Source organism: Pleurodeles waltl, chromosome 2_1 (assembly GCF_031143425.1).
Source record: "Pleurodeles waltl isolate 20211129_DDA chromosome 2_1, aPleWal1.hap1.20221129, whole genome shotgun sequence".
NCBI classification, from domain to species: Eukaryota; Metazoa; Chordata; class Amphibia; order Caudata; family Salamandridae; genus Pleurodeles; species Pleurodeles waltl.
The window spans coordinates 126,799,418-126,871,506 of NC_090438.1; positions in this window are offsets into that span (position 1 = coordinate 126,799,418).

The following is a 72,089-nucleotide window of genomic DNA, read 5'->3' on the forward strand; positions in this document are numbered from 1 at the left end:
AGGTGCCCTTTGTTCTGGCTGTTCTTCTCTTTTTGACACTGCCAGATACCTTGACCAACAGATAAATGCAGCTGAGTAACCGCAGAATGCACTATAATTGGAGAGCCCACACAGTGGTGGGCAGTGCTTAATTTGTAAAAGAAAGAGTGCCGGTGCTCGAAGCTCTGCTCAGAAACCCGCAGCCAGTGCAATTAAACGGTGGTGTGCTGAATAGCAAGTCTGCATAGTCTAGAATATGCCTTGTGCCTCTTTAATCCACTACCTGCCCTTTTAGCTCACTCTTGCAGGTTCCTGTTGTCTCCTTTTGTGGCAGGTTTTTCCATCTTTCTCTTCCTCCATATTTCCCATTTGTGTATTGGACCTTTCTTGCTCTCGATAAATAGCTGATGCGGAAACAAATAAGTACAATCCGCCAAACATAAGCGAGTCCCACTGTCAAACCCCATCCTAAAATTAAGCCATGGTGGTGGGGGAGCCACGATCCAGCTGAAGTGCAAGAGGCGATTTGCACAACTGGTGAGGAATAATGGTCTTGAAGCTTTACCGTGCAATAGAGTTCTGGTTGTACAACTGTGTGGCTACATCTACATCTTGGAAATTAACTATCGGTGATGGTGGGTTTCTACAAGTACTTATTGTTATGTTGGCTCATGTTATGGCTTCTGTTGTGGTGAACTTCTTAGGCTTTCAATTTATTTCAGCGTACTTTGATGAAGTTTGAGGTTTTCGTGTTGTTGCCTGAGCTTGCAGTTGTAATAGTTAATGCTACCTTTGTTAAGCAAATAAAACACACTTAAAAACAATATTCTAAGGTGTCCTACGGTAGAAGTTATGAACGACTGCTGCAAGGTGGCAGAACATTTAAAAATGCTTGTATTTTCTAGTGATGAACCCAATGGAGGAGGAAGATGAAGAGGAAGTGGAGGAAGCATTGACTTGAAGCCATTATACTTTGTTCAGAAGTTTGGCAGTTCTGGAGCAACGTCAGCCATTCAATATGTAGAATGTAGTCTCGATTTAGGCTAGGCAGCTCCTGCCTAGAAGTTATCTCTGACTCGTTGCTATCAACTTCCATAATGCCCTACATCTCAGAATAGTACGCTATAGGTGGCGGTGTAGTGTGTAATATGCAGTTAAAGAGACAGAGCACTTTTTCATAGTGAGACCTCTACCTTTAACCAAGTAAGATGGCGTGGGCTCTGTGGAATCATGGCATTGCTCCCAGGATCGCTGAGGATTTAACCTTGATGATGCGACTGATGCTTTCAGGTTAACTATATAGTTCTCTTGACTGGTAGGGTCGGCTGAGTTTGCTCACCAGAACATTATTTCCTGAAAAAAGAAATTTGTACCAAAAATCTGACAGAACAGATTAAGAGCACTTCTATCATAACATCTAGACCCACGTTACAAGTTGACTGGATTTAGATGCTGAGAACCAGCACACAAATCTGTTTCGTTCACATATTGTATGATCTGATGGGGATAATAGGGAAATAATTCAGAGACATCAAACACTTTGAAGAACTGTCTCTGGTTTACAACATAATCCTGGGCTTTGTTGTCAGATATTATGACCAACAATGGCAAAGAGTGCACTGGTGTAGAGTGCAGTTATGTAGAACAGAGTGGCATAGAATCAAGTGGTATAGAGTAGACTGGTGCAGTGTGGAGTGGAGTTGCACATGGTAGATTGCAGTGACGTAGAGTGGAATGGCACAGAGTGGAATAGCACAGAGTGGAGAAGAGTGTCATAGAGTGCAGTGGTCTAGAGTGTTATAGAGTGCAGTGAAGCGTGCAGTAATGCGGAGTACATTAGAGTGGATTGGCATAGAGTGGATTGACGTAAAGTGCAGTGGCATAGAGTGGAGCAATGCAGAGTACAGTGGCATAGAGTTTAGCGGCGCACAGTGCAGTAGAGTGGTGTGAAGTAGAGCATTGCAGAACAGAGAGCAGTGGCATAGAGGGCAACGGTGCAAAGTAGAGGGGCATAGAGTTCAGTGGTGCAGAGTGTAGTGGCGCAGAGTAGAGTGGAATAGAGTGAAGTGGCATAGAGTGGAGTGGTGCAGTGTAAAGTGAAGTGGTGAAGGGTAGCATGTAGTGGTGTACAGTGAAGTAATGCAGAGCGGAGTGGCATTCAGTGTAGTGTCATAGAATGCTTTGGCATATAGTGGCATACAGTAGAGTGGTGCAGAGTAGAGTGCAGTGGAGTTCAATACAGTGGTGTAGAGTAGAGTGGCACAGAATTCAGTGGCAGATAGTGCAGTGTTGCATAGTAGACTGTTATATAGTGCAGTGGTGTATAGTAGAGTGGCATAAAGTGCATTGGCAAAGATTGCAGTGGCATGGAATAGAGTGGTGCAGAGTACAGTGGCATAAAGAGCAGTGGTGTGGAGTACAGTGGTACAAAGAGACTAGAGTGGTGTAGAGTCCAGTGATGAAGAGTACAATGGTGTAGCATGCAGTGGCATAGAATGCAGTGGGGTAGAGTGTTATAGAATAGAGCATGGTATAGAGTGCAGCAGTGCAGAGTAGACAGGTGAAGAGTGCATTGTTTTTGAGTAAAGTGGTGTGGAGTGCAGTGGAGTAGAGTACAGTGGTGAAGAGTAGAGTAGAGTGGCACAGAGAGGAGTAATGCAGCATGGGTTGCAGTGGTGTAGAGTGCACTGGTGTAGACTAAAGTGGAGTGATGCAGGGTGGGAGTGGCGCAGAGTGGAGTGGCGCTGAGTGTAGTGCCATTGAGAAGATTGTTTCAGAGTATAGTGAAGTGGTGTAGAGTGGAGTAGTGCACAGTAGAGTGGGGTGGTGCTGTAGTGTGGTTAGTTTTACGTATCCTTTGCACATTAGCTTCAGGCTTTAGGCCTTTGTGCACTTTGCCCTGAATGTATTTTATTCATTTGCTGACAGCTTAGAGCCTCTGTGCACTTTGCTCTAAATGCTTTTTATTAGGCTTCGTACTGTTATTTTTCAAATAGCCAGTTCTACGGTGTTGTTTTTTATTCATATAACACTGTTTTGCCTACTTCAGCACTGGAGTTCTCCATAACATATTCACTCTGTGCTTCAGTCAAGGATACAGTCTGGTACATTGAGAATAGACGTGGTGGGAGTTTAGATTTGGCATTCCTGCGTAGGGACATTTTGTGATCACGATGACATGTTAGTTATAAAATCACTTCCTTGTCCCAATACACGCAAGAGGGAGATTCCGACCAGAGACCCACAACTAGACGCTGACTGCCTCGTTGCAGATGCTGAACCAGATCACAGGCCTTTGCTCAGGTATGAGGGCTTATGTCTCCCCAGTGATTCAGAAAGGCAAGCTAGAAGCTTAACATGCTGTGCTCTAAATAGAACAAGCAGAGGTAGAGTAGAAACTGTTAGGCAATATGATAGCTTTGTTCTTATGTTTTACTCTCCTGGTGACTATTTCAATCCTACTATGTTGTATTGTTCTGGTTATTGCGGCTCACGCCTTATTATCTAAAATACAGTCGTTTTATTAAAACATTATATAAAACTTATACTGTCTTTGTCATTTGTATATGAGACCATATTGTAAATAAGAGAGTTGGTTTGGATCTGAGTGACTACGACTTCCCTGAGAAGTTCCAAAGATGTCATGCGCTCGGCTGCCTAATCATTTCTTCCCCATGGGAGAAATGAGGCACTGCTAGTTAGCTGGAGCAGAAGCCGGATTTAGGGTGACAGAGTTCTTTACAAGTGGGTCAGACTCAGTCCCCCACACCGTTATCGATCCTGCTGCCTAGAAATCCAGTAGTCTCATTTAGGATAATGAGAGCCCACGCGACAGTGCATAGTAGAGTGCAATGGCATAGAGTGCATGCCATAGAGTAGAGTAGTGTAGATTGCAGTGGTGCAGAGTAGATTATACTGGGTAGAGTGGATTGGCATTGAATGCACTGGCGTAGAGTGGAATGGTACAGAGTAGAGTGCAGTGTTGCAGAGTAGAGTGGCATAGTGTGGATTGGTGTAGAGTGGATTGGTGTAGAGTGGAGTGGTGCATAGTAGGGTGGAGGAGCCAAGACTAGTGTGGGGTGGAGTGGAGTGGAGTGGAGTGCAGTGGTAAAGAGCGCAGTGGTGCATAGTAGAGATGGGTAGAGTGCATTGGCATAAATTAGAGCTGTGCAGACTAAAGGAGACAGGCGTAGAGTGATGTGGCATAGAGTGGAGTGGTGCAGAGTAGAGTGCAGTGACCCATGTGGAGTGGCGTAGTGTGAAGTGGTGCAGAGTGGAATGCAAAGGCGTTGAGTGGTGCAGAGTAGAGTGGAGAGGGGTAAAGTGGAGTATGCATGGTGTAGTAGCACACTGCTATTACAGACAACATATCTTCAGTTGAAATGACCATTACATTCACACTGGCATACAGTTTTACTGAGAAACCTATACAGCACACAAATGATAATGTGTGGAAATGTCATCACCTAGTGTATTGATTTGTTCTGATTGTATTAAAATATTTGTTTCCACTAAAATTCAGAATTACCAAAAATGTGCTTCATTTGTGTTTCCTAATTCTGATATATTCTGAAATATCTGCACAGTTCATTTACAGACATTTTATGTTTTTGTGTGCTAGAAAAAAATAATATTGTGCAGCCTTCCTCCAGAACACCCCCATTGGCCAGAATTATTGTCAGCTAAATCCTCTCACTTTGAAGTCAGAGAAAGAAAAGTAAACAGCAAGCTCCCTAATAAGACAGAGCCTGACATTTGACCTCTGTCTTTGAATGCACAGCAAATGTGACAAGATACAAACAAGATGTAGTAGCCTGTTTACAGAATGCAAGTAATAGTGGAAGAATATAGTAAATACTTTATGGGCTACGGAAGGTCCTAAGTCAAGCTGGACAGCCTAAAATGAATAAAACCAGCAAATAGAAAGCAAGCAAATGTGAGTTACAAACCACAATGCCAGTGGCCTGCAATGGGGGCCGGGGTGGGGGAGGTGCATTACCAGGGAAGCATTTAGGAATGTCCCCAATATGTTGCTAGCAAAACCAGACAGCTACACTGTCTGATCGGCTTTGACCTGAAAAGTTTCTATGGAAGAAGGTGATTTCATACACTACTGGATTTTTCACTTTTACTCTTCCGATTACCACTCACTTTAGGAAAATGTCATTTCCCGTGAGGGCCTGCTGTGCAAACCATTTAATAAATAAAAATCAACATCCATCAACCATTAGGCCACTTTAAAATTTAAAAACAGGAGCTGATGGTTCATTTGCAAAGTAAAGTGTGCTAATATCCTGCCTTCTAAAGTCACGTGTGTTGGTAGAAGTTAAAATTACTCCAAAATAAAGACACTGCCCAGCTGAATTATATGATTGGGAGCTGAATTACCCCACAAACAAACTTTTGATCAAGTAAAAATAAATAAAAATATAGTGACATTATACCACACAGTCCCACTAACAGTGAAACCACATATAATTTGTATGCCTTTTCAGAAGGTATGAGCACTTTTGCAAGTGACTCATCATATTTTGTCAGAACATGAACACAAGCGAGTTTATTTCATATGAGTAAGAAGATATGTTGTCAGCATGAAAGAAGAGACTTGCTGGGTGATCAAAGCGACAGTTTTGTAATGGCTTAGTGCACGTCTTCCTGCCACGCCTTCTCTAATTTAACTTCCTTAGCCATTCCTGTTGAAATCTGCACAGTCTCCATTGATCTCCCAAACATGCATTACTGTCACAGCACAATAAGGCAACTCCCTCATCTCGTTTAAGCCTGCTCAACTTCAGACAACTCAGGTTTTCCATCACACATCCCTTTAATTTAATTATTATTTTAATAAACGGGATTACTTTTATCAATATTACAAAATAAAACACCATCGCAACAATCAACATAAAGTGTGTCACGATGTGGAAAGGGTATACATCACAAAGAGTTTAAAGAGTAAACATAAAAGTACACAAGACTGGTGATACAATTTCTTGGCAATTGTATCTTATGAGCCAGGGGGATTGCTAGGTATTTTGACGCTCTCTGGCACATATTTAAACTTACCTTATGTGGTCCTTTCGCTCGTGCCGCAGGGATTATACTTGTCCTGGAGACACAGTAGGGTATTGTTGGACCTGACCCTTTTTACAGGGTTATCTCCAAACTTCTTGCCTTCCTCCTCCTGCTTTTCGGACCCTCTTTTTGTTGGCTGTAGGACGCTGGGCTCTTTATCACTGCTGATCAGTGTTAAAGTGCATGTGCACTCCCGTCTAAACTTGGTATGATTGGCTTACACCTGATTGGCACATTTAATTTACCTGCAAGCCCATGTACAGTGGTATCCCCTATACCCAGGGCCTGTAAACTCATTGCTACTTGTGGGTCTGCAGCGCAGCTTTTGCCACCCACAGAAGTAGCCTTTCAAACCTGTCTCAGGCCTGACACTGCAGGGCCTGCGTGCAGTTTACTGCCACTTTGACTTGGCATCTAAAGTTTCTTGCCAAGCCTGAAACTCCCCTTTTCCCACACATAGATAACCTTTAAGGTAGGCACTAGGTAGCCTTATGGGCAGGGTGCTGTGTAGGTAAAAGGTAGGACATGTGCCTTCTTTGGGTGGCATGTCCTAGTAGTGACAAACTGCCTATTTGGTTTCTCACTGCTGTTAGGCCAACTCCTCTCATAGGTTTGCATTGGGAATTCTCTTATATATGTCTAAGTGGTAATTTCTGATCTGTGAGGAGTAGCGTGGGCATGTTTGTTATGTTTGCGATGGTAGTGAGAAATCCTGCTTACAAGTGCAGGTGGATTTTTTATTACTATTGTGGAAATGCCACTTTTAGAAAGTGGGCATTTCACTGTGCTTATGACTCTTGTGATTTGCAGCCTGACGCCAATCGACGTGTAGGGTAGAGTGACAGCTAGGCTTCGTGCATACTTTCCAGACAGCCTTCACACAAGGAGGGTGGAGGCGTAACAGGATTACATCTGCATACTGAATGGTCTTCCTGGGCTGGGAGAGAGGGAGGCAGGGCACACATACATTTGTATAGGCTGCGTCCTGCCCTCACACAAGGGCTGAGTTTAAAATGGGGTGTAGTACACTTCTGATGCTCTTTTGAAGTTCCCCCAGATCAAAGGCATTTTGTGTATAAATAGAAGAGCGGTGACCCCATGTTTTTGGACAATGCATGGATTTGTAACCAGATGCTGCTGGCTCTACAGACTGCTCATTACCAGGAGGAACTGTTATGCTGCCAGGAGGACCCGCCATTGGATTGACTAACTTGTTGTGCTGATGTGTAGCCTGCTAGGCTACAAGGAAGACTGCCACTCAGCTTCAAGGACCCTGAAATGCTGGCCTGCTGCTTGTTCCCTGCTTATATGCCCCCAGTGTTCTCCCAGGGCCGGTGGGTTCCCCCCCTGGTTATTTGTGACCCCAGGGTCAACAAGAGTGGCACTAGTATACCTCTGCTGTAGGACACCCGTGGGTTGTAAAGTATGGTAACATCGTGAACTACCAGAGGAGCCGTGCTCCCAATCTTGCCACTTGCTTTCTATGAGCAGCAGATGGTGAGCACTATTGTTTTCAGACTTTGGTTCCTTCTACCACGACACAGGAGTGCCGTGTCGCTCCCTGCCACAAGGAGGGGCCGGGAAGAAGGAGGAATCCACGGCAGCTGCAGGAGGCATCCGTTTCCGGTAAGCACGGATGAAGCACGCACAAGCCGGCATCCCCTTTTGGCATTGGGATGCTCCGAAGTGACTGCCATGTGCTGACACCAGCGTCCAATTTGAATTTCTTGCAGAGCTGACAGGAAGCCTTGCACCTTCGCAGGATCGAGCAGAGGCGTAGAGGGTGCATGGTGAAAGGAAGATGGAAAGCGCCAAAGCTCACCTCGGACGGAGAGGTCTGTCTGAGGTGCTGTGGCTGAGTTCAGAGACCCACGGGTTCCCAGGGATCACTGGAGCCCATGTGGCGACCCCTGGCTGGTGTTTGCACCTTGCATGAAGAGGCGGGACTCGCTGGCACTTGGGGGCATTTCGCTAGTTTGCATTCCCTGCACAGCGGGGCTGAGCATTTGCGGCTGCACCGCAAGGACGTGGGCGGCTGTCTTCTGTTAGTCTACAAGCGGGGAACCTGATGAGGTCTCCCTGTGGATGTAGGAGGTGTGTGTGCCCCCCTCCATGTTTGGGCATACTTCGCAGGGACATTCACAAATTGGCTTGCAGGATGGGAAGAAATCCTCGACAAAGATCCCGTTCCTGTTCTACATTTCTGGACCTCAGTGTTTATGCTGCATTTCAGGACCTGATGATATACTATATGTCGTCTTTGCCATGTTAGGATAATGAGCACATTACAGGATCTGCATTGTACGCACAGGGAGGGTGCTTTGTCATAATATGTGCAATCTATATGTCTGTATCTTATTGCACTAACTATGATGGTTTGACAATTGCCTAGTTGGCAAAGTAATTATTGGTTTATGTCATTTTGGCCTGTATTATATGAAATACAGTTTAGTTTCATATAATAGGGTGTTAAGTCTCTCTTGTGGTGTATTTATTGTGTCACTGGAGTGTGTATGTTGTGCAAACACTTTACACATTGCCTCTGGGATAAGCCTGACTGCTCTGACCAAGTTACCAAGAGGGGGAGCAGGGGTTATCTTGGGTGTGTAGCTCCCTTACCCTAACTAGAGTGGTGAGTTCTGTCCGGCTTAGGTACCCCAGCCAACCAGAAACCCCATTTCTAACAGGTATGTAGGAATAACCTTGAACATGTAAGATATTCTACCTTTTCATCCCCATGGCTAGTTTAAGGAGCATCTTGTCTGTATTAGTCATTCCTAAACATCCCTCAACCGATCCTACTTCCCCGGGGCTTTTGGGTCTGGTCTATTTGATAGTAATGTGGAACTTTAATAAAAAGAGGAAGGTGCTGCTACCTTGTTTATTGTATTCTTTGTCGAGAAACTAGAGATACCCAGTTAGTGTATCTTCCATGTTTTCCACACCCAAAGCCCTCCTGTCCAAGACCTGCCCCCAGAAGGAAGAAAGTGGCCACTTATAACCTGCATAGCCACAATCCGTGTTCAGATCAATCCTGTGTAGGGTAACGATAATCAAGTATGTGCTACACAAAGCGTTGAATTGGGGTTTTTGGACTTTATGTTTCTGGACACTTTCACTACACGTCCTCAGACTGTGGATCATATCCCATTCATCCGCTGGTGAATGTTGTATGCATGTTGCATGATTACTGATGGTAGCAAGACTTTGTATTCGTTAGAAGTGCATGACTGCAGGATCTTGTGTGCTCCATTTTGGATATCTTTGGTAAAACATAGCGCAAGATAGAGGATGAGCGAGAGGATGTACCCTTAGACAATGCAATGTGGGAGGACGGAGACAGGACTGCTTAACTTATTCAGTTATGATCTCTTAGTAAGGGTCTTGTGATTATCTCTTCCTAAGCACTACCACTTGGTTTGATAATGAGGAAGTGGGGGTGAGGTAGCAGATTCTGTTGTTAAGGAGTCAAGGTTTGTCCCATTTGTATCCCCCGAGTGCTACTCCAGAATTATGATGACAGCAAGACACAAGCCATCACCTTTGACAACGAAAGTGTCTGCTCTGCAGAAGGAAAAATACAAAAAAATCATCATCAAGATTAAACCCTCAGAGATCCCAGGCACCAAGCCATGACTCCACAACCTCATTGGCCCACACCCACCTACTCCAATAAAGGCAGAGGTCTCACTGTGTACAAGTAGCCAGTGTCCTTAACTCCTCCACATTACACACCACGTTGCCACCTATGACATACTATTTTGTGATGAAACGCATTACAGAAGTTGATGGAACTGGGTCAAAGATAGCTTCTAGTTAGGAACAGGCTATCCTGAGCCTAGATTACATTTCACACACAAAATGGCTGACGTTGCTCCTGAAATGCCAAACTTCAGGCTGTGAAACAACAAAAGCAGTCAACATATCACAAGCAACAACCAAATTAAATTAAACCAGTACTTGCTATGGCCAGGTTACCCTCTTTCCTATGACGCTGTTTTTTACTTGTCATCTTTATAGTCAATATTTGTGTCCCCCTTGCTTCCTTGAACTCACAATGCTGTTGTCAACCACCAAAAATCGAAGGAAACCCAAAAATAAAAAACAATGTATAATGGCTTTAGTCTACTGCTTCCTCGTCTTCTTACATTTTCTTCACCATCAGATAATGGCAAACAATTCAAACTTTTCCACCATCCTGCAGCAGCCCTTCATAACTTCTTCTACAGTAGGTAACCTGGGAATATTATTTTAAGTGAGTTTAAATTGTGCTAACAAAGATAACGTTAACTATTATAACCTCAATCTCAGGCAGCAGCTTCAAAACCTTGAGTTTCATTAAAGTACAGTGAACAAATTTGAAAGTTTGTGAAGTTTACCACAACAGAAGCCACAAGGTAAGCCAACATAACAATAATTACTTTTTAAAACGAGTTCCCATTAGTTATTTTCCCATATATAGATCTAGCAACACAACTGTACAAGCAGTACTCCATTACAAGTTAAAGCCTCAAGAGCGTTGTTCCTGTCCAATTGTGGAGTCTCACGTCGTACACTACAGCCGGATCATAGCCACCCTGCCACTGTACTCATCTGTTTACCACACTTTAAATATGTGTTCTTCCTTCGATTTTGAGGATATCATTATGCATCATTTCACCAACAACAGTGCTTTGACTTTTTAGCTCTATCAGACAACATACCTGCTAGGCACTAAGGGGGTCATTCTGACCCTGGCGGCCGGTGTTCGCCAGGGTCACCGACCACGGGAGCACCGCCAACAGGCTGGCGGTGCTCCCGAGGGCATTCTGACCGCGGCGGTTCAGCCGCGGCCAGAAAGGGTAAACCGGCGGTCTCCCGCCGGTTTACCACTGCCCTTGTGAATCCTCCATGGCTGCGGAGCGTGCTCCGCAGCCATGGGGATTCTGACACCCCCTACTGCCATCCTGTTCCTGGCGGGTCTCCCGCCAGGAACAGGATGGCGGTAGGGGGTGCCGCGGGGCCCCTGGGGGGCCCTGCAGTGCCCATGCCCGTGGCACTGTAAGAGGGACCCGCAAAGTATTTCAGTGTCTGCTAAGCAGACACTGAAATACGCGACGGGTGCAACTGCACCCGTCGCACCCCTGCAACTACGCCGGCTCAATTCTGAGCCGGCGTCCTCGTTGCAGGGGCATTTCCTCTGGGCCGGCGGGCGCTCTTTTGGAGAGCGCTCGCCGGCCCAGAGGAAATGTCTGAATGCCCGCCGCGGTCTTTTGACCGCGGTGCGGTCATTCAGCGGCGGTACCTTGGCGGACGGCCTCCGCCGTCCGCCAAGGTCAAAATGACCCCCTAAGTCCCATTCACTTGTAGTTTCTGTTCAGTGAAATACTTTATTTCGGCGGTTTGCCCTAAAAGCATGCATAAAAAGATACGTTGTAAAAAACAATACATTAATAAATAAAGATTTATATATTATTAACATAAAAACAGTAAAAACAAAATTATCATAAAAGACAGCAAAGACTAATTGATCTCTAGTCTTCTAAGGTGCTCCATTTTTTATATACCCTATATTGCTTGTCACAACATATTACTACGGCCATCTCTGTGAGGGTTTAGTTAGCTCCACATGATCAGCTTTCAAATTCTTAAATCCTTTTCAGCAATTAAAAACAAAAGTTAAAACATTTATGCCCCACCTACACTACCACCAATGCACATTCAGAGCATGGCTTCTATGTCAACTATAGAACTAGCCCACTATCGATCCTGGTAAAGTGGCAGTGCAACAAAGAGCCTATCAAGGGCCTTATTTTACCAGAGTCCTTAAACTTCATGTGGAATAACTCCCCGAGCCCCCTCACATGCCCCCTTCTGAGCCAGAGCCCGATCTCTTCTGATCCACACACCCAGGAGAAAACAGCTCATAGGATAAAGGGCCTCATTCCGAGGCCGGCGGGCGGCGAAAGACCGCGGAGGCCATTCAGGCTTTCCCGCTGCGCTGGCGGGCGACCGCCAGAAGGCCGCCCGCCAGCCCAGCGGGAAACCCCTTCCCACGAGGAAGCCGGCTCCGAATGGAGCCGGCGGAGTGGGTAATGTGCGACGGGTGCATTTGCACCCGTTGCGAATTTCAGTGTCTGCTAAGCAGACACTGAAATTCTTTGTGGGGCCCTCTTACGGGGGCCCCACGACACCCCATACCGCCATCCTGTTCCTGGCGGGCGAACCGCCAGGAACAGGATGGCGGTATGGGGTGTCAGAATCCCCATGGCGGCGCAGCAAGCTGCGCCGCCATGGAGGATTCTGCAGGGCAGCGGAAAACCGGCGGGAGACTGCCGGTTTTCCTGTTCTGACCGCGGCCAAACCGCCGCGGTCAGAATGCCCTGCGGAGCACCGCCAGCCTGTTGGCGGTGCTCCCGCCGACCCTGGCCCCGGCGGTCCTTGACCGCCGGGGTCAGAATGACCCCCAAAGTCTTGCTGTACGTGTCTTAAACAGGTGCACCGCCGCTCGATAATCACCAATCCCCAGGGATAAGTAAATTGGTCTAAGCCACCGCCACCTTGAGGCTCGGTGCCCAGGGCAAACATTAACAACATGATTGACCGTTTCGGGCTTAGATTTACACAGGGGGCATAAGACAGATGGCCCATCTCCTAGCTACAAACTACAGAAAGTGTTTAAGGGCAAGCAGCCATATCTAAATCACAGATACAAACCTTTTTCCCTAGGTGGCGTAACATAGTCCAGGAAATCTTCAAATTTGGGCACAACTTTGAATTCCAGATATGTTTTGTAAGATGACCCAGATTAGCCCTATACTGTTGGCGCTCCCTAATATACTGCCAGTAAGCTACCTTAACTACCAGTTTCTCTTTACTGCGGATTTGGTCCGGCTGTTCCCAAAGTGCCTCAAGCTTCAACTTTTTAAACCATGCGAAGACAAAGCCCATCCAAGGGACTTTCTGAGCTAGGTCTAGCCTTACCAAGTGTCTTAGACATGCACTATAAGTGGCCAGCTCGGGGGCAGACCAAACCCATACCCAATAGAGTAGGGTTTTAGAGCAGTTTATCTCCATCCCCCTTTCTCTACAAAAGGAGCCAAATTTTAACACTAGATTTTGCAGTCCCATTGGAGACTTGGAAATTAGCAGTGAGTCATCTACAAACAGAAGGATGGGGATTTTCTCATCTCAAATGGTGGGAGAATCATTTATACACTGTCCAAGATATTCGGTGATGTCATTCATATATACAGAAAAAAGCATAGGGGCCAGCACACAACCTTGTCGAACCCACGGCCTATCGGAATTCTAGATGTCACTTCTCCTTGCCCATCCCAGCAGACCTGTGCGTAGTTTCCACATTGTAGTCTAATCAAGATGTCCACTAGACTACTAGGGACTCCCATCTTCCTTAGAACTTGCCACAGTTTATCACATGGGATTAAGTCAAAAGCAGCTCACAGATCAACAATGGCTACATATAACCTCTGACGTTGGAGGAGGGCCTGTTTCCAGTATAATATTGAAAACCTAAATACCTGATCGAAGGTGCTTGTCTTGGGCCAAAAACCTGCATGCAAGATTGAGAATATCTCTATGCTAGCCACTCAGCTCAAAAGTTTGTCAAGAATCTGCCTAGCAAATATTTTTGGGAGATTATCCAGCAGGCTAATAGGGCGATAGTTTGCAGGGCAGCTCGAGTTTCCTTTTTTAAACACAGGAATAATTTTGTCCCCTTTCCAGGTATTCAGCATTTTGCCCCCGCTTACTAGTGCATCAGAAAGAAGATTTATATACCCTGCCCACACTCATGGTTCAGACTTGTATAGGTCTCCGGGAATTCCATCCAAACCTGGAGCTTTAAGAGGTTTCAGACTATCAATACCTGCCAGCGTATCTTCCATTGAAAAACAATTAGAGGACTATCTGCCTCACCTGCCTCACCCAAAGCTATACAAGGGTTCTCCGCCCCTAATCCTATACTAAGGTCTACTAAGGGGCTCCCAGTGTATTGAAACCGTCCCCCTTATCATTTACACTTGCTGAATATGGAGCACCAAAGTGTTTCTCTCACTTATCTGGTGCAATGTTACAGTGCCTCAAAGTACCCAGATCACCAGTTCCATCTGACATTATGGCCCTGAAGGCATGATTAGCTCTTAGCTTCAATGCCTTAAGTAGCTTTTGCCAGCTTTCATCATCTCTTTCTATCCTTGCCACCCTTTGAGCCTTTTTATACATTGCTCGTGCGTACTTAATATCTGCTCGTATTACACTCCTTTATGGCAGTTACCAGCGCCCGCTTAGACATCCTACAATCCCGATTAAACCAATGTGGATGTTTTGCTCCCGACCTATGGCCGCCTCGGTATTCATTAGAGAAAATCTATTTAGGTTTATCAAACAGTAGACCATGAGTTTGTAAAAAAACATTGGGGTCTACATGCAGATCTTCAAATTCGTCTAAAAACTGTACGAACCACTGATAGATCTCAGCATGTGCTTCCCGATCAGCCAGAGAGTGGCCTAGAGAAGTTACTTGTTGCTGATTATTAGAGATACTGGGTTCCGGCAGGTCTGAAAGTCCCCAGTTGGGAGACCTAACAAATTTCCCTCCATTAAGCCATACTGCTAGCGGGCAATGGTCACTCTCAGTGGTGCTAAGTGCCTCCATATCTACCAGATCCAGCCATAATCTCACATCCAACAAGATATAATCAATCACACTCCTCTGGTGCCCCCTTCTAAAAGTGGGCGCTTGCGCTTGATCCAAGTTTCTTCTCCCATTACAGGCACGTAGCCCATGGACCGACACCATTGCCACTATCTGCAGGGCCATGTGGGAAAGATGGATTATTGGCCTACCTACCAGCTGTGGGACACCCCATTGCTCATCCTCTTCCCTGATTACCATGTTGAGGGCAAGACACGGTTCAAATAAGGTATTGAAGTCACTAGCCACTATTAGGCTACACTTACTTTTATAAGTTTCCACTAGCATTTCAAGCATGGCCAAAACCGAGGACTTTCTGTTTGCTGGCAAAGTACGTGCATACACATTTAATATAACGAAGGTTAATCCCTTTGGGAATCGTAAGCTAATGCCCATTAGGTCGGGGAGTCTATCCTTAGTAATTCATGCCTGCAGACTATGGGGGTCATTCTAACTCTGGCGGGCGGTGATTCTGTGTTTCCCGCTGGGCTGGCGGGCGACCGCCAGAAGGCCGCCCGCCAGCCCAGCGGGAAACCCTTTCCCACGAGGAAGCCGGCTCCGAATGGAGCCGGCGGAGTGGGAAGGTGCGCCAGGTGCAGTTGCACCCGTCGCGAATTTCAGTGTCTGCTAAGCAGACACTGAAATTCTTTGTGGGGCCCTCTTACGGGGGCATGGCATGGGCACTGCAGGGGCCACCAGGGGCCCCACGACACCCCATATCGCCATCCTGTTCCTGGCGGGCGAACCGCCAGGAACAGGATGGCGGTATGGGGTGTCGGAATCCCCACGGCGGCGCAGCTTGGAGGATTCCTGAGGGCATCCGAAAACCGGCGGGAGACCGCCGGTTTTCCTGTTCTGACCACGGCCAAACCGCCGCGGTCAGAATACCCTGCGGGGCACCGCCAGCCTGTTGGCGGTGCTCCCGCCGGCCGCCGGGGTCAGAATGACCCCCTATGTCATTTCTGACCAAGATCATAAGTCCCCCTATTGACCGGCCCATTTTCCTTGGTTGGCAGGGCCTCAACGCTATAAGCGGTAAATCCTCTAACAAAGACCTTGTTAACATCCCATATTTCTTGGAACACAAAGATATCATATTTCCCTATAAGGGAGTTCAACGCTTTGTCAGCTACCTTAGGGTTCACCCCTGCCACCTTCCAGGAGATTAGTGATAAGTTTGTCCTGTAACCAGATACCTTTTCGGGAGGATCACCCCTTTTTCCACCGCCCATAGATATACAAGATGCCCCCCCCCCAAGGGAGCCTCTAGGGTTGGTCCGGTGACAGCTGGTCCTTGGGGTGTAAGAGTTCCCCTGTCCTTCTGTAACCCCAAAGGACCTAGTCAGTCTAACTGGTCTAGTGTGGATAGTGGGTAATAACGGTTCCCCGATTTGCAGTAATCAATATTGGTCAGACAATATATTCCAAAACCTCTTGCTACTGGGGGAAAAAAAACTGGGGTAACACTCTAATACCCCATTCACTTGGTTTTTAGCACCAATCATATTTAACAGGAATTAGACACTGCTAGGTGGCTTGAAGTTCACAATTATACAGTCCCCATGTGAAGCTTTTGGCGTAGGACCCACCCACGCCACTCTTCTGGTAGTGAGAATTTCCTCACAGAGGACCTGTGGCCAGCCCAACTGTTTCTGTAACCAGTGTGCAACTTTATTTAGTAATAAGTTATTCAACTCACTTTGTCCTCTAGGTAACCAAGGAACATTCTCTAGAATGATAATGTAGGGGGTACACTCCGGAGGAATGCTAGGTCGTATATTAGAGGTGTCAGTATGCAAACACACAGACCCAGCTTCCTCAGATCCACTGCGACGGTCTCCTGCCCCTTCCTCATCACCCACATGGTGTCCACTACTTGGGTGTTCGAAAAGTCCCTTAGGGGGTTCATTAAATACAGGTGGACCTCTTCCTTTACTTGTTGTTTGGTGGATCAACGATTCCTCTCCGTTCCCTCTCGGGCATGCTCTCTGGGTGTCAGCGATTCCACCTGGCTCATGGGTCCTGCCACAACCGCCCTCCCTATGTGTGGTAAAGGGATCTCTGTTGTCGTGGCTAAACTCAAATCGTTTAATCATAGCCTCTATCGAGCTGAGTCGCTTGATTAGAGGCTGCAATTTTAGGTCAAGGATGCTACATAATTTTTCTTCCATCTGTACAAACATCTCCCCCTGAGCCTGCCCTCGTCCCTACCCCTTCCCACTACCTGCCCCCTCTTTTTTAGAATGGATTGAGCGTTGGGCTACCACCTCATTTTGGAAGGAATAAAGCGTTGGGCTACCAACAGGACACTACCACAACTTAAGCGATTATCATTCCTTTCAGGATCTGGTCGTGTCCTCTTCTCTCTTGTTACCTGCTCATCACCTGTATTATTTGTGGGCTCCAAACACAAGAGCAAAGCCTAATCTGGCTCCAAACACAAGAGCAGAGCCTGATCTGGCTCGTCCATGTCCCGCTGATCCCAACTACCAAAGGTTCATCACAGGGCATCACCTCACTACTACCTCCCCTCCCAACCAGCTCTTCATCATTATAAGCTCCTATTATTGAGGCCACCAGCACTCCCAGGGGCGGGGAACATAGGGAGGATACAGAAAGCTGATGCTCTGCCAGCTCAGTTTCCTTACGATTATCCCCACAGCCCTTACTATAAATGTGTCCATACTCGGCTCGCAGGGACCTACTTGGCCTATAGAATTCGTAGACCCAGGGGCAGCCTTGCTAGTTGTCTTACGACAAGATGTCTTAGCTCCAGGCATGCTGCGAGATTAAAGTAAGGGGCTCCAGCAAGCACCAACCAGAGGCTCAAGCACTTATCTCCTAGCAAACTTTCCACTGCTCATGAGATTGCAAATAAGGATCGAATAAGTGGGCCTAGCCCAGCCCCTTCTGTGGCCCCCAACAGCTGGAAAAAGAGATCATTCAGTGCACCTCCAGTGGCCGCAGGGGACGGTATTCAACTTCCGCCGCTGCCTGGACTGCTGTGGGATATAGTGCGGCCCCGTCTATTTGCCAAGTTCTTTAGGATGAATGTTAAAGTGGTGGCCTAACCCAGCCTCCTTCTGGCTCTGACGGGTATGGACGGGCCTGCCCTTGGCCCAGGCTTTGTTTGGGCGTGCCCCGCACGCGTCCCACGCTGTGTTGTCCCCCAGGGGCTTTATATCGCTGCTTGCGAGGTGATTAGGGGCAGTTGGTTTTTAGTGAAATGTCCGCCTCCTGGGGCCTAGATCAGTCTGGGACTCATAGTCCCCCTTCCAATGTTCAGCGTGTAGTTTCTGTTATAACACACTCAGCGCAGCATAAGGTATGGTGGAGGTCTGAATCTCCTGTTCTACATCCTGGACACCCTCCTAGGTGTGTCCTATGGATCTTACAAAGTTGAGTTGATGTCGAACAAGGAAGTTGAAGACAACTGACCTGTATTAGTTTGAATCTAGCTTTGCTTGAAACCCTGGGAGGAGAACACACAATCTTTTCCCACTTCTCATCACTAAAATCCTTTTCAACATCAGACTCCCAGTCTGTTCTGAATTTCAAAAGACAAAAGACAACAGTGACTTCATTTAGCTGCACATCCCCACAGTTCCTTTAAATCAAAGTGTACCTATTTGTTGTGCTCAAACGCTATAACACATCCGTTGCCACCATGTGTAAACTGGAATCAAAAGCAAAACCAGTTAATAGCAGAAAGAAAAGATAGTGGAGCACACAATAACTCCATTATTTTACAGAAAACTTAATAGTAGTTATAGCAACCTGGGTAGTTACATTGAGTAAGTATATTAGATAAGAGAATTGGTAAATGAGTCAAATGAAAAGACAAGTGGGTGTATAACATTTTTAGTTGTTGTCATCTTTGATAATATTTATTTTTTCCCCAAAATCTTTTTTAGAAATTTTCACATCCATAATTTATACAATTTCATACATGTTTTTTCAAAGTTTGGAAAGTAAATATCCTTTTGTATAGAATTCCATTCAACAGTAGATCGTAGATATTCAATCTTTATAGATTCTCAGCCAATGAATGTAAATTTCAACCGACACATGATTTTTTCCATATCAGGAATTTCTCAAGGCTGATGGGGTATCAACATGAGAAGAGCATAATATTACACAATCTGTTCCATGTACCTACTAACTCACAAATTGTTACTAAGACCTTTAATGTTTAGATTCCCGAATGTGACAATCACCTTGCAATCCATTATCCTACAATACCTTGTGTCCCAAGATCATAGTGCCAAACACATTTGAAAAAGACATATGCAGAGAAATTCTCCAACATCCATGAGACCATTTAAGAAAGATATAGATAAAGAATTAGAAGAGAAACCCTTAATGATCCCATATTCCATAAAACATGCTTTGTTAATGTTAATGTATATGAGTGAGACATAGAATTTGTGATACAACCATAGTATCCCATGCAGTAAGAATTCTAGATGTACCTTTTTTCTATTCATTACTATGTCTCAATTCTGTTAGAGCCCAACACTAAAGCAAAAGATGAAAATTCATCAAAATTCTGCATATTCCAAGCTATCTGTATCACAGAATAAGTGCCCACACATTGCACATGAACCAACCTTATAGTTTTCTCAAATGTGTTTTTCAAAATCCCAATTTGACACTGCGTTGAGTTCATATTTACACAAACAGGGGTTTTCAGACTCCAATAGTAATCTACATTATAAGTGCTTAGCTTGTGCACATCTAGACAAAGTAAACAACAAAGAACATCCAAATAAATATTATAGCAAAACACCAGAGGTTGTAAATGCTAAATTCTGAAAGATTAATAGATAATACCGTGTTTGCCTATAGTTTATCCAACCGAACTGTGTCCAAAACACATGCTTCGGTCCAATGTATTTTAGTATCCCAAAAAACAAGTTCAAAGCTGTGTCTGTGTGTCGATTTCATGTATGAGTCTCTGCTGCAAGCTACAATGCTATATCATTTTACCTTTACAACAAAGTTCATGTCCATAAAAGATATTGCTATGGGTATGTCTCTTCATAGCATACCCATAAAGGGCTGGCCATCCTAGATTGATTATATCATCTCGCAAAACGGAGAGTTTCAAGCATAAATAAAATACAATCTCACTTATATTCAGTTAAAGTTGGGAAATACTTAGTGTAGTCCTGTATCGATCACTTTAGTAAGCTTAGCCAAGCACTCTTTAATCCACAGGGGAGATAGAAAACTCTTTAAAATCTGTTTCACACTGTTATCACGATATTCTTACCTGTGTTTCCTCTGAAGCTCCACAAAGAGTACACAGTACATGCGAGCAAACCCAAATCAATTCCGACAGGCCCATTTAAAGGGCAAACTGACCAATACGAGCACGGTTCATTAACTTTCAAGTAGTCAAAGAACCCAAGCATTACTACTGTTAGAACAGTGGCCATCTTGCAAGAGGCATATCTCCTATAAAGATATTCTATCATATAAAGATAGATCCGAATTCTTTGTCTAATATGTTGCAAAAACACTTTCAAATCAAAGGAATATTACAATATTCCCACTTAGTAATTAGAAAGGTATGCAGCTCATAAAATGTAGACTCTGATTTTTCGGGGTAATCTCTCCAAATTATCTTACCCCTGCAAGTCCCTCATGTTACGCGAGACCCAAAACCAAACAAAAGAAAAAAATCCACAACAAGGCATAACTCACTAAATTTAGTTGCATGGCTAAGATATCAATTGTAACACGTACCATTAATCTTCGCAAGCTTCTCAATCAAAACGAGAACTCAAACAATTTCACCATGTAATCGATCTCCATATTGAAGGAGGCAATCATTTGATAATATTCGCAATTCAAATCTACATCCATAATATTATCCACCATACATTCTAATTATACAATAAGTGATCAATAGTTGTTCATAGAAACCGCTACGCGTGTTCATTTTAATATGTAAGCTGCATTTAATTTTTGTTATAATTATTACTTAAAAACGGAAAAGGTAAATGAAGAATGAAAATATGTCACCCAGTGCATATAGAAAGAAATGGAAAAAGTGAATTAAGGATATCATCCTATAAATAAATATCAAGGAAGATGCTGACATACGGAAGTTTATAATTTCTGGACATGAAGAATCAAAAAAATATTCTGAATTAATTTAACATATTTCATAATCTCCAATTTTAAATTAAAACCGTCTAAACATTCCAAATTACTACAGGCCATTGAGATGTAATCACTGATAACCATAATGTACATCCATTCACTGATCATAACAACTACATTTTTTTAACTCAAATTTATATCCCTATGGTACACCCATATCATATTTTTCATTATTTCATACACATTTATAAGAATGCATTTCATCATCTATATTCATGCCCAATTCTATAGTTTTAAGTCTGATTATCCATCTTGCCTCGTTTCTCCTCAATTCCATCGTTCTATCGCCACCTCTAGGGTGTACAGGAGTATGGCTAATGCCCACATATTTTATCACTGGGATCTCTGATGTGGCTTGTGTCTGACTAATGTGGCGTACTATGGGGGAAGAGAGGTCATTGTTCCGTAATGAGCACATGTGCTCCTGAATTCTCTCTTTGAGGGGCCTGATGGTACTACCCACATACATTTTACCACATTCACATAGCAGTATGTAGACAACATATTTAGTGTTGCAGTTTATGAAAGTCTCAACTTTATATCTATTGCTCCCATTAAAACTGAAATCAAGAGTTTTGTGTAGAGCTATGTTGCACATGTTACAGTGGCTGCATTTATAAAATCCACGAGTTTTGCTTGGGAGCCAAGTTTCTGTGCTCTCCTTAATCAGAGGTAAATAGCTGTTACAAACCAAATCTCTAATGGTTCTACCGCTCTTATGGATCATTTTAGGTTTAGAGGGTAATATGTGTGACGAGGTACAGTCTGTACGGAGGATGTTCCAATGTTTACATAGAAGTTTATAAATATCTTGAAAAATCATGTATGAAATTGTATAAATTATGGATGTGACAATTTATACAATGTTTTTTTGGGAAAAAAAATATTATCAAAGATGACAACAACTAAAAAAAGTTATGCACCCACTTGTCTTTGCATTTGACTCTTTTACCAATTCTCTTATCTGATATACTCACTCAATGTAAATACCCATGTGGCTATAACTACTATTATAGTTGGATGTAAAAGAATGGAGTTATTGTGTGCACCACTATCTTTTATTTCTGTCCTGAACTTCCCCATGGAACGGTCTGACATATCAACCAGTCTGATTTAAACTGATGTGACTGCCTTTATACCAACCTTGTGAGTAAACACTATGCACAGTACGGAATGTACATTGGTTAGCCTGTTTCACAACTACACGTCAAGCAGACAGAGTTAGTCAATAGCTCATACCAAAGAAACCGCATGCTGGGATTGTGTTTGTTTCCCTAACTTTATGAAACATCCTGAGTTTGACATGGCAGCCCTTTTTGCAACAAAAATCACTGGTCTACAAATGTAGTTGTCCTAGCAAACCTACCGTGAGGAGCGGGTGTTCACCACCATGGGGTACCATGGATGTACGTGTTCCCGCACCAGTCCCATACAAGGGAGCAGTGTTTTTGGTGAAATATTGGCCTATCTAGTAATGATAGATTGGATGTGGACATCCATCATGCACCTCTGCTCTTCTTTCATACTCACCGGAAGAATACAATGAAACATACACCATGCATCATTTGTGTTCCACACCCAGCTACATTTCCTGTATGCTTTTCATTTCCTGCCAAACTGTAGGCAGAAGACATCTGTTGGTGTCAAAAAAAGAACAGCCAGAACAAAGGATGCCTTCCTTCCCCTCAAGCGTGTATGTGGTCCAGCGCATAATTTTATATTACTTTTATGTGACACTGAATTCCACTTCATCCATTTTGAAGAGCTGTAAACACCATGTGTTTTCATTACCCAATTGACCAACTTCCAAAGGATGGAAGGGTGAGTCATTCTTGCTGAAATCTGAACCTGCACATCTCCACATGTGCCAACAATCCAACGTTTACCTTACTCAACCATCCTGCTGTCCTGTCAGGAGGCACAGCAGGAAGCTGAAGAAGTGCACTTCTGGGAAAGCAGTGCTTCCTTGTGATTATGATCTTCTTTCAATGAGCTCTGTTAATGATTTGTGGAAAACAAACTTTGCAATCAGTATTTTGCAACAAAGACTTTTCACAAAGTTCTTGCATGGAGAAAAACATTAGGAAAATAGTTGAGAGCAAAAACAAGGGAAATGCCAAAGATAAAGGAGCAACCAATAACTGGTTTTGAAATACATAGCTTCTGATGCACCTTTCATCTTGCTGAATATAACACAGATAAATCTTTAATGCTGACCACATGTTCCAATTTAATTTCCTGGGAATTTTTTAAGGTGGGCAAAACTCTTTGTCACAGACAACAGGTCTTGGCTTTGTCAATGTTTTTAACCATGTTCTACAACACTGTGGCTGCTGTGCAACATGGCTAAAAGTTAGAACAAAACACTATGACACAGGCACTTTTCTTTTATAAGTGGTGGGAGGCAACAATGAGGGAGGGTGTATGGGGGAAACATCAGTGACAACAAAGAGTGCACAATGAGAGGCTTTTTGTTATTGTGGGTGGGGGTAACACATACGATGGAGGGAGGACAGGTGCAAAATAAACAACAGAGGGAGGGCTGATGGCACAGGAAACACTGACAACAACTAGGGGTGGTGGAAGTGGCAAAGCAGGTGCAAGGGGCAAAATGAACCACAGAGGGAGGGCTGGTGCAAGGGACAGCATGGCAATAGTGGGAGGGCAGGTGGTGGGGGGCAGTATGACAGACAGCAGAGGATGTGGAGGCGGGAAGAACACAAAGGTAAGGGGGCAGTACATGAGGGAGATAGCTGAAAAAGACACACTCTGATAGAGTGGTTAAAGACAAAGAAAAAGTAGTTCCTAAAAGCATGAGCAGTGCGAGGACACAAACAACTCATCTATGCTCCAAGGGAGGGACACACACATGAAGAGAAAAGAAGCCTACAGCAGCTGGCCAATAAGAAGCAAGCAAATGAGTGTGACAACGAATCCAACCAATGGTCAGTAATGGGTGGCCACTAAGCCCACTGTTAAAAAACAATGCATCCTTTATGAGATAGCACATGTGCTCTCTTGGGTTAGACCTAATGATTTCCAGAGGCATGTAAAATATTTTATACTTCAAAGGCAGTCGTCAGCATTAGGGGCCTTAATTTCAGTTACAGAAGGGTGATGAAATTGGTGGATAGCCCGCTCTTGCTTCTCTTGGTTTCATTGCCTCAATTAGAGTAAATGGGAGGTTGAAGCCGCCGCTGACTCTTTTTTTGGGAAGGCCCTTCCGGTGGACCCAACACACATAGAAATGGTGTCTCAAGACTAGTGTACAGGATTGTGTCTAAAACATGGCAGCCTACCTGAATAATTCCAAAATAAATGTCTTCCAAGTGCTGGGAGAGAACCGCTAGAATTTGGGGTGAGTAAGGAATTGTACTCCTTATATTGACCTCTCCCCCACACACTTTGAGATGACATAAGTGACAACAAGCCAGCCAGGCTACTTTTCCTCTGAAGTGCTTCCCGCCATGTACCCTAGAGCAGTTTTGGTAGAAAAAAGCTTGCAGACACAGATAACAACATTAAATTAGACAAACTGTGAGGCTAATGTGGCAGCAGTGTCATCTCTGTCCACACCAGCTGCTCCTGGCCTGGCCCACCAACTTAAAATGAAGGTCTGTGTCAGTCAAACAACTTCAATACATGGTGTAAGAAACTAAACTGTAACACCAAATCACAACAAATCATTAGCAAAAATGTACTGTTCTAAAATTAATAATACTACAGTTCAAGAAGTGCTTAGTTTACTTGTGATTTGGGCATTCATCTTCCTAATATTTAATTTTGAGATCCAGTTTAAGACAAGTCACCAAAATACCCAAACAGAAGTTTTTGACTTGTAAGTGACATACATTTGATGTAGATATTTGTAATTCGACAATAATACCCCCGCAACAGTAACTAATAACGCAGGAATAGATTTAAATCAGGCAAAAAATGAGTATTCAACAGAGCAGTACATTAATTATGTGAATCTCACTTTAAAAGAATTGGTTCAAGTGAATGTGAATCTCACATCAAAAGAACTGGTTCAGGTTTCTACCCTTAGCTCAATTTCTAAATTGTATTAATTGTCAGTGTAGGTAACTTTGATGTTTACACACAGGCTATTTTCCACAAATCTTTCTAGTTACTATTTCAGCGTCTCTTTAAATCTCAGGTCTTTAATCCTTATTTGAGCCTCTTCTTACAGACCTTCCTTCCAATATGTCCAAGGCTAAGAAAAAATACCATCCAAGATGTTATTTTCCAAAATTCACCACGTATCTCTCACTTATCAACCTGGAACTTCTCAACCCTTAGCTATGCTTCCTCAATCTCTTTCTACATTATTGGGCTCTCTCTCCTTTATGGTATCAATATATTTCTCTTCAAAGGTACTCTGAGACCACCTCAGCTTGTCTTCCCATCACTGAGAACAAACTTATGCCTGTAAGATTATTCACAGATGACTTATGCGCTCAGCTTCTTCCAGCCCTCTCTAGCACACCCATCCATTACATAACAGTATTTGTACAATCTTCTATATACAGTATGCCCTTTCCATCTATAATGAGCTATGTGTTAGTATTGAATACTGTATTCCGTGGGGCATTTCCTCATTTCACCCAAACATAATTGCATTTTAGTTTTTGAAACTACTTCCTTTGGTAGTTCTTCTTTCATCAACCCGTCTAGACACTTTGTCAATAAAACTCTGTATCTATCCATTTAGTATAAATATATTTTGAAACTATGTGGAACATTTTTCTCTCATCATATCATTCTTCGTGTCCCATCAGATTCATAGTACAATATCAAAGTCCCCACTATCATGTAGACAACACAAGTAATAGAGATGCATATATATATACAAACAGCCTACTCTTTTTATTAGGTTGCAAAATCTAGGAAAGCATAGGACCTCCTTGCAGGGAACATATCCTTTTTATGGATCTGCTAGGTTCTGCCTAACTTTCACACACATCCCATGAAGCATCACAAGCATAATGACAAAATGCTCATGGAGCTGCAGGATATAATACTTCCCCCTCCTATACACTGGAAAACAGATCAGATGTGACAATGTTGCAACCACATTCAAACATTGTAACTTGCATACTCATATCAGCAATAGCAAAGGAGAAACACAAAACAGCCATGTATGTATTTTAGGACTATAGCCAGCTCCTGTTGGTCCACACTATGGTCTCATGTATACCCAATTACCACTCAGCAGCCCACTACTACTTGTCAACCCCATGCTCTGACACACATCCAGCAGTTTAACAACTACAGATCTGAAACATGCATTTCCACAAACAAATACTACACATACTACTCTCCGTCAATATACTCAGGTATGTGATGACGTTCACCACACAAAGTCATGGAGTAAGATACAGCTCACACTTTATTCAACAATCGCAAAGTTATAAAATTCCCATTGCTAATAGGTCGGGGATCAGGTCTCAGCCATTCAGTGACAATACAAGTTCTAGCCATGAAACCAAAAACTAAATGGCTGAGTGTGTTAAAGTCAGTTTGTCTAACCCAAGTAAAATAAGTTGTGAGTTAAGGTTCACATCTGTACTCAAACTCTTCCTAAGGAAATCAACGATTTCCTCACAAAATCTGCATAGTTTCACACAAGTGGGCAACATATGTACAATCTCTGTGTTTGTAGCCCCACACTGAGGACAATCAGAATAAAGTCTCCTTCTACAAGCAGTTTAGTTGGGGTATACTACAGATTATAAATAGTTTTAAAGTATTGTACCTTTAATTTAGGGGAGAGTAGGGACATATGTACTGTCATTAGGCACCCTTAAAACTGAACCTTTTGTTCATTTAAAACCAATCTCTTACCCCAAATTGCTATCCGGAGATTTAAGGCATCCTGTTCAAGATCAGAAAAAAATATTATACAGCTGTCTAATCTTAGATTCTTTCTGACCTAGCTGCACCTATATTAGCTGTATATCTATTAATCAAATCTGATTTGCTTCCAACTTAATAGAGCAATGCTGATTTCAAGATATTTGAAAAAGTTCTTATTGTTAAGATAACATTTGTCCTGAAGACAAAACAAATGTGAACAAAGGTTCATCATTATAATATTGCAAAAAGTTTGTACCCCAGCTTATTTCCAGATTTGACAAACAAATGCTGTGAAAAACAACAGCTGGAATAAGAAATGAAAACCACAATGGTGTATAGCAATGGTACTTAGTAATATTGATCATTTTGACTCACCATTTCCAGAGCTTGACAGCACCTGATACTACCTTGGATCTTACTTTTTATAATAGATTTGTTGTGTAAATTTTAATAAAAGTACAAAGTTTTGTTTCTTAGGTTTAATTCATATGTAACGGTAATCTTCCTTTCCAAATCAATATCTCATGTGTTGAAACAGAGAAGAATAATAATAATATCTGAAAATTGAAAACGCCCATCCTCCTCCTTCTAACAGAAGTCAAATATATTTAGGTGCTCTCCTTGCTCTTCTAAATTCCAATAGGTAGCTGCTACTGAATTAATCTAGATTTTTAAAAAAATCATTTTATACTGCCTTCAAGTGGAACAGTTCTAAACCAATACAATACTTTTGGAAAAATCTCCTTTTGATTATGTTTCAAAATCAAATTATTTTGGAATGACTTCCAGTCATGCGGGATTCTGAAGGTATACGTGACAACTTTTGACTTGAAAGAGCTTTATCAGCTACTGAAGCCTCCACCTTCTTTTTACCATGTGTAACAGAAATTTAGTCTAACAAAAAACATAATCTCCCACTTTGAGTCTGAACTAGCCTTCTCAAATATATTCTGTCTTATATAAAAGTTGCCAAAAAACACCAGAATTGCCCTTGGATTTTGTTCAGGTTCAGAGGCTGCGCTGGCAGGCTGTTTCAGCTTTAGGGGAAATGTATGTGCCCACTATATCTGATGCTCCCATTCCCATTCTGAGAGTTCTGGAAGGGCAGATCTAAATAACTCCATCACAAAACCGCTCATGACGCTTCCCTTGGCACCTTCCGTTACACCGACAATTCTCAGGGTATTCTCAAAATCCGCTTTAAAATAAAAATGTAAAAAGTTGCTATTCTTTGCATTGAATTGAACAGCTATTTGCATGAAAACATTTGTAGGCTGCAGCCTACCAGACAGCGCATGTGTTTGGTTTGCTAAAGACATCTTGGAGACTTTCAGAAGGTTGACCAAGGAATGCATTCCATTCACTGATTATCATTGGCTTTGTGGTTTGTAACTCACACTTTCTGACTTTCCATTTGCTGGCTTTTTGCTTTAGGTTCTCCAGGTTCAGTTTGTCTCTTCCATTGCCTAAACCATGTTTTCTGTATCCTTCCACAAACTTGCTTTCTGTTAACAGGCCTTTAAATCTTGTTCTTATCTTGTCGCATTTGATGTGCATTCAAAGACTGAGGTCAAATGTCAGGTGCTGTCTTCCAAGAGCGCTTTACTTTCTCTAACTTCAAAGTGAGATCATTTATGTGATAATCTTGCTGGATACTGGGGGTAGATTTTTTCCTAGCACATGACAACGTTTACATGAACTGTGTAAGTATTTCATATTATATCAGACTTCTGAACACACACATGAAGCACATTTTTGTTATTTCTGAAGTGTTTCGGAAACAGATCAAAACAAATCATTAAACTAGGAGATGCAGTTTCCACACATTTTTGTCTAAGCACTGTATACTTTTATTAGTTAAACTGTATGCCTGTGTGTATGAAACTGGCTCTCTATATAGTTTACTAGAATGAATTACACTGTGCAGAGAGTCCAGTGGATCCCCAAAGGTTTGCAGAAGCAGAAATAGATAGGTCTAGTGCTCTTTTTGTGGTAGTGTGAGCGAGCAGTTAGAATTATCAAGGAGTCATGTTCAACATTTATTGTACTCACAGAGGCAATACATGAAAAACACACTCACAGAATAAATCTGACACTAATTAAAAAATAATAACAGTTGCTCTTATATATGCTTTGAACCTCATTATAAGGTAAGCGGTTTTTAAATGAAAAATACTTTGCGGTTTCAAAAATGGACACAGTCCAATTTTCAGAGTCTTCAATGTTAACCTATAGGAGGAAAACAAGGATACAGATTCACAGGTTAGTACACAACTTACAATCCCAGCCTTCAGGGTTTTAGACTAGCACCTGGAAAGGTTCAGAATAGTACCAAGAGTGCACCCACAGCAGCACAGGAGGAAGCTGTGTGCAGAGGTCAAAGTGAGTGTTGGTGCCCAATGTTAATTAATGGAGAGTAGGGTGATGTTGACACAGTGCTCACAAGTAAGTCCAAGCTGTGTCAGAGATCCGTCTCCGGGGGTTGAGGCAAGCACGGGGGCAGAGGAGCACAAAGCAGCACCAAACGTACACACTCAGCATCACGGAGGCCGCTGGGTGCAGAGTGGCAGCACAGTATCAGGTGCCCAACTCTATCCAATGGAAACATGGGGTATCTGCTGGAGCGCTGCTTACAGGTGTGTAAAGCAGAGCCAGGGGTCGATCTTCTGCATTTGAGGTAAGTACAAGGGGTGCCACAGGACAGCATCAAACTTACACCCTCAGCAGTACGGGTGGTGGGAGGATGCAAAATGCCAACACAGCATCGGGTACCCAATATAATTGAAAAGAGGAGATGACGTTCAGAAACTTCAGGCTCTGGCCAGGGGTCCGGGAGAGGTCAACCCACAGCTTCCCAAGTCAGTTGAGATGCCAGGGACTGTAGGGACACCAACGGTTCAGGTCTGCAAGGCCCAGGGGCTTAGGGTGCAGGGGTGTATTTAGGCATTGGAATCAGCTTACAAGGCAGGTCGCTTTCAGGGCAAGCCCTCAGATTTAGGTTGCAGACATCACTGGGAAGTCCGACAGGGGTCATGGTGGACTCTTGGTCAGAAGTGCTGGAGAACCTTCACTGGATGGGTGGACCACCTTGACTTGGGCCAGGGGAGCTGAGTGCAGTGGTCACTTCTGGTGTTGGGTTTTGCAGTTCCTCAGGCAGGCTTCCTCATCTTTAAAGATATTGTTTTGTGGACAGGTCCACTGTCCACATGAATTCTTGTTTTTTTCAAAGGTAGGCAGTCCTCCCATGGATTTGGAGGTCAATGGGCTGCAGGATGCAGATTTTTTTGAAGGCTGTAGACAGGCCGGTAGGGCTGTGGCCCAGTCAGTTAATTTCTTCAGTCTTCTCTGCTGGTGACTTGTCTGGCTCTTCTTAGGTTACAGGAATCTGATTCTAGGTTTCAGGAGTGGCCTCTGAATACTGAATTTAGGGGCATTATAGGGAGTGCCAGGTGGGTAACCAATGAGCTACCCACCTTACAGGGACCACACCCTTTCTATGACCCCTTCCTTTGGGACGTGGCATAGCCCTAACCCTATTGGCCTAAATACTTCCAAGATGGAGGAATTTAAAAAGTAGTGTCCACTTCAGCTTGTCCACCCTAGGGGTGGGACTGGCATGAAGTGGGCACCCCTCCTAATTTATTTAATTTTCCCACCAGTCCTGCTGCCAAAAGTGGGGTCAGGAACTGGGGGTCGACCTCCTTCATCATGTGGAGAGGCCTGGGTCGCACTTCAAAGGCATCAAAGCCTTTGAAGCTCCCCGCCCTGGAATGTCTGTCCTGCCTGGGAAAGGAGGTCACACCTCTGCCCCGAGCTGGCCTTTGTTCTGAGCCCTCAATAGCATTGGCTCTCACCTCAGGAGGCCAGAACTCTGTCTAAGGTGGCTGTGCTGGTTTTGACCAGTCAGTGCCCAGGCTAGGACTTGGTAGGTTTTTCAAGGGACACCTCTAAGGTGCCCTCTGGGTGCATGTATTATTAAATCCATCCCTGGATTCAGTTAGGGGTTGATTAATATGAGATGTTTGATACCAAACATTCCTATGATCCGTGAAGCCATCAGGTAGCTGTGGAACGTGTAATGACCTGTGTCCAGCACATGTACTTAAAATGACTTTACTGTTTACTTCCTATGTCTGAGAATCGACTGACATAGCAGGGGCACATCTGCTCATGCCGGTATGCCCTCACATGCAGCATAATGCACCCCGCCTTTAGGGCTGGAAGGCCTGCTAGAGGGATGACTCACATATATTCCATGCAGTGCAAAGGGGACAGGGAGCACAGACTATGGCCCTCATTCTGACCTTGGCGGGCGGCGGAGGCCGACCGCCAAAGTCCCGCCGTCAAGTTACCGTTCCGCGGTCGAAAGACCGCGGCGGTAATTCTGACTTTCCCGCTGGGCTGGCTGGCGGTCTCCTTCAGACCGCCAGCCAGCCCAGCGGGAAAGAGGCTTCCACGATGAAGCCGGCTCGGAATCGAGCCGGCGGAGTGGAAGCTGTGCGACGGGTGCAGTTGCACCCGTCGCGTATTTCACTGTCTGCGCAGCAGACAGTGAAATACTTGTAGGGGCCCTCTTACGGGGGCCCCTGCAATGCCCATGCCAGTGGCATGGGCACTGCAGGGGCCCCCAGGGGCCCCGCGACCCCCCCTACCGCCATCCGGATCTCGGCGGTCCGACCGCCGGGATCTGGATGGCGGTAGGGGGGGTCAGAATCCCCGCGGCGGTGCAGCAAGCTGCGCCGCCGCGGAGGATTCAATGGGGCCGCGGTACACTGGCGGGACCCCGCCAGTGGTGCCGGTCCGACCGCGGCTTTACCGCCGCGGTCGGAATCCCCATTGGAGCACCGCCGGCTTGTCGGCGGTGCTCCCGCGGTCCTCCGCCCTGGCGGTCAAAGACCGCCAGGGTCAGAATGAGGGCCTATGTGCCATATCGTATTTTCATGTTAGGCCTGCACGAAGACATGCACCCTATGAAAGCAGTACTGTGTGCACTCAGTGAGGGTGTCCCTGAGCGTGGCACAATTCATGCTGCAGCCTTCACAGACCTACCTTTAGTACCCCATGCCCTAGGTACCAGGGGTACCATTTACTAGGAACTTATAGTGGTAGCTAAAGGTCTGCCTATTGGGAAAAAATACTGTGCAGTTTTAAGGCAAGAGATCTGGCACTGGGGACCTGTTTAGCAGGGACCCAATGCACTTTCAGTTGAAATTACACCAGAAACCAGGCAAAAAGTGGTGGAGTGACCATGTCAAAAGATGCACTTTCCTACACTGTGTAAATGTAATGGTCATTGCAACTGAAAATGTGTTGTTTGTAATGACAGTGTGCTACCATGCCATGAAAACGCCACTCTACGCCACTGCACTCTACTCTGTACCACTCCACACCACTGCACTCTACTCTGCACCACTCCACTTTATTCCTCTCCATGTCACAGCACTCAGTTGCACTCCACTCTACGTCACTGCATCTATGCCACTTCACAATAAGTCTCTCTCCTATACCCGTACCACTCTACTATAGGCCAATGTGCTCTTCGCTACTCTACTCTACACCACTGCACTCTTTGTCATTGCACTCTACACCACTCCAGTCTTGGCCACACCAATCTACTCTGCATAACTCCACTCCATGCCACTATATTCTACACTACTGTGCAACACTGCACTCTATGCCACTGCACTCTAAACCAATACACTCTATGCCAATCCACTGTATGCCACTCTGTAATACTCAACTCTATGTCCCAGCAATCTACACAAATCCACGTTATGGCACTCTAATCTACTCTGCACCACTGCATTCTATCCCACTGCACTCTACACCACTTTACTCTACATCATTACACTTTAGGCACTCTAAGCAACTGCACTGTACCTTCACTACTCCACTCTATGCTACTTCACTCTACTCTGAAACAATCTACTCTATGCCACTGCACTCTATGCCACTCTACTTCACTCTGTGCCACTGCACTCTTTGCCACTGCACTCTGGGCTACTCTACTCTTAACAACTGCATTCTATGCCAGTGCACTCTACACAGCTGCACTCTATGTCACTGCACTGTACACCACTGCACTCTACTCTGCATTACTGTACTCTACACCACTATACTCCACTCTACACACTGGTTCGACACTTTATTCTGCAACACTGCACTCTCCAAAACTGAACTCTACGCCACTCTACTCTGCACTACTCCACTCTATGCCGCTACACTCTATGGCAATGTACTCTGCTCTGCACTACTCCATGCTACTCTACTCTGCAACACTCTACGCTACTGCACTCTATGCCACTCAACTCCACTCTGCACTCTATGACACTTGACTCTACTCTGTGCCACTGCCCTCTGCATCACTCAACTCTACGCCATTCCACTCTGCACCCTCTACGCCACTATAGTCTGTGCCACTGCACTATATGCCAGTGCACTCTACCCTGCACCACTCTACTCTGTGCCACTCCACTCTGTGCCACTCTGCTTTGCACCACTGCACCCTTTGCCACTCTACTCTCTCCTACGTCACTCCAATCTGAACTACTCTACTCTGCAGTACTCCACTCTACCATGCACCACTCTAATCTACACCATTGCATTCTACAACACTGCATTGTATGGATCTGAATTCAATCCCAATGCACTCAATCCCACTGCACTCTATGCTACTATATTCTGCAACTCTCTACACCAGTGTATTCTACACCAGCCTACTCTACTCTGTGCCAGTAAAGTGTATGTAACGCTACTTGACGCCACACTACGCCTCTTCTATATACAACACTCTCTGTCACTCCACTCTACTCTACTCTTCGCCATTCCACTCTATGACACTCCACGCCACTCTCCTGTATGCCACTAACTTTTAACCATGCTGAACAGCAGCCACACTGGTGAGTAACATTGCTAAAACACTTTGGCAAAGCCAATAGTTCCTGCATATGCGCGACCTACTCGCTTTGCCGATGCTTGTTTTAACAGATATTGATTTTAAATGATAGCCCATCCATCTTCGGAATACTTTTTTTGTATATTTTTACAAAAGACATGTTACAAAAAACTAAAAATCTAACCCTTCCTCTGCCATGAACCCTCAGCCATGCCTGCTTCGAAGTGTGGCTAGAAAATTCTACTAACCTAACTCTGAATTCACCTAACCCTGTTCCCAACCCTAGTCTCTAATCATTACCCTGACACTAATATGCCGTTGACTGTATTCAAACCCTGGTCTTTCCCGCTAGCCTTACTCTGATCCTATCCTGAACCATAACTATTTCTAACTCTTAGCGTGACCCTGTCCTAATCGTACCTTTCATTCAACTGGAATTCTAAATCTGAAAATAACCATACCCTTACTCCTAAACTTGACTCCATATCCCAAGTCTATCACCTAATTTAATGGAAATGTATTTCTCAGATTTGCATTTCCATGACTGTGGTTGTAACTGAACAGCAGAGGGTATAATGGGGGCCAACACCAAACAGAATTCCAGTGCCGCAAAATGGTGTAGAAACATTTAATAACTTTACAAATAAATTACAATTAGTCATTACTTACATTATGTACCCAGGGAAGGCAGATAGCGCTAATTTGTATAGTATTATAATTGTATTTTTTCCATTCCTAGCAGGTCATTCCAGGACTTTCAGTAGGTATGCCCTGGTGTCTTATTTGCCAGGCTTTTCCCTTTGTAGATGTAGCTGTTCCTATCACCTATAGAATTGTGACTTGGTGAAACTCAAAAGGATCATGGAGAAAGAGAATGGAATCTGCTCCTTGTAGCTTTCCCAACACGCCCACTTTCATGCCTCCTGCCCAGTGCAGGAGACACCAGAGGAGCTGGGGATTTGGGCAGTTTCCTGGAGTGAAGGAACTACCACTAAACATCCTGGGGTGACCCACCTTCCTGAAGTTGTGGATCCTTTCAGGGGGCACTTCAGGTCTGGTTTAGACACATGGACATAGCTGCCAAATTTCCCAAATACAAGCGTGACTAGGTAGGCCAGTCCTGGATTTGTGTTCTTAGAATTCTGGGAAATGTAGTCTTATTTAATCTGTGATAAAAGCAGTACAGTATACTTGGGAAAACTCATGACTGAGACCTTCAGATGCCCCAGTTGATGCTCCTGCAAAGAACTCTAACAAACCTCTGGTGCAGCAGAGAATTATCTGTCACCTTTGATGTCACAATGTTGATCTATTTGTAACCATTACAAAAAAATAATGTGTGAACTGATAGTAAGCTACTGTAAAGTGGCACACTCAAAGTCACTAGTGAAGAGCATTCACTGTAGTGTTAGGGACAATTTATTTTGTGTGGTATAACCATAGTAATTGAAATGTAACCATTGCATATGATTTTATAACCATCATCACTTTATTTGATAGTTTTTACCTTAAAACAATAATTATTTTTAAAACATGTGTGTACTAACGCTGTTGATAAATGTTGACAAATGTAGTTCCTCACCATACTCACTTACATGTATTAACAGTTTAATTCATTTATATTAAGTGTAACATGAACTGAAATTCTGGAGAGTGTTCAATGTTTATATTAATTGTGGAAGTAACACAGTGCAACATAATGTGAAATTAAATATGCTTTTTTCAAAAGTTAGCTTTAGTAGGCCTCAATTTCTCTAACATGAGAAAGTGTCTTCCATTTCTGCTAATGTGTCATTTCATTGCAGGTGTTTTCACATGAAATGTTATGTTAGTTTGAGAATAGATGTGCTATTGTCTTACTCATAGAGAGACTGAGAAAACAACTTTGGAGAAGGTACATGGAGAGACTGATAATGTGAAGAATGCCACTGTTCATACATGTTGCAAAAAGTTATACAGGAGACCAAGGACAGCCACCTTCCCAGGATAGACTTGGGAATGTAGGGAATTGTTTCAAGTTTGTCGTCGGATGTGAGGAGGCTGACCCACATGATGGCCTGATTGGTGGGCATCGCTAAATGGACTAATCACTGTATAAATTAAGTCTTTCAGTAATCAAGAGCAGATCAGATTCCCTTGGACTTGGAGAGGTACAGACCTCTTTACCCTATCCCGCCTCCCCCATGCTTTGCTGAGCACGATTTAGGCTTATACATGACCCTTTGAGAAGACTCTTCACCAAGCTTCTGAAATGCTGACTCCTTCCCTTTTTACTTGCCTCTTGTCTTCATCGGTTAGTTTATTTTTTCTCCAGATATCCTTTTTCCAGGTTCTTTTTGGCCTTTATTTGCTTTTTACTTTTGGTCCCCATATTCTGTTGTCAGATCTTTGGAGAAATTCTTGTTTGCCCTTTGCTAGTTTAGTTACATAATGTTGACTTGACCCAATGTGTAAAAGAAATTACCAGCTCTTATACTCGGAGCAACTAATTCTTCTGTTGATATTCTGTATTGCTGTTACTGAATGTCTGGTATGCCTTGCATTGACTAGATTACAGTTTTTCTGCCGCCTTGGCTATCCAATGGTAATACTGCACTTTTACAGTATTTTGTTGAGATTTGTTTACATTAATCTGAGCATTAACCTGTATAAAAGAAGTTGAACATTATTTCCGATTTGGGGTTTCATTGTGTGGCCAAATTGGTCATACTGTAAATTAATTCTTTATTGATGCTTTGTTTAATTGGATGGTTAACCCCTGCTCGGGTGGCAAGATCTGTCAACCTCGAATAGAACAGAAAATGCTCCACCAAAGCTGTTAGCAGATTACAGGTCTGCCCACAGTGGGAGAGGTAGAAATAGGGAACTAGGGTGTCCCATTATGAAATTGCCCAGACCCAACCCAAATTTCTGAGCCCATGGTTTGTTTTGAGAATTAATGGAGCTGCAACATCATTCCAATGCAGCGGATGTGTGAGTATTTATAGAGTTGAGCTTTGCGTTCCTATGCTTAAGATTGTGGTGAAGTGAGATGTAGGAATGTGGTGCTTACTGCTCAGAAGTTGAGCTGGTTAACAGGTTTATTGTAGCCTAGGATCCCTAGATACCATAAAATTGTAGAAGACACTTCTTGGGGGCATATTTATACTCTGTCTGTGCCGAATGTGCGTCAAAAATTTTGACGCACATTCAGCGCAAACCTTGCCCCATATTTAAACTTTGACGCCTGAGCCCGGGATGACAAAATTACGCCATGTGCATCATTTTTTGGATGCGGCAACCCGCCTTGCGTTAATTATATGCAAGGTGGGGATTCCCGTCCAAAAAATGACTTAAACGCCCGTGCGTCATATTTCTGCTTTCGGGCAAAAAAGACGCACGGCCGGGAGGCGGAGCCGGAAAATGACGCACAGCCCGATTTGCGTCAAAATTTAACACCTCGGTCAGGGCAGGCGTTAAAATAGGGCAAACACACCTGTATTTAATCAGAACACACAGAAGCAACAGCAGAGCAGCAGAGCAGCAAAAGGGAGACATGGGGGTGCTTCTCATCCAGCGTGCACGCAGACGCAGAGCCCAGCAGCAAGAACAGCAGCTACCACAACACCAGCAGGGACCCCAAAGGCAGCGCAGAAGGCAGGAGAGGATATTCCGCCCCAGAACAACCCTTCATGGCCTCAGGGAACATGACATCATCCAGAGGTACAGGTTGAACTGGCAGGCCATACAGCAGCTGCTGCGCAACATTGAGCCGCAGTTGCCACCCACCTTGCTGACACCCCGCACCATCCCAACGGAATCCAAGCTGCTTGCCGTACTTCACATGCTGGCAAGTGGCTCTTTTCAAACAACTGGTGCCCTGGTTGCCGGAATATCACAGCCATCATTCTCTGCCTTTTTGCCCAAAGTACTAGATGCCATCATTGGACTCACACCCCGCCACATCTGCTTCCCTAAGACACTGCAGAAGCAGCAGGAAACAAAACAGGGGTTCTACCTCATTAGTGGCTTCCCACACGTCCTTGGTGCAATCGAATGCACACATGTACGCTTTGTGCCACCTGCTGCAACTGAACACCTCTACCGCAACAGGAAGCACACACATTCCATCAATGTGCAGGCCATTGTCGATCACCAAGGATTGATCACCAACATCGTGGCAAAATATCCTAGGAGTGTCCATGACTCATTCATTTCTGTCACAGCACCATCAACGATGGACGGTATGGCAATGGACAACTTGTTGGTAAGTACAGAAACCTACTTATATACACACTGCACAGCAACCCTCTAGGACACACAACACATACACCACAACAGCAACATGTCGACAGGAACACACTGAGGTCGTGACACCGCTAGCCATGTTTCTTAGGTCACCATTGAACCTGTCACACATCTGAAATTACTGTACAGTCTAATGTTAAGACGTCAATGATCACAACGTTTGGAGTGTGTTGCATAAATGTCACCTTGCAAATTGTAAGTGTCTCAATAATGTTTACATTAATCCATTGCATAAGTCTAAAGGTATGGGATGTCCAGTGTACATTGATATGAACGTGTTAACAACACTGTCAATTTTAACCTGTGTATGGAACTATCATCTCACCCCCAGTGAAGACACAGGGACACCTGTATCACAAGTCACAATGCTAAGGAGGGCACACTGTACTGCAAATCCCAAAACATACTGCTGACAACTGGTTAGCAGCCAAACACTCGTTCAGCCAAGGAAACAACACAATGTAGATGGTACATCCTACTAGCCTAGATTGCGACATAATAACACAAAAGAGTCACAGACAACACAAGACAACTACTGCCATGCAAGGTGATTTCAATGGGGCTAGCTACATCAACATGATCACATTCATTTTCTCTTGCAGCTGATCAGGGGTATGGCATCCAGCCATGGATAATGAAACCTATTGGCAACCCAAGTACTGCAGCAGAGCGTGCCTACAATGACGCACATAGGAGGACACGCACCATAGTCGAGAGGACCTTCGGCATCCTCAAGTCGAGGTTCCGGTGCCTCAACATCACTGGTGGTAGCCTCCTAAATTCCCCGGAAATGGTCTGTAAGATCATCCTAACATGTGCTATTCTGCAAAACATTTGCATAAAAAGGAACATTCCCCTCCTGGAATCCGAGCCACACATGCCTGAAGAGGAGGAAGAGGATGATGGTGGCCTGCAACATGAGGGGGAACAACAAAACACGGCCGCTGGTTTACGTAGGCGACAACATATCGTGAACAATTTATTTTAAATATAATCACCATCACCACTTTATGAACTAATTTAAATAAACAACTATAATAATCACCATATCATGGTTTGGCTATTCATTTTTGCACACCTTTATCTCTAACTATCAGATTAAGAGTGTTCCCTCATGGAGCATTGCTGATATACCGATTAGGACACTGAAAATCCCAGAGCAAATCTGATGCGTACGATACAACGGTCACATACACACACACAGTAAATGACATATATCCTGTACATTTCACCTTTGAAGGGCAATAGCGGAGGACCACACCTATTTCACACATACATGTTGGAAACATGGTTCATCGCAGCATATGGCTCACAACTAAGACACCATCACTCAATAAGGGGAAAACAAGCCTCATACAAGAGGCAGTTGATGTGCTTTTGCATCAGTAACAGGAATGTATGACCAGACCCTTGACAGCAGTAAGTCCAACTGCATCCAATCTTTGCAAGGACTATCTGTGACTAGAGTTCCATATAAGCAGAACATAGACAGCACAAGTGCCACACATATGAGCAGCATTGCGCACATGACATTCCATGTACATGTCAGCCCATTTCCTAACTCCTGACACACCCATGCACCTGGTCACAACCCACCTGTCTGAAGAGGTCCCTGGAATAGTAAGATGTGTACCTTGATATTCCCTCCTCTACACACACAGCTTGTCAATAGCAATCCAATGTGCTACACCCTTTCCTATGGTATACCATTGTCATGGAACATCTGACTGCATGGACATCAGGTCAATTAATACACTGGCTTCTAGTTTCCAAGCTCTGTTAGCACCTGTAGATTGCTTCCCGTGTGAAAATGTCTGTTGGCCATTACAATGCAAATCTCACCTACAGGACTTGTAAGAAACTGATGCAGCCCACACCTGTGATCACCTCCATGCACACCACCCATTTCAACAAGCACTGTCCCTGCTGATGCCTGGAACAGTCAAATACACCGTTAAGCATTGCTACTAATTAAGCCGTGTAACACAGCCCCTGGGTTCATTTGTCACCTTCAAAAACACAGGACATACACAGTTTTACATGTCAACTGTCTAGTTCGTCCTCCAAACAGTCATAGTCAGACCACTGATTATGTAACTTGTTTAATTGCTGGATCCTGATTCACCCTGTATCCTGTCAGCCTGACTGGCATCGGTCTGTGCGTCACCCTAAAGTTTCCCTGTGGCTACATGTGTACCACACTTGCGTTAGCAAACCTCTCATTCCTCAGAGGGTACTTGGGCATGTGCTTCATCAATGCATACCCAAATACATTGTATAGCATCATCTGCCTTTTAATTGTACCATATGAGTTAAATCCCCTGTGAATACCAAAATTCATGGCTCATCCCTTGTCTGGGTCTCATTTATGCAAGAATGACAATGTGTGACAGTGTCCTAGGGCCGTATGCAGGGATTGGGTACGGGGCCTTCAGCAAAACCAGCAACCTCTGATAATGTCCATGAAAAATCCACACATGTCAGGACCCTGACAGTTCACACACAGAATTACATTGCTCACAACATTTTGATGGGCCGTGTGTGGTAATATAGCTGCGAGAATAATCAGCACAGAGGCTATGATGTTCCCAGATGCAGTGGGAATTGCAGAGGCTAACCTGTGTACAAATGTTGTAGTGACACCTGCCGGAACATGACACCTGAGACATTATCTGACTCAGCACACCAAGGTTGCCCTGTTGACAGTCTCATTACACGTCTTCAGTGACAGGGTGGGACCATCCCCATGTAGGATCTCATGTCCACATCCACTTTACTCACATTGATCAACAAAGGATACTCAGTAGATACAGGAATAGCTGCCACTGACTCATGATGAGACCTGGACGTAACTGTGACAACATACACCCCTAAAAATATACAGGCTCAACATTGGACCACACACATGAACAAGACACCTCTGTGCAATTGATCACTGGAAATATGTGGACACGTGCTGCCTCGTCTGCTGGTCCACCACAGCCACTGGAGAGTTGTGGCTCAGTAATATGACCTCAACTGTGGTGTCATCACACATTTGTGGTTCACCTTTGGCTGTCTGGGCCAACTACATGGTACCCACTTCCTCAATGCATGTGTCTGACTCACTGTGGTATTCACCAACAAGTGCCTAGGAAGCTGTTACCAAAAAACTAGGACATAGGATGGTGAAAATGTGGACCATTGACATGAACAAGCATCTGCCATCTATCTGGTGCATGCTTTGTCATCTGTGGTGTCTACGTTACCCAAAATCTTGGAAGTCCACATAACGGATGTTGCTACATGTATGACTAACACATGTCCTCTCTCAGTTACACAGTGACTTGCATCTAAGGTCTGGACACATTGACTTCACATTCATACAAGCATATGTTCAATAATGCATCATGTGATGCACACACACTTGGTCAACAAATACATTAGTTGCCACTGCACACACATTAAGCCATAGGCATTGAGGTATTGTACATATGTGCATCACATTGCTATCCTCTCCTGATGCCAAACATGGCCAAATTGTGCAATACATATATGTAGGCCACACATATGGCCATCTAGTGCGTCAGCCAACCGTCAAAATCCTGTTAAGGAAGTAGCGGGTCATGGTACGCTGCAGTATGATGTCTCACATGTGAACATACACCATCAACACCATAGTGGGTGCCATCAGCCTATCTCTGATGTGTCCCAAATGTTACATAACATAAAAACAGAAAAAATGCCCAAAACCAGTTCATGCACTGAAATGTTGACGTTGCTAGCGTTATGTGTCATTTTTTTCCCCACAAATACTGTTTGTGCGTCATATTTTTAGACGCACAGGAGTGAAAATTAGGCCGCATCCAAATAATTGTACAGACTATTTACTATTAGTTGGATGCAGGCTAATTTTTACTCCTGTGCGACGAAAAATATGACGCACAAACTGTATGCGTGAAAAAAATATGATGCATAACGCGAAAAACGGTGGCCATTTTATGCAGGAAGTGATGTAATAGGATATCCTGTTTACAGATCATGTACAGTGGGTGTACTTTCACTTTCACTTTGCAGTCTGTGAATCTTCTAGACTGTGTGGCTGTTTACTGAGTTGTGTCCAGTGATTTTGTGCTTTTGTGTCCTGTGTGCTGTCTCAATTGTCATTTTGTGAAATAAATATTGTTGGTGTATAGTGTCCTACTGTGTTTTGCTTACATTTGTCCAGTATTCTAGTGTTTTTGTTGTTTGTGGGAGTCTGTTGTGGGTAGTGCTAGTTTGGGGATAGTTGGGCTATTTTAGTGGTTAAGTTTACTTTTCATCTGTTTTTGTACCCCTACTTTCCCCCTTTTCCCCATTCTATTTCTTTAACCCCTATTCCCCTTCTCATTTGCAAGATGTCTGGTAGGCCACATATTGGCAGGATGGGTGAAGAGGAGTTGGGGGCTTCATATAGCTTGTGTGCCATTTCTTACCACTGATGATTGAGGCAGGGTGATACAGGGGTATCACACTGAGGCACGCAGAATCTGGTGGGGAAAGGTGCTGCATCACCTGCAGCGCGTGTATGCCAGCCAGAGGAGTGACCACCAGCTGAAGCACCGGTGGGCTGACCTCATCACCAGGGAGCAGGATCTCTTGGACTACCTGGGAATCGTGATTGGTGGCCCTGTTGGTGAGTACTAATCATGTAAATGTGCCTGATTAAATGCTCTGTAGTGACATCAGATGATTTGTACAATATCTGCCAGCTAACTTGCTGACTGTGTGTAATGCTGTGGAAACATACAGGGTACTTGATGCACTATGGAAAGGATCACAATTGCTAGCTGTCAGGAAGCACGTGCTCTGCAAACTTACAGGATACTTTTCCGTTAAGTAAATTGGTGCTGCCTTTGTGTCAGACAACTAAACAAAATAGGAGCCAATCATGTCTATATAGGCCACATTTGCCTGAGAAGTAAAGATGTACTAAAATATTGGCTAACTTTGTTGACGCAATAGCTAGACTGACTTTAGAAACACTACACGATGCAGAAAATTAGTGCTGGTTTCACGTCAATTGATGATAGCAAAGTGGCCCAGACATATGTCTCATGTGAGTCTGGTGAGTGTGGAAGTAAAGCGTTCACGGAAGTTCTATGAATGTTAGGGATTATGGTGGTCCTTCATCTTTTTGGATACATGTCAGATCAGGATTTGAAAACATCCTGAAAAGGTGTAAGGTGCCCTCAGCTAACATCTTAGACTGGTATTTGGAGTTTGTTGTGCCACATTCCAATTAGGGATGGCAGTCCAAAGGTATGCACATGGCTTCACATCTCCATGGTTGGTGCAAATCACCATTGCAGGGCCACATCAAATGAAGAAACTGTAACAACAGGAGGGCTTACAAAAGTCCCTGCCCCTCTGTACATTGTACCTATGTGTATGAAATGTGTCATGGCCACCTAGGCTTTTTGACTGGTAATGGAGTCCTCAAGTAACCAGGCTTTGGATGTCTCTCTTGGGTGCATATGATGAGACAATTACACTCCCTTATTTTTTCTGATCACTAATGACGGGGCATGTTTGCCACCACATGATAGTTAGGGCCAATGCATGTGTGCAGATATTTGTGTAACTGTTACAGGAGACCCATGCTATGTACATGTTGGCCGTGACATATCAGATGCAGTATCATCATGTCTGATTAGCTGTCATTTCGTTATTCAGCTTACACATTGTATATGTCTTTGAAATTGTTGGTCAGTGCACAGATTTTGAGCACATTTCTTCCTTCCATGCCTTACAGGTGGACCGGCACCCTACACTGTGGGAGAGGTAGCTACATTTGAGGACCCCGACCACCCCAGTAAGTGTTGATATGTCTGTTATGTGTTGTTTTGCTGGTGATGTGTGATGGACTCGTGGGTGTTGAACGCATAGCAAGGTGTGATGCGCTTGCCAGTCATTTGTCTTGTTCCATGAGTGGTATTTCTGTTTCTCAAAAGTTTTAAGTTGGCCAATGCGTATCCTATTGTATTATCTAGGGATTGTAGGTCATTCCTGTAGGCCCCACAATGAGTACTGGGGTGAGTCATGTGGATGACACTTGTATCAACAAGAGTCGCACTGGAAGTCAGCTCAGATTTAGTCAGCCTGTCAGACCCACATTCTCCCAGATTGGTACTGCAAATTGCTTTCCAACAGACTTCTGCTTCCCTATTCACCAACGTACTTATTAAACTGTAGGTAGAACTTCCTAGCAGCATGTGTGTCCACATGTAGTGCTACATGTATGTGGAACTTGAGTGCAATGGCCTAGGTGTGCATGCTAATCATGATCATGGGTGTTCTTGCAACTCTGTGTCTGGTGTAAGTCATAACTTACTGGAAGTATATTTTGTGTACCAAGCTCTGCATGTCCTGACATGTGTGGCGCTATGATTGGTCAAGGGTTTGCAGACTCCTAATTGTTGATAGACCTTACCTGTGGTGAGTGTGTAGAGCCAAACACATGTGGAGTTTTCTATACACTCCTGGGTGTCCATGTTGTTTGGAATTGTTAGTTGTTTCTCCACCCCCCCCTAAAACACAGGCATGGGTTTGTGAATAGGGTACCTAGGACTGATGCTACCAGTATGTTACACATACATGTGAATAAGTGACTGTTTGGCCGGAACCTAGTATACACACACAGGTATGGCACATGGGTACTATACTTGCAAGTCCAGTTACAACTTGCAGACCATGTGGCCCTAGATTTCCATCCCGTACACTGTCATTTGTAGCCCAGGTATTGGAGGAGGATATGCAGCATGATTGTTAGCTGCTAACTGGCAGAACTCAGATGGCAAGTCAATGCCAGTTGTTACCCATCTCGTAGGTTTTGGATGTGCTATGTGTGATGTGACCTTTGTGGGCTGGCTGCCATGTACTTCCTCAGGGACATTCAATGATCTGTATGGTGATATGAGCTGTTACAAGTACAGTAGATGTATTGTCTGATTGACTTCTTGTGCCATTTCAGACAATGCAGTTCCTAATGTAAATTATTTGCATTTGTCTTCACAGCTGCAAACATGACTCCCAACCAGGTCCATGAGTTCCAGCGGCGGGCCATGAGATACCAGCATATCCTGCTGGTAGAGTCGGGGTTCAGGAGGATGGCCCGTCGATACCGCCATGAACGGGCCTCCGGGGCATGGAGGGCCTTCCCACAGGGTGGCCCTACTTTGCCCACCACAGCCACCACCAGCACAACCACCAGTTCTACCCAGGTGGCCCCACCCACAGCTGAGACTGTTGTCCCTACGTCTGCTGTACTTCCAGGCCCCAGCATTGCAACAGCTGCAGGACAGCCCACTGGCCTTAGCTCCATACGCGCACAAACCTCCTCCGCCGGTACCCAGACTGCCCCAGCTCCAACAGTTGACCCTGCAGCATTCCATGAAATGGAACGGAAGATGGACCGTGTCTTGAGGAAGATAAGCAATCTGAGCCGGGATGTTCGCCACATTAACAGGCGTGTGAAGTCCATAAAGCGGACCCTCCGGAGGGCCAACCTCTAGACTTTGGAGACAATGGACATGATTCCCTCCCCTCCCTCCTCTTTCCTTGTTCTCATACTTAGTGGGCTTAGGGGGCTTAGTGTTAGGTTAGTATAGGATGTCAGTTAACTTAGTGTTAGTGGGTGGGGAGTCCTGATTCTTTCTATTTTTACTTATTACGTGTGTGTCGGGCTATGTTGGGGTTCTTGTGTGTTTATTTAAAAAACAAAAAAATAATTAAAAAATACAAAAATATATATATTTGTTTAGGATAGTATAGTATGTGTTTAGGTTAGTATGTGTTGTCCTCCATGTGTCCCGTCTCATAAGGGGGGTGGGGGGTTGATGTTTAGAACGTTTCGTTACATGTGATTTTAGCTTAGGTTAGTTAGGGACAGTTGTGGGTAATGAGTAGTCAGGGTGGATTCGGGTAGGTAAGACTTTTCCCTCAGTTTCCTCTTCTGTGATTGCCATTTAATAAATATATAGTTAACCCTTTACAGTATGTGTTAAATGCTACTTGATCATGGCCTTGGCATAAGTGTACATGAATTTTGTTCAATTACATTTGTGTCCTATGCTACAAACAAATCCAAACTGAGCTGTAAGATTGTCAGCTAGCCCAGAGCTACCTTGCAAAGATTCCACCATTCGTTGCAAACACCAATCACAGTTAATATGGATCCCAACGTATTTTTGTCGATAAGTATGTTTTCTACGTCACAAACAGTGCTTCCAGACTTGGTACTGGGGGGACAGTTTTAGGTCTGACTGCAGTGTGATGTTCAAGGACACCCTTATAAGATGAGTTCTCGTAACCACTCTTGTATTCTTGTCTTCATGACTCACATAGATCATTTGTGACACTGTTCAGCATGATTATTTGGATGTAAACTCAGACAGCTTCATTCATGCAGTTTTGTGTAGTGTTTGCTTAGATTTGTGTGCACTGTTATATATGTTAGTATTGCATGGTGACAACATTTTGCTGCAACTATTTGATGACTTAGATATCCCTTGAGGAAGCATTATTCTGTCCAAAACAGCATGATGGTGTATGGTTTCTCACTTCATCAGATATTAACCTCAGGAAAGGCAGAGTATGATGCAATCATGGCCACTGTGCAGATTTATCTGACTACATAATATCAGGACAGTTGTATTGACAAGCTACGTAATTTGACAGTAGGCACATTTCAGTTATCTACTGCACAGTTGATGTGTCACATTACCCAGAGACAGATTTGTTGTGTAAGTGCAATTTATTGAAAAGTGCTGTAGTGCTATATGTACATTGTCCATGATTGTGAGTCCATTAGAGTGACATCTTACATTGTCATCCTACACAAGGGGTTAAGGAAATGCTTTTGACATGCTGGGGTGATGTTTCAGACAGTGCAGAGGGACAGGATTTGCCAATGAGTAAGAGAGAGAGACAATCACTGGGCAGGCTGACAAGATATGCAGTGGTGAGCAGAACAGTCATTGATTAGAGTTGTTGTAAGACTGGCATGTTACAAAACGCAGGACCTTGGTAATAGTTGGCCATGTGGCAGGGACTAGTGCTTCCGGGTACTTTTCCGTGTGAATGTGATCTGTTCCATGTCTTCTTCTTCTGATGTGTGTGTTGCCTCTTCTGTCCTTGTTGGTGGTGGTTGTGAAGGGGCAACACACACCTCAGTGTTAGAAGACGTGGAGTCAGACATCCCGGTCGCTGCTACCTGTGAAGGTCTTAATGGCAGTACTGCTGCAAGGAGGATCTGCTGATTCTTAAGAATAGCAGCCACATCACGATGGTAGGCAGCCAGGTCGGCCCTGAGGGGTTCAATGTTGCATTCGTGCACACGTTGACAGGATTGCTGTTGTAGGTGTTGGGTCAACTGTATTACAGCTGTGCTGATTTCCTTCAGGTTTTTTTGCTGTTCCTGCAAGATAGATGTTAGTGCTTGCATAGCTGCTGCCTGATCTGCAGGTGAAATCATGCACAAGCGCACCCCCTCAAGGCTGGCTGCCATAGTTTGCATCCCTACCCGCACCTCATTGGCCAGCTCCCGCTGTACTCCAACTACAGTTCTCTCAAAGCTGGTGCCTGTGTCATCTGAGTCCTCAGCTGTATTGGAGCTGGCAGGTCTTACAATTGGGGTGGTGGGTGGGTCCTCTGTGATGGCTGCTTGTTCTGTGCTCCTCCTTGTGACTGAAGGTGGGGTCTGAAGGGTTCCAAGGACCTCTTGGATGGTCTCCTGGGGAATGTTTGTCAGCTCGTCATCCATGTCATCAGGGTATTCTGGGACAGGCATATCCGCAGGAGATCCATCTTCCTCTGCAATGAAACGGGGTACAATTAGTGTGTCTGTGTTGTGGCATTAGTGATGTGACATGCCTGCCTTGTGATGAATTCACATTGTGATCTTGTTTCGTGTTCATTGCTCCAGTCTTTCAGATGGGCATTCTCCCAGGCCTATGGCCCACCTGCATGTCACATGTATAGTATTAAGTTATTCGACTTCTCTGCATCATCTCCTCTAGTATTGTTTTAGGCCAAATAGTGAAGTGCCATCTTCTTGTCCTACTCAACCCTCCGTCTACATCCATTCTCATGATGAGGCCTTTCACTGGCTGTGGGTGTGTTGTCTTTTTTCAGGGGATTACTGGAACTGTCATCCTCAATCCTCTAATTTAGGTGTGTATGATCCATGGGGAAGTTACTGCCATTGGCTACTTCAGCTGCACACAGAGCGGAGGTGGCAGTGGCAACTGTTGTCGCAGTTACATTCCAATTGTCGGTATGGCTAGAGGTTGTTAATAGGGCCCTAGTTAATGTAGGGGGTATGGTGGCTGACATGTGCCGGTATGTCAGTTTGACGTTGTGCCCTTCCCTCCTGGCGTGGCTTTCCCTTTGCTCCATTGTTGGCATGGCAGCATGCCCCCATGGGACTGTTGTTGGTGTAGTGTAATGGTGTGCCCCAGCTTCTGTCTGTGCAGGCCATGCCCCCATGCCATCCCCCTTTACCCATGCCACTCCATGTATATGTTGACTTCCATGCATTTTGTGGTCAGTATCCCCCCCCCCAGTTGTAGTTGACATTAGTGCATTTTAATTCCCCATGCGACTTACCCTGCATGTGTGTTGTCTCCTGGTAGTCTGCGCTGTCCTGTCCTTGAATCCCTGTGACAATTTCCTCAGGGATGATGGCTGCGACCATCTCCTCCATGTGGTCCAGGGCCTCCTGGTGTGCTGGACTCCCACCTCCAGTCTGCAGTGCTGCCTTCCTGTTCCTTGCCATCTTTTCCTTGGTCCTGCGCTTTCAGTCATGCCAGCGTTTCTTGCACTCGATGATTGTTCTGTATACTTCTGCCACACTGTTGATCTTGTCGACAATTTGTTGCCATATAGCCTCTCTCCTACTAATTGGCAATTTTGAGGTGACAAACAGTTGGTGCTGGTGTTCCGTGACCTCTTTAACCAGAATTTCTGCTCCTCTGCACTGAAGCAACACTTTCTTTTCTTCTTAAAAGTGTCCTGGTTCTTGTGTGGGTCCTCCTGGCTGGTTTCTGGTCTGTTGTCATCTTTCTGGGGTCTTTAGAGGCGTCTGGGATCCATTTTGGCTCTCCTCTGCTGAAATGGCAGTGTTTGCGGGGATTTTAGACGCTATTGTGTCAAAAAACGCTGCATATCCGGTTTGCGGGGTTGTAAATCGACCCACAGTAATTTCCGCGGCATTAACGTAGTTTTGCTTTACGACTTGATGCTGCGGTGTGCGTAAAAAAAAAATGACTCACACATGTGGTTTGGGCCGCCGTGCGTCAAAGTATAAATTAGACGCCCGCACGGCGCACCAAAATGGCGTTAACCGGCGGTATTATTTTTCACGCAAAACTGCGCCGGCGCAGTTTTGCGTCAAAAAGTATAAATATGGCCCTTGTTTTTTGTTGTTTTTGTAGGCTGTGTAGGCAGTGCTGTTTGTGAGACATTGTTGACAGTGCCATCAGTAAGGGACTTTCTTGTGTGTGATTGTGAGGTTGGTATTAGTGAATCTCGAGTGCACAGAGAGGAACTGTATCTGAGTCAGATTCGCTGGTCGAGTTTCATTTGAGGTGTAAATGTGAAAGTTGGTCAGAAAGTGTGGCTTCAAACCGGTTTTGAAGTGATTGATTACCCCCCAACCTTTAGAGAAGCAAAGTTGTTGTTATACATTTGCTCACATTATTTTGCATTTAGGTTTGAGTGAGAGAGTGATTGCAAGAGAAACTGTAAAGGAGAGTGAGACGCTGCAAGGGATGAGATTGATATTGCATTGTGCTGTGCTTATATAGTTCAGTTGGTGTGAAGCCGTGCTGGTTTTGGTGGACTGTGTCACAGAGTTGCGCTGGTATTGGTTGTGAACGCCAAACAGAGGATTGTGGGTGAAGAGTTACTTCCTGATCATGAACGAAAAGTCAATTGTGAACTGTTGTAATTTGATTGGAAAATGACGTTCTTTAAAGCATCAAAAAGTTTAATCAAAGGTGATGCATTTATTATGGTTAAAGAAGGAGTGGAGACTCCACCTGGAGGTCCACCAGATCATTATGTAATGTTGAACGTAGGTCTTCATGCATGTCTTTGGCTTCATCAATGGCACAAGATGGATGAGAAAGAGGGTGCAATGGCATTTCCACGCTATGGAACACATAATTTGAGAATTATTGAAATTTGAGATGAGTTTTATATGATATAAAACTGCCTTCCAGACCTGCACAATTTGAAGCATGTAATACTTGGGATCACATAACCCATTAGAGAGAGAAAGAGAAATATGAGGGAAGAGTCAGAAGAGCGATGCAGACTTGTGCAGTTGATAGATGGGATAATCAACAAAAAGCTTGGAAGGCAGATATAATTTAAGGAACTAGCAGCCGCATGAATGAAGATCCGGTTTTGCGACTTGCAAACTGCGAAAACCGGATGTACAACAGTGTCAATGACACTGTCTGCGATTCGCAATGGGGTTGCAAATGACCCACCTCATGAATATTCATGAGGAAGGTCACAATTTGCGACCCCATTGGGAATGGCGGCTCTCACATGGATGGTGGCCTGCTGGTGTCAGCAGACCAACATGTCTGTGACTGCTTTTAAATAAAGCAGTATTTTTTAAAAATGCAGCCCATTTTCTTTAAAGGAAAATAGAATGCATTCCGAAAACAAAAATCAAAGCAGGCAGTGGTCCGTGGGAAAATGCTTTGTACATCTGGCCCTTGATTATATCCTGACTTAACTAGTGAAAACAGGGAAAGATTAAATCAAAGGGAAAGAAAAAGAAAGAAGAGACAACGGACACTGAGAATAGGGATGAGATTTATGAGAGTGATTCAGACGATGATTTTATAAGTCAATTACTGTAAAATCGTCCAAAACCATACAACACTGTTCAGGCATGAGATGCAAATGAGATATCAGGAAATAACACTTTTGATATACTCACCGTACCAGCAGAACAAATTTCTAATCAGACAGGACTGAGCTTAGAGATGAGAATTCCACAAAACCCAATTAACTTGGCTACCCTAGATGCATTAACTGTTCTTGTGACAATAAGTCCTTTTGTTCCCTTATATGGTCCTGGTATGACAGGAAATAATACACATACATTGACTGTTCCGACTGTTCCTGTACCAAGGATCGTCCAAGACAATGGCATTTCAGGGAATGCAGCAATAAGGAGACTTCCCTCAGTCCAGAGAAAGATAACCCCTACACTCAATTCAGACCCAAATCTGATGACAAGTCAGACAGGATTTACACCTGCTGTTAGGTCCCTTCAGCAATCCTCATTATTTTTCGCGCCCAAATCAAACCCTACTCAAAATGTTGGCTGAAGTACCCCAAATAGGAATCTGCTATTTGATGTGTCAGAAGCAGAAATGTCTGTTGCAAATACCCCAGATTATGTAAATTCAAACTCTTCTAAAGGAGAGATGTTGCTTAATACTCCTGTAGAATTACAAGGTTTTACTGCTCAAGAATTAGATGATTGGATTAAGATTTTAAGCACTACAAATGAAGCAGCAAGCTCAGGACACAGTGCTAGAACATTTCAAGCCCCAGAGAGAGAAAGAACACTAGATGTGTCCAAAATGAAATTGGGTTGAATGAGATGATACTAGGAACTCTTGACACAGCCCAATTAGACACCTACAGAAATGACAAATTATAGCTCATGTGTAAAGACATTACAAGGTGTACAGGACAAGCCTATGAGAGACTATGGGGGTCATTCTGACCTCGGCGGTAAAAGGCGCTTACCGCCGGTCAGAAGACCGCCATAACACCGCCGCGGCCGCGGAAAGCCGCCACGGTCATTCTGACCCACAACGGCCAAACCTCCAAAAATCCGACCTCCACTGCAGGCCGCCACATCAGCGGGCAGCGATAAACTGGAGATGACCAAACCTCCACCGTCACGCCAACAGAAATACGCCCATGCCATTTCGACCCACGAATCAACGCGGCGGGCTTTCCAACGCGGTATTCCATTGGCGGTACACACCGCCGCGGTCAAAATACACACACAGCACCAAAACACAGGCACATTGGACAATTACAAATACACACACCTGATACACATACACAACCCACTCCCACACAATCAATCAACTATAAAACACACCCCCACATCACCCACAAACCCCTACGACCACAATTACTGAGAGAAGGAGAGAGAGACACAGCAGACAATCCATAGCAATACACACTGAGGCACACTACACCATCACACACACCACATAGTAGCACAAAGCACCACACACCAACATACTCATCATCACATACACCACCCCACACCTCACCCACACCACCCCATGGCACCCCAAAGGCACCCACGCTTTTCGGACCAAGAACTCCGGGTGATGGTGGAGGAAATCCTAAGAGTGGAACCCCAGCTCTTCGGCTCACAGGTGCAGCACACCAGTATAGCTAGGAAGGCGGAGCTATGGCAGCGGATCGTGGACAGGGTCAACGCGGTGGGACAGCATCCCAGGAATAGGGAGGACATCCGCAAACGATGGAACGACCTACGGGGGAAGGTCCGATCAATGGTCTCCAGGCACAACATCGCGGTCCAGAAGACTGGCGGCGGACCCCCACCCACCCCTCCCGAATTTACATCATGGGAGCAAGAGGTCTTCAACATCCTGCATCCTCAGGGCCTCGCAGGAGTAGCCGGAGGAATGGACTCTGGTAAGTCCAATCTCAACTACTATATCCCCCCCACCCCACCAGCATGCCAACCCACACCCCCACCCTCACCCCCAAAACCCCAGCACACATCCTCCCTGACAATGTCTCACCAGCACAACCCACCCATCCCAACACCAACTCCTGCATGCCAACACAATCCATGGACACCCATCACCCAAGCATGACCACTGCACTTACCCCCCCCCCACTAACCACCCTCACAACACCTCCCTCAAGGGAATGCCTGCACTGGGGGACGAGGGCACCCATAACACGCACGCCATTGCACACACAGAAACAATAACCAAACTCTCTTACCCCATGCAGGACCCGAACGCCAACACACCAGCCAGGAGGGTCCAGAAATGTCCATCCCACCCCCGGAACAGGCCCACAGTGAGGACAGCAGCTCTGTCGACACTGAACCTGATGACCAGCCCGGACCATCGGGGACCTCTGGGCAGTCGGTTCCCCTCAGGCAGCCACAGGCCACACCAGACCCGACCCCCTCTGCCAACACCAGCACAGCTCCCACCCAGCGGGCCCATGCCTCTGTCTCTAGGACACGTCAATCAGCGGTGTGTCTGCCACTACAGGGCACCCAGGCTAACCCAACACCCCAACAACAACAGGGACCTGGGGGCAGTGGGAGCGGGCACACCGTCCAGGAGACAGAGGCCGGGGGAAACCGGGCAGCTCGGAGGGCTGCTGTGCGACAGGGGGGGGAGGAGAGGCCCAGGGAACCCACTCTCCAAGAGGCCCTCACCACCATCATGGGGGCCTGCCACCACTCCCAAGAGACGATGGCGACGGTACTGGCCAGGTTCACGGAGATCCAGGCACAGCAGGAGGAACGCTACATGGGGTTCAGGGAGGAGCTGAGAATCATCGGGACTGCAATGGGGACCATCGTCCTGGCCCTCAACAGGATAGAAGACGCGTTGCGGGACCATGTGGCACCACACAGGGCCCCTGTCACTAGCCCGGACCAGGAAAAGCCTACCACCTCCGCCGGCGCAAGTGGACAGGAGGCCCCAACACCACAACAGGCCACCAGAACCCCACCTCCTGCTGAAGAACAACCACCCCGTAAGAGGAGCCTGAGATCCAAAAAAAAGACAGAGTAGGATGTCAAGACCCCCGCCAGCAGGACATACCCCCTGAACTCTTCCCACTGTCCCACATTGCCACCCTGTCCAACCATGAACTGCCTCTGCTCCATCCTTCCACAGGCAAAAGGACAATGCACCTGTGAGACTGAGAACTGGACTCTGCCATGGACATTACTCCACCCCCACCCATCACCCTTATAATCACATGTACCAATATCTAGCACTGTAAATAAATCACATATTGCACACAAATCAGTTTGGAGTCATGCTGTATTATTAGCAAATGTATTACATATTACTGTTCAATATCTGTTCTGTCAATTAGTGATGACAACATACCAATGTCAATACGCTGTAGTTCATGGGCAAACCAAGCAGAAGTCAGGCACTGAGTCATACAGCACTGAGAAGGGAAGGGAAAAACAAAAATTACCCAAAAAGATCTGGTGGGAACTACAGAAAGTACAGATGCAGGAGGCTATAAGCAATTGTGAAATGGCGTGGGTGATTCTTACCTGGGTGTTACTGGAAATACTGTTGTATCACTCTGTCCCTATTGTCTGTGTCGTCCTCTGAGTCTTCCTCCTCTTCACTCTCCACAGGCTCCACGGCTTCTACAACACCACCATCTGGACCATCCTCCTGCAGGAAAGGCACCTGGCGTCGCAAAGCCAGGTTGTGAAGCATACAGCACGCCACGATGATATGGCACACCTTCTTTGGTGAGTACATTAGGGATCCACCGGTCATATGCAGGCACCTAAACCTGGCCTTCAGGAGGCCAAAGGTTCGCTCAATCACCCTCCTAGTACGCCCATGGGCCTCATTGTAGCGTTCCTCTGCCCTTGTCCGGGGATTCCTCACTGGGGTCAGTAGCCACGGCAGGTTGGGGTAACCAGAGTCACCTATTAGCCACACACGTTGTCTCTGTAGCTGCTCCATCACATAGGGGATGCTGCTATTTCGCATCACATACGCGTCATGCACTGACCCTGGGAACTTGGCATTTACATGGGAGATGTACTGGTCAGCCAAACAGACCACCTGGACATTAATCGAATGATAACTTTTTCTGTTTCGGTACACCTGCTCATCGTCTTTTGGGGGTACCAAAGCCACATGGGTCCCATCAATGGCACCAATGATGTTGGGGATATGTCCAAGGGCATAGAAATCACCCTTCACTGTAGGCAAGTCACCCTCCTCTGGGAAAATGATGTAGCTCCGCATGAGTTTCATCAGGGCAGACAACACTCTGCTCAAAATCTTAGAAAACATAGGCTGAGACATTCCAGATGACATGGCCACTGTGGTCTGGAATGACCCACTTGCCAAAAAATGGAGGACTGACAAAACCTGCACCAGAGGGGGAATCCCTGTGGGTTGGCGGATGGGGGACATCAGGTCTGGCTCCAGCTGGGCACACAGTTCATGGATAGTGGCACGGTCAAGTCTGTATCGAAGTATTATATGGCGTTCTTCCATTGTCGACAGGTCCACCAGTGGTCGGTACACGCGAGGATTCCTCCTTCTCATCCCAAGTCCCAGCGGACGGTGCCTAGGAAGGACAACATGGAGCACAGAGTCAGCCAAACCACAGGTACGTACAGACAGCTTGCACAGTTAAAGAATGGCAATGGGTTGAAAGGCGTGTATGTGTGGCAATGCAAGGCCTAGGCCTGTGTGTCGCAGTCAAAATTAAGCCATGTAGGCCCTTGAAATGGCGGCTGCCTGACCTGTGAAGTGGGACAATGGGATGTGAGGTCAATGCGCTGGCGGGGCACACCGTGGCGGTAGGCGGTCGAAGACCGCGGCGCAAAGCCGCATTGGTTAACATTGAAGCCTATGGGTTTCAGGAGCCAATGACGAAGTGCGCCGGCGGTCGCGGTACGCACCGCCGCAGTACGCACCGCCGCGGGCGTGACCGCCATTTTCTATCTGCTTAATCACTCGAGACCTGATCATCCACAGGAGAGGACCTATACTGCAAGTGCTGCTGTGACCTCGGCCTGGAAGATACAATGGCTGCTGCGACTGGGGAAAGGGCCCCTGCCTTCACGTCTGAAGAGTTGGAGAAGCTCGTGGATGGGGTCCTCCCCCAGTATGCGCTACTCTACGGTCCTCCAGACCAACACGTGAGTACACCGGGTGCACATGGAATGGGCTATGCCTGTGTGGATTGGGGTGGATGTAAGTTGGTGGGGTGGGGGACGAATGAGGAGTGCAACGCCCGACAGATGAGAGCATGTGCCATATGGCAAAGTTGGAGGGGGGGGCCAATCACATCTAACATGCAGGTCATTGATGATTTCCTCCTTTCCACCCTGTACATGTCAAATAGGTCAGCGCCCATCAGAAGATCGAGATTTGGCGTGCCATCGCCAAGGAAGTCCGGAACTTGGGGGTCCACAACAGACGGGGCACCCACTGCCGCAAGAGGTGGGAGGACATCCGCCGCAGAACAAGGAAGACCGCAGAAACACTGCTGGGGATGGCCTCCCAACCTAGGAGGGGTGCCAGTCGCACCAAGACCCCCCTGATGTCCCGGATCCTGGCGGTGGCCTACCCTGAATTGGATGGGCGCTTTAAGACATCACAGCAGACACAAGGGGGTGAGTATCAGCACATTCTCCTATCTTTCTGCGCAGTGGAGGCGTATGGGTGGGGGAGGAGGGCTGTGGGTGACATTAGGCCAGGGCGCTTTCTGTAGTGTAGTCCTCTCCCTTAGGCATGGCCCTGTGCCCCCGGCCCCCACCACGGTAGGGTGACAAGTACAGCCATTGAAGGTCCAGCATCTCCCATGTGCGCGTTTGACGTCTCTTGGCCTGTTGTCTTAGTCAGTAGTACTGAGTAGTGTACCCCGAATGCGCGGCTTAGTGCATTAGGCACCTGTGTCTGTCCTCTCCGCCAACGGTGTTGACATTGCATGCACTCAACCTGGTCTTCTTTTTTCTCCCCCCACCCTTTCTCTTCATCTTCTTGTGCATGTGTGCATTAGCATCATCAGGCGGAGGAGATTTGGCATCGGAGCACGAGGGAGCTGCAGGACACAAGGCCCCGGTGGGCCCAGGAACAGACACCGAGGGCACCAGTGATCCGGAGGGCGAGGGGAGCACCACGACGGGGACCGCTGGTGAGAGCAGCGAAAGCGACACGTCCTCGGATGGGAGCTCCCTAGGGGTGGCGGCAACATCCGTGCCCCCCGCCTCTACAGGTACAGCCGCCACCCAGCGCACCAGCCCCGCCCTCCCAGCAGCCCCTCAGTCTTCGCTCCGTGCCCGTTCGCCCAGGAAGGCGCGCGTCTCCTTCGCCCCAGGCACCTCAGCCCCTGCCCCTGTTGCCCCTGCTGCCCTCAGTGCGGAGCTCATTGACCTGGTAAGGACGCTCATTGTTGGGCAGACGACCCTTTTGAATGCCATCCAGGGTGTGCAAAGGGAGGTGCAACAGAGCAATGCGTACCTGGAGGGCATTCATTCGGGTCAGGCTGCCCATCAACGAGCGTTCACTGCTCTGGCCTCAGCACTGACGGCAGCCATTGTCCCTGTTTCCAGCCTCCCTCTTCTTACTGCCTCCAGCCTTTCTCTGTCTCCTGTCCCTCAGCCTATCCCATCCACACCATCAGACCAGCCTGCACACACCTCAACACCCAAGAGCAGCTCATCCAAACACAAGCACCACAGATCCCACAAACACTCACCCAAGCAACACCCAGATGCAGACATGCCAACAGCCACTGCCACCCCTGTGTCCCCCTCCTCCTCGTCTCCCTCCTCCCTCCCTGTGACGTCTACACTCACACCTGCATGCACCCCAACATCAGCCAGTGCTTCCATCACCACCTCACCCTCCAGTACAGTCCACACTCGTGCAGTCACCACCCCCACTGCCATTTACACTGCCATTTACACGTCCCCTGTGTCCTCTCCCACTGTGTCTGTCACCCCCTCTTCCAAGACACACAAACGCAGGCAGCCACCCACCCAACAGCCATCCACCTCACGACAGCCTACAGCACCAGCACCTTCACCCAATGACAGCACACCTGACTCTCCTACAACCACCTCCTCTACCTCCACTTCCATCTCCACTTCTCCTACCCTTTACGTTGGCCCTAAGAAACTTTTCATGGCTAACCTTGACCTCTTTCCCCCCGATGAGCTCCCCCATCCATCTTCAAAGAGTCCCAAGAGCACTGCAGCCACCACCAGCCCAGCTTCGGGTGTCACTGTTGTGCATGGGTTCTGGAGCCCACCCTTTGCCAGCAGTGACACATCGATCAGCAGCAAGGACACGTCCAGCCCCCCCCCGGCAAGAGGACCCGCAAAAACAAGGGCCGCCGTGCGAGGACCGACAGGGCTGCCCCCAAGGAGCAATGTGCGGCCACTTCACCACCCACACCATCTAGGGGAGGCAAGGGCCCGAGAGCCCCATCAAAGGAGCGGAAGGGCAGCAGGAGCGCGGAGAAGGTGGACCCCACATGCCACATCCCAGCTGGGAAGGAGGACACTAAGGAGGCCAGGAGTCCATCCCCGAAGGGTCCAGAAACGTCACGGTCCGAGGGCGACTGAGCAGGGAGTCCAGGCCAGGTCTGGCTCCCTTGACCTGCTGGATGAGCACCGCTGAACAGGGCCCGCCGTGGAGAAGAGCACCGCTGAACAGGGCCCGCGGTGAAGAAGAGCACCGCTGAACAGGGCCCACTGTGAAGAAGAGCACCGCTGAACAGGGCCCGCCGTGGAGAAGAGCACCGCTGAACAGGGCCCGACGTGGAGAAGAGCACCGCTGAACAGGGCCCGCGGTGAAGAAGAGCACTGCTGAACAGGGCCCGCGGTGAAGAAGAGCACCGCTGAACAGGGCCCGCCGTGGAGAAGAGCACCGCTGAACAGGGCCCGCCGTGGAGAAGAGCACCGCTGAACAGGGCACCGCCGTGGAGAAGAGTGTCAAAGCCCAGCTCACCTGAGTTCTTGTTCAGTTCTGATGGAGGTTGAAGACAATCCGACCCCACCCTGAAACTGCTTGTTCCAGCACACTAGTTTTTAACACAGTGCACTAAGAACAGAAGCTCAAGGGTAGGGGGGAAGTGGATAAAATAAAAAAGAGAGACAACACCGTTCTTGCGTTTCCACTGTTGAAGTGCTGCACAAATCTGCGGCCCTTTCTGACTTCTGTAGAAACTGGTGCCTAATGAAACATAAACAAAGAACAGATAAGTGCAACCTATTCCTAAATGGGTTCCTGACTATCCCTTTATTTATTAGAAATTCTCTTCTAAAAGTACCTCTTGGATCCTGGTCTCGAGTTTCCAGGTTTGGAATGTGTTACTGCTCTGGGATGTGCTTTCTATTACTGTAAAGCTTCTAAAACATTAAACAAATACCGTTATCAGAATTACCAATATCAAACATTCATCTTAATATAACTAAAGCCTAAATTCCCAATAGCAGACTCACTTTTCCCATATCTCCAGAATCTTTTGGAAAACAAATACTGTACTTTTACATCAAAATACAGCATGTAATTTGTGCAAGTCCTTGATTTACTGTTTGCCTTGCTGTTAATGGTTTCCACTGTTCGATTCTTAAAAGTTCCATAAAAAAAAAACAATGTTTGTTTCACAAAGCTCCGCAAGGTATTCTTGCAACAAAGAGCCTGAATCACAATGTTCGTGGAAGGTATCTTGCTTCAAACCGTCCACACACGAATCCAGAAATTGTTGTCAAAGTTCCTTCAGGTAATAAAAAGTTTTGCACTTACTTGTTGCTGGCAAGAGATACTGATCAGTCTAACCTTGTCTTCTTTCTCTTTTGCAGGTTGTTTGTAGGAGAGAGGCTGAGGCAAGGAGGAACCGGAAACCAGAAGAAGGAAGAGCCAGCAGCTGCGCCCATTGAAGCCAATGAAAGTCTGTAGAGAGCAGGAGTGCCAGCGCCGAGGGATCTGTTCTCAGGTAAGCGGGAGGTAGACGAGCACAAGCACTGGGTGAGGCTCGGGGGCTGCCTTTTATAGATAGGGCTGGGTGTGGTTCGAAGAGCTGGGTGTGGTTTGAAGGGCTGGGTGTGGTCCTCACATGCTGCACATGTTCTTGAAAGGTGAGCAGAGCTGGGTGTGGTTTGAAGGGCTGGGTGTGGTCCTCACATGCTGCACATGTTCTTGAAAGGTGTGCAGAGTTTCAGTTATTATGCAAATGAGTTGAATTAACACATGGCCTAGGGAGGAGTGTTTTAAAGAAGCCTTGGTAAAAGCAAGGCCCAATGTGTAAACAAAACAGCACATTAAACAACATACACAGAAGCCTAAGGGGGGGGGAAGGTGAGATAACAAGAAAGGGTTTGAATAGTAAGTTTAAAAGGGAGCTATTACAGAACCCACTAGTGCAGTGAGAGGGGACATGCTCTTTGCTGTGCACAAACCCTAACAGTTGCCCCCCTCAAAGGCCCTCCTACAGGACGGGGTTTTCCTGGGTTTTTTAAATAAAAACATCTAATCAGCTGTGGGGCATGTACATATGATGCTGGTTCCCATGAATTCTCAGATTCATCATATTCTTTCCATTCTACTAAATAAAACAGACGTCCACTAATTCTTTTTGAGTCTTTTATGCTTTTCACTTCATATTCTAGATTTCCCTTAATTGGTATGGGTGGAGGTGGTGGTTCAGGTCGGGTTTTTGGGTTGTACGGCTTAAGCAAGGACACATGGAATGTAGTATGTACTGGATATTCTTTTGGTAAATCTAATTTTACTGTTACCGGGTTTACTATGGCAGTTATACTAAAGGGTCCAATGAAACGTGGTTGCAGCTTTCGGGATCCCTCTATGTTTAGGTTCTTTGTGGAGAGCCATACCTTGTCACCAATTTTATACATTGGGGCCTCAGATCTGTGTTTGTCTGCTTGTCTTTTCATGCTTTCCTTGTACTTTAATAAATGTTTCCTGGCTTTGTCTTGTATGTCACCTAACCTCGTTAGTCTATCCGTTACTGTAGGCAACAGGGACTCTTCTAACAAAATGGGTATAGCTCTTGGATGATACCCCTGCAAGAAATAGAATGGTGAGCAAAGTAGAGCTGAATGCTCAGTATTATTATAAACAAACTCCGCTACAGGGAGAGCTTCCAACCATTCACTAGAATAATTAGCCAATAAACAACGTAGCGTTTGAAGTAAGGTTTGGTTCAGTCGTTCAGTCTGTCCATCTGTCTCTGGGTGGAAAGCAGTGGATAATGCCACATCTATTTTCAGTTTTTCACATAATTTTTTCCAAAATCTAGAGTTGAACTGGCTCCCTCGATCTGACACCACTTTGCTTGGCAAACCATGTAAACGCACAATTTCCCTTATAAAAATATCGGCAAATTCTGCCGCCGTGGGTAATTTCCGTAATGGTACAAAATGTGCCATTTTAGATAAAAAATCCACTGTAACCAACACTGTTGTGAAGGATTTTACAGGTGGTAAGCCTACAATAAAGTCTACGCTCACAGTGTGCCAAGGTTGCTTGGGTGTTGGCATTGGTATTAACAAGCCGTCAGGGGCCTTATGAGAAGATTTATGTCTTGCACAAATTGGACAGGTAGTGACAAATTGCTTAATGTCCTTTCTTATAGTGTCCCACCAAAAGTGTTTTTGCACATTTTCCAGGGTTTTTACCCAACCAGGATGACCTGCCAACGGTGAGGCGTGATGCCAAATTATCACCTGTGTTTGTAATTCAGAGGTGGGCACTAACAGCATGTTGTCGTGATACAATAAACCTCGTTGTATTGTGTTATGGGAATCCTTTAACCAATCCTGAGGTGCTATTTGCATGTGTGCATTATATAGATCTGTGATGAAATCCTTCTGTTGTACTGGTGCCAAAAAGTTTTGGGGAGGAATAATGGGTTCTCCTATTTTATCTTGTTTCATGTCTGAGGTATGTCCGTATCTAGATAACACATCAGATTGAATTTGTTGTGCACCTGGTCTATAGGTTATAACAAAGTCAAATGTGCTAAAAAAAATTAACCAGCGCATCTGACGTGGTGTTAGTGCTTTAAGTGATCCAAAAAACTGTAGGTTCTTATGGTCAGAAAAGATTGTAACTGGGTACTTGGCTCCCATTAAATGATGCCTCCATTCTGAAAAGGCTACTTTGATAGCTAGTAGTTCCCTTTCAGCCACAGTGTAATTTTGTTCAGCTGGTAATAACTTTTTGGAATAGAAGGCTATAGGATGTAACTGGCCATCTACTATATCTCGTTGAGAGAGAACTCCTCCTAAAGCTACTTGTGAAGCATCCGCTTCAACAAAAAAGGGCAAGTCAGGATCAGGATGTTTCAGAATTGGGGCTGAAGTGAACTTTTGTTTTAGGAGTTGAAAGGCGTGTGCCGCCTCATCAGTCCAAAGAAATCGTTGCCCTTTCCGCAACAAGGTAGTTATTGGGGCCGCAATGTCTGCAAAATGTGCAATAAACCTCCTATAAAAATTGGCGAAACCCAGAAATTTCTGAATATCTTTTACAAAGGATGGTTCTGGCCAATCAGCAATAGCACTGATTTTCTTTACATCCATAGTTATTCCTTGAGGTGACAGGCAGTATCCTAAAAAGTCCACCTTGCTGACATTAAAAGTACACTTTTCTAACTTAGCAAAAAGATGATTTTCTTTTAACTTTGATAATACTGCACGAACATGTTGGGTATGTTCTTCTGAGTTCTTAGAGTAAATGAGGATGTCGTCTATGTATACTATGACACAAACGTCCAGGAATTCGTGTAGGACCTCATTTATAAAGAACTGAAAGGCCGCAGGGGCATTACATAACCCAAAGGGCATTACTGTGTACTCAAATAAACCAAACTTTGTCTTGAAAGCTGTCTTCCACTCATCCCCCTCTTTTACTCGGACCAGGTGGTAAGCTCCCCGCAGATCTAGTTTAGTGTATACAGTAGAATGTCTTAATTGATCCAACAACACAGGTATTAGAGGAAGAGGATATTTATTCTTTATTGTAGCCTTATTTAGTCCTCTATAATCGATACACGCGTGCAGGGATTTATCCGGCTTCGGGATAAAAAAGAGTGGATATGATACCGGAGATGTGGAATGACGGATGAACCCAGACTGTAGTAGGTCATCTAGGTAGGTTCTTAAGTATTTGGTTTCTTCGTCAGTCAAAGCATATACTCTGTTATTAGGTAAAGGGGCCCCTGGGATAAGATCTATACGGCAGTCATAAGACCGATGTGGGGGCCGCACACTAGCCTTTACTGGATCAAAGACGTCTTTAAAGTCAGAATATTCAGGAGGAAGACTTGGTTCATCTTGTGTAACACTAGCACAGTGTAATACTGTGCTCTGTTCTGTACCTGCTTCTTGATAGCAATTGGTTCTACAGAAAGAGGAATCCAAAGTAACAGTTCTATTCACCCAGTCAATTTTTGGGTTATGAGTTGTTAACCAGGGTACCCCGAGAATCAAACCAAAATTAGGAGTATCTATCAGATCAAAGCTAATCACCTCTGTGTGCCCGTTCTGACAGACCATAACAAGTGGACTTGTTTGTTTTGTGATTAATCCAGAGGTCAATTCTGACCCATCCACTGCACATACTGCTTCTGGACAAGGCTTTAAGCACATAGGAAGTCCTAAGTTTTCAGCTAACTTATTATCCACAAAATTTCCTGTCGCGCCTGAGTCCAGTAGGACAGGGAGAGAATGCCTCACTTGGGTAGTAACAATTAAAACGACCTGAATTATGAAATGTCTAGGTATGTGCGGTACCATGAAGGCTGCAGCATTAGAGGTTTTATTAAGATGTTTTCTCGAACAAGTAACCTCTCCCCTTGTCGAGCTTAATCGTTTCCCGAATCAGTTGAGGAGGTGGAGGAAACAGCACCCTTTTGTGGAGTTTTAGGCTTTACTGGACATTCTCTGGCAAAGTGACCTGCCCTGCCACAATATAAACATAATTGAAGTTTTCTCCTTCTTTCTTTTTCCTCTGATGTGAGTGGACCTCTGAGTGTCCCTATTTGCATAGGCTCAGGTTCAGGGAGTTTATTATCTGTGTCTTTCTTCTCGTGTTTAATAAAAGTTAACCGTGATTCCAGTTTGTATTTATCTCCCTTTCTTTCTCCTAGTCTATGTTCTAATTTCACAACTAAATCTACAAAGTCCGAATAGTCTTCTGGCAAATCAACGATATGAGCCAGCGCGTCTTTTAACTCGTCTCTCAAACCTTTATAAAAAAGGGAGACACGCTTTCCTTCTGGCCACTGTGTCTCGGTGAGTAAACGATTAAAACTAGTGAGATAGGTCAATAAATCCTTGTTACCTTGTTTAAGATTTAAAAGCTCATTATCACTTGCCTGCATGAAAGTGTGTTTTGCAAAAAGGCTGGTCATGGTACGTTTAAATTGATTCCAATTATGGAGGATGGGATCATCTCTATCCACGAAAGGAATTGACCAATTGGCTGCTGTGCCACCCAAATAAGACAAGACGAATGCCACTTTCGTAGCATCAGTAGGGAACTGTTGTGGCTTACAAACGAAGTGTAATTGACATTGATGGATAAAAACATGGAATTTGTTACTATCTCCATGAAAACGTTCAGGTGCTGCTAAGGGCACAGCATTAGGAACATTAACAGTAACCTCAACTGGGGGAGGCAAAGTTGTATGTTTTGATGGCGCCCCTGTCTCTGAGGTGGTTTTAAACAAAGGCGTAAAAGCTGTGTTCCACTGAGATCCCCTAAATTTATACCTGCTTAAATCCTGTTTTAAAGAGGTATTCTCCATCTTTAATCTCTCTATTTCCTCTTGCATATGTTGTAAGATGCCAGACACTGATTCATTATGAGCCAAGTCCTCATTTAGGGCCTGCGCCATATCCGTGACGTCAATGCCCTCTATTTCTTCCCCGGTATTCATCGTCCACCAGAACTGAATTTTTTTAAGGCTTGTGCTTCTGTCAAAGCCCAGCTCACCTGAGTTCTTGTTCAGTTCTGATGGAGGTTGAAGACAATCCGACCCCACCCTGAAACTGCTTGTTCCAGCACACTAGTTTTTAACACAGTGCACTAAGAACAGAAGCTCAAGGGTAGGGGCGAAGTGGATAAAATAAAAAAGAGAGACAACACCGTTCTTGCGTTTCCACTGTTGAAGTGCTGCACAAATCTGCAGGCCTTTCTGACTTCTGTAGAAACTGGTGCCTAATGAAACATAAACAAAGAACAGATAAGTGCAACCTATTCCTAAATGGGTTCCTGACTATCCCTTTATTTATTAGAAATTCTCTTCTAAAAGTACCTCTTGGATCCTGGTCTCGAGTTTCCAGGTTTGGAATGTGTTACTGCTCTGGGATGTGCTTTCTATTACTGTAAAGCTTCTAAAACATTAAACAAATACCGTTATCAGAATTACCAATATCAAACATTCATCTTAATATAACTAAAGCCTAAATTCCCAATAGCAGACTCACTTTTCCCATATCTCCAGAATCTTTTGGAAAACAAATACTGTACTTTTACATCAAAATACAGCATGTAATTTGTGCAAGTCCTTGATTTACTGTTTGCCTTGCTGTTAATGGTTTCCACTGTTCGATTCTTAAAAGTTCCATAAAAAAAAAAAAATGTTTGTTTCACAAAGCTCCGCAAGGTATTCTTGCAACAAAGAGCCTGAATCACAATGTTCGTGGAAGGTATCTTGCTTCAAACCGTCCACACACGAATCCAGAAATTGTTGTCAAAGTTCCTTCAGGTAATAAAAAGTTTTGCACTTACTTGTTGCTGGCAAGAGATACTGATCAGTCTAACCTTGTCTTCTTTCTCTTTTGCAGGTTGTTTGTAGGAGAGAGGCTGAGGCAAGGAGGAACCGGAAACCAGAAGAAGGAAGAGCCAGCAGCTGCGCCCATTGAAGCCAATGAAAGTCTGTAGAGAGCAGGAGTGCCAGCGCCGAGGGATCTGTTCTCAGGTAAGCGGGAGGTAGACGAGCACAAGCACTGGGTGAGGCTCGGGGGCTGCCTTTTATAGATAGGGCTGGGTGTGGTTCGAAGAGCTGGGTGTGGTTTGAAGGGCTGGGTGTGGTCCTCACATGCTGCACATGTTCTTGAAAGGTGAGCAGAGCTGGGTGTGGTTTGAAGGGCTGGGTGTGGTCCTCACATGCTGCACATGTTCTTGAAAGGTGTGCAGAGTTTCAGTTATTATGCAAATGAGTTGAATTAACACATGGCCTAGGGAGGAGTGTTTTAAAGAAGCCTTGGTAAAAGCAAGGCCCAATGTGTAAACAAAACAGCACATTAAACAACATACACAGAAGCCTAAGGGGGGGGGAAGGTGAGATAACAAGAAAGGGTTTGAATAGTAAGTTTAAAAGGGAGCTATTACAGAACCCACTAGTGCAGTGAGAGGGGACATGCTCTTGGCTGTGCACAAACCCTAACAAAGAGCACCGCTGAACAGGGCCCGCCGTGGAGAAGAGCACCGCTGAACAGGGCCCGCCATGGAGAAGAGCACCGCTGAACAGGGCCCGCCATGGAGAAGAGCACCGCTGAACAGGGCCCGCGGTGAAGAAGAGCACCGCTGAACAGGGCCCGCGGTGAAGAAGAGCACCGCTGAACAGGGCCCGCCGTGGAGAAGAGCACCGCTGAACAGGGCCCGCCGTGGAGAAGAGCACCGCTGAACAGGGCCCGCGGTGAAGAAGAGCACCGCTGAACAGGGCCCGCGGTGAAGAAGAGCACCGCTGAACAGGGCCCGCGGTGAAGAAGAGCACCGCTGAACAGGGCCCGCGGTGGAGAAGAGCACCGCTGAACAGGGCCCGCCGTGGAGAAGAGCACCGCTGAACAGGGCCCGCCGTGGAGAAGAGCACCGCTGAACAGGGCCCGCCGTGGAGAAGAGCACCGCTGAACAGGGCCCGCCGTGGAGAAGAGCACCGCTGAACAGGGCCCGCCGTGGAGAAGAGCACCGCTGAACAGGGCCCGCCGTGGAGAAGAGCACCGCTGAACAGGGCCCTTCTTCTCAAGCACCGCTCCGCTGGGCCCTTCTTCTCAAGCACCGCTCCGCTGGGCACCGCCGTCTCAAGGACCGCTCCGCTGGGCCCTTCCTCTCAAGCACCGCTCCGCTGGGCACCGCCGTCTCAAGCACCGCTCCGCTGGGCCCTTCTTCTCAAGCACCGCTCCGCTGGGCCCTTCCTCTCAAGCACCGCTCCGCTGGGCACCGCCGTCTCAAGCACCGCTCCGCTGGGCCCTTCTTCTCAAGCACTGCTCCGCTGGGCCCTTCTTCTCAAGCACCGCTCCGCTGGGCCCTTCTTCTCAAGCACCGCTCCGCTGGGCCCTTCCTCTCAAGCACCGCTCCGCTGGGCCCTTCTTCTCAAGCACCGCTCCGCTGGGCCCTTCCTCTCAAGCACCGCTCCGCTGGGCCCTTCTTCTCAAGCACCGCTCCGCTGGGCCCTTCATCTCAAGCACCGCTCCGCTGGGCACCGCCGTCTCAAGCACCGCTCCGCTGGGCCCTTCCTCTCAAGCACCGCTCCGCTGGGCCCTTCTTCTCAAGCACCGCTCCGCTGGGCACCGCCGTCTCAAGGACCGCTCCGCTGGGCCCTTCCTCTCAAGCACCGCTCCGCTGGGCACCGCCGTCTCAAGCACCGCTCCGCTGGGCCCTTCTTCTCAAGCACCGCTCCGCTGGGCCCTTCCTCTCAAGCACCGCTCCGCTGGGCCCTTCCTCTCAAGCACCGCTCCGCTGGGCCCTTCTTCTCAAGCACCGCTCCGCTGGGCCCTTCATCTCAAGCACCGCTCCGCTGGGCACCGCCGTCTCAAGCACCGCTCCGCTGGGCCCTTCTTCTCAAGCACCGCTCCGCTGGGCACCGCCGTCTCAAGCACCGCTCCGCTGGGCACCGCCGTCTCAATCACTGTTTATGGTTCACTGTGCCCACCATGCCTCCTCCTTGACCAGTGGAGACTGTCATCCACCTGATGGACTGTGGCTTTGCACTCCCCAGGATGGTCCAGTGGGCAGCCCACCCACTGTAGAGACATTGAGAGACTGTGGCTTTGCACTCCCCAGGATGGTCCAGTGGGCAGCCCACCCACTGTAGAGACATTGAGAGACTGTGGCTTTGCACTCCCCATGATGGTCCAGGGGGCAGCCCACCCACTGTAGAGACATTGAGAGACTGTGGCTTTGCACTCCCCAGGATGGTCCAGTGGGCAGCCCACCCACTGTAGAGACATTGAGAGACTGTGGCTTTGCACTCCCCAGGATGGTACAGTGGGCATGGTGGCTCCTCGTGGATCTGGCGTCGTGGACTCATGTGGCTGTGGTGCCCCCCCCTTCCCTTCCCCCTGAGGTGCCTGTAGTTTTTACATCTGATGCCCCTGCAGTGTTCTCTCCAAAGGACTCAGGTCTCCTGTGTGGGCTTTGCCCTTGTTTCTCAAAACTTTGGCCCACGGACATGATGAATTCGTAGGATGTGCAGGACTTGTTACTTCAGTTATACACTGATGTGTATGTCATTTGTTTTCTTGTGAATATCTTTCATGGTTGTACGATATTTTTCAGGACCTTTTTGGTACATAAATATTTATTCCAAATTTGATTATGTCCTAGCATTTTTCTGGGGTGTTTGGGTGGTGTCACTGTGACTTGTTGCTCTGCATTGGTGTGTACATAGTTGGGGGGGGGGGTCGCATATGTGTGTGCCCGTAACCTTTCGTCCTCCCCCCTCCCGTGTGTCGTAGGTGCAGTACTCACCGTTGTCGTCTGCGCCGGACTTCGTACTCGTGGTAGATGAGAAGGTAGACGAGAGCAGGTAGGATGTTTAATTCGGGTTCCATGCTGTCCTCCTTCCTCCTGGAGTGCGTAGTGGTGAGCGTTTTCCCGTTCGTAGTCTGTTTCCTCCGTGTTTTTATCGGCGGTGCTCCCGCCCCGGAAAAGGTGGCGGATTGGTGAGTTGTGATAGGGTGGGCGGTACATTGTCTGCCGCCTGGCTGTTGGCGATGACCGCCGCGCTGTTTGTTTGTACCGCCGTGGCGGGCGGAGTGTTAAAGTGGCTGTCTGTGTTGGCGGTTCCCGCCAGGGTCAGAATTCCATATTTTTTACCGCCAGCCTGTTGGCGGGTTGGCCGCCGCTTTAACACCGACCGCCAGGGTTAGAATCACCCCCTATATGACTTAGCCCATAAACTTGATGTGGATTTGGAGAAGTCAAAAGCCTTACAGAAATGTTAATGACAAAGATAGGAAAGAAATTACAAATTAGGGACTTAATTGGCTGCATTAAAAAATGGAGTGAATTAGCCAGATGGGAAGGATGATGGTTAAAGAAGAAGGATCAGAAGAAAGTAATAATAGATCTGCCTCCAGCTGGAGCAGATAAGAATGAGGGAGGTGTACAAATGCTTTTCATGAGAGAAGTTCCTGGTGGGGGTTAGGTTGATGTACCCTGGAGTAGAGGTGACATTGCATCATTCACAAATGTTTTCCCAAAATATAGAGAGAGACCTGTGGAATTGTACAGACAAGTTGAATGATTTGAGAAGCCTTCAAATGTTTTGTGGGAGGATTTGAACACATTGTTTGACATTGTTGTCCCAAGTGATTTATGGGCTGAATGTAAATTGGCTATTGATTGGCCTTAGAAAGAACCTATGAGACATCTGTCGACAAAAGCTCCATCTGAAATTGTGGTGAAGAGGTACCAGCAGGTGATTTAATTTCAAAGAAAAGGTGTCCCCTAAAGATACTGATAGGTTTAGGATTGAATGAAAGACTCAGGAGTCTAAGAAGTTGATACATTTCTATTATGAGGGATTGTTACAGGCGTTCAAGCATTTCATTGGCACAGACACTACTGAGGTGAAAGACATCAGATATTTTGTGTTCAGATTTGCACAGTGATTGAAACCAGAAGTGAATAACATGATTCAGTGGCCTTTGATTTGTTGGCAGAACAAACTAATTGATGAGATCCTGCAATATGCAAAATATTGCAGCGATGAATTGGATCTGAAAGAGAAAAAGTTAAAACAGAAGCTGATGATAGTGCAACTGAAGTCTGCATAAAAAAGTCAGAATCCACAGTTTGTAGGCAATATCGCAGGGAGTGTATCATCAGGGCGCTCCGATGATGCATGGAGGTAATTGTTTTCAGCAGCAGGGTAGAGAACAAAGTTTCCAATTGCTACGAGTACAGGTGTGGATGTGATGACATTGAAGAAGATGAATCCATGTCATGTGTGTGTCACATTGGCCATTGAAAGAGGGAATGTCCCCTTAATCCAAAAATAATCAGATGCAGAATGGTGGATTTGTTCAGGTACAGGGGAATATTCAGGTTCAGTCACAACAAATACAAAGACCACAAATGCAAAATTCTAGTGTACCCCAGAGACAAGCAATGCAGGTTCCCCAATGCAAACACAAATCCTTTTGTGAACCGGTACCCCTTGATCCTGATGGAATAAGAGTACCTTTCATATCAGTCCCAATGACAGGGTGTGAGAGTAGCCCAAGAGGGGAGGAGGAATGCATACTTGGCGCATGCCTAGAGGTAAACCAGAGTGGTCCATATGTTGATGGTAATCTCAGTGGCCACCCTGTATCATTTTTGTTGACATTGGTGCTACCCTCTCTACTTTGAGAACAGCTGAAGTTCCCAATCTACCCCTCTGGGGGAAGAAGATCCAAGTTGTAGGAGTTGCAAGCCAACAATTGAGAAGCCCCATAACAGAAGCTGTACCTGTAAGAATAGGGTCCTTTAAAGAGAATCACCAATTGTGGTGTGTGATTCAAGTCCTGTGACTTTGCTTGGATGTGACTTGTTGTGCAAGTTAAATTGTTCTATCTATTGCACTCCATCAGGCATTGAAATACAGACTCTTGATGAAGGTGTGGCATTTTTAATTATAAATCAAACCCAGGTGTCACATTTTACCCGTTGCTGATATGTGATGATTTACCTGCAGATTTGTCTGATACAGTGTTACCTGAAGTCTGCGACTTTTCAGGGAAAGAGATAAGACTCATTAAAGGTGTTGAGCCCAGCAAAATAAATGTAAAGTCAAATGCAAAGAATCGTAGGGATTAGGGAGTAGGGATTACTCCAGTGATTGACTCTAAGATTGAACAGGGAATACTCAAGGAAGTAATGGGAAGTCCATGTGACTCTCCCATTTTGGGCCTGCGGAAACTCACTGAAAAATACCACATAGAGCAAGATCTTAGTAAAATCAACAAGATTGTGGTTCCTTGTTACCCTGTGGTATCAAATCTAGCTGTTATTTTGTTTCAGATTACATGTGAGGCCGAATGATTCACAGTGATTGACCTTTGCCAAGCACTTCTCTCCGTATCAGTGCATGAGGAAAGCCAATTTCTTTCATGTTTCAGTTTGACAGTCATGTTTAAGCATGGTGCCGAGTCCCACAAGGGTATACCGAGAGCCTATTATTAACCTGATTTTGAACAAGAATTTTGAGTTTCTGAAGATGCCCTATCATTCAGTTTTGATAAGTACATTGATGACCGGTTGGTGCCCTCTAATACCTGAGAAGCTTGCAGAAGAGAAACAATTGCCCTATTGAACCATTTAGCTGAGAATGGACATAAAGTTTCCCTGACCAAATTGCTGTACTGTAAGAAAGAAGTTCTATAACATCACATTCAGAAAGGTGCACGGACGGTGTCACAAGAGAGAATTTCAGCAATTCTGAAAATGAATCACCCAACAACTCAGAAAGGAGTCAGGATGTTCTTGGGAATGGGTGGATACTGTTGTCAGTGGATTCCAAAGTTCCCCTTTTGGCTAAGCTTTTACAGAGGCTGACATATAAGGATGTGTCTGAACTGGTACCATTAGATGACAACTGCATGCATGCCTTCACAGAGCTAAGAGAAAATCTCTGTTGTACCACCACTCTGGGAATGCTTGATTACAACAAATGTTTTACTTTGTACTCAGTGAGAGGGAGGGATGCACTCTCTCAGTGTTGTCTCAGTTATACAGAAACACACATAGACCTGTTGCATATTTTTCTGTTACACTTGACCCAGTGGGCTCAGCATTGCCTGGCTGTCTTTAGGCCATTGCTGCTGTCAGTGTCCGCATATAACAGTGTAATTGTTATAGGTCATCTTTTGAATGTTTTTGTTCCCCACTCTGTAGAGATGCTGTTAACTTGCACATAAACACAGAACTTAACAAACAGCAGGTTGACGAGATGTGAACAGACCATATGAACATACCATCTAATGTTTATTTGAAACCCTGCATAACATTGAATCCTGCTTCTTTACTTCCTTTACCTTTACAGGAGAATGAT